Source organism: Zeugodacus cucurbitae, chromosome 5, assembly GCF_028554725.1.
Source record: "Zeugodacus cucurbitae isolate PBARC_wt_2022May chromosome 5, idZeuCucr1.2, whole genome shotgun sequence".
In the NCBI taxonomy this organism is placed as follows: Eukaryota; Metazoa; Arthropoda; class Insecta; order Diptera; family Tephritidae; genus Zeugodacus; species Zeugodacus cucurbitae.
The window spans coordinates 25825712-25891271 of record NC_071670.1 but is presented as its reverse complement, the minus strand read 5'-3'; the positions used below and the strand labels follow the sequence as shown (position 1 = coordinate 25891271).

At 37.5% G+C, this 65560-nt stretch overlaps 2 protein-coding genes across 17 annotated transcripts; one reads left to right on the top strand and one right to left on the bottom strand.

Annotated features, from left to right (window-relative positions):
* The first annotated feature begins 24314 nt into the window (after positions 1-24314).
* Positions 24315-46863, top strand: LOC105219438 (uncharacterized). 16 transcript variants are annotated; one of them, XM_054231230.1, is made up of 3 exons: positions 28621-28658; positions 29239-29292; positions 45866-46863. In XM_054231230.1, exons 1-3 carry the CDS (start codon positions 28636-28638, stop codon positions 46791-46793), a joined length of 1005 nt encoding a protein of 334 aa, XP_054087205.1. In that variant the 5' UTR covers positions 28621-28635; the 3' UTR covers positions 46794-46863. The 16 variants fall into 16 exon arrangements, with proteins under 16 accessions (XP_054087210.1, XP_011193868.1, XP_011193867.1 ...); XM_054231228.1 differs by lacking the exon at positions 28621-28658 and adding an exon at positions 29022-29037; XM_054231235.1 differs by lacking the exons at positions 28621-28658; positions 29239-29292 and adding an exon at positions 24315-24688.
* A 6636-nt stretch (positions 46864-53499) lies between these two features.
* Positions 53500-54252, bottom strand: LOC128921998 (uncharacterized). Its single transcript, XM_054231182.1, has one exon. The coding sequence runs from the start codon at positions 54250-54252 to the stop codon at positions 53500-53502; it is 753 nt and encodes a 250-aa protein (XP_054087157.1).
* Positions 54253-65560: the final 11308 nt, after the last annotated feature.

Below are 65560 nucleotides of genomic sequence, written 5' to 3'. Positions count from 1 at the left end.
TCCGTCTTGACCACAAAACACTCTTGTGTTCGGATTTACTGGTATGGAATGGACCAGCTACAACCATGGGGAATCGTTCAAATGTCGCTCCTAAACTGTACAGCTTCATCTGACTATAACTCTTGGAACTCGACACTTTAGATGCAATGCACTCCCTCATTGATTGACGACAACCAACCCAATGAAATGGATTCTTCAATTTTACCAAGGCTTTCGTGATTTTCAAGTATCCTTGATTTGGACCTCTGTGTATCTCGTTGCAATCTATAGGTAATCTTTCACTCCGAGCAATCATGAGAGATCGGGAGCTTTGTCCTTCTTTGCTTTCCCACACTTGATATAAGCAACCAGCCACCAACTTAAAACTGCTTCACTGTGCCTTTGCGACTAGAGGTTCTGCAGACATTTCTTCTTTCTTTGGACGTTTCACAACTGGAGCTTCATCTTGAGATTCTTGTTCCTTCATATCACAATCTTTTGTCCATGACACGTCTGTCTTCTCTGGGGTTACCTGCGTCAAAATATGTGCCTCCTGCTCCTTCTATTGTGTAGATACCTGTGCTTGTAACCTGCGATGGTAAACACCCTCCATACATTTCCAGCTGTATTGACACCTCTTCTCTTTTTAAGGTCACCTCCATCGACTCCTCCTCTTTCAACTGTGAGGACACCACATTCACTTCCAATTGTGATAACAAAATCTCTCCATGCGCTTCTAAAGGTCTTAACATATACGTCTGATTCGCTTCCAACTGTGTGGACATATTCTCACCATGCTCTTCGAGCTGTCTTAACATGTCTGCTCTATTTGAGGTCACATCCATTGACTCCTTCTGCTTTTTCCAGCTGTGAGGACACCCTATTCGCTTCCGACTGTGTTGACAAAATCTGCCCATGCGCTTCTCAAGGCTTTGACATACGCGCCTCATTCGCTTCGGATTGTGTTAACAAAATTTCTTCATGCTTTTCCAGCTGTATTGACACATCCGGTTTGTTTGGAGTTGCATCAATTGATTCCTCCTTCTGCTTTCCCAACTGTGAAGAAAACCCTTTCGCTTCCGACTTCCGCTGTTTTAACTGTGAAGAAAATTGAGCTGATATTTGCGTTGACAGTTCCTTCAGTTGCTTCTTTATATGTTGGGACAACTTTGTCCTTAAGCGTGTGTCCCGTTCTTCCATTCGCATTGACCAACGCGCGTCCTGCTCTTCAAACTGGGATTTCATCTCCTTTATTTCTAATGACTGCGACTGCAACTGTGACGACATCATGTTCAAGTGTGATATTAGTGATACGCATACATATTTTTGTGAGTTTTATAACGAACTAAATAAAAATACTGCGATTTTAAATTTTTTTGATGATTGTAAGCAAAATATACAGAATACATTGAATTAAAAACAGACGAATTATATAAATTCTATGTCTCATTAATTGAAATTTCTGCACCCATCAAAATCCAACGAGAAAATCTTTTGCAACAGTTGCTTCTTTGACTGAGTACGAAATTGAAAAGTCCTCTCTCGACGAACCTAAACAAAACTCTGTAAGTCGCTCATTGTTCCCGTCCTTATGGGCGACGTCGACATTCGATAAGACAATTCAAGATGTTTTCGAGAGAAAGGTTTTACGAAAGATTTATGGACTTTTGAACAATAGCAAAGGCGAATACCGCATACGATGGAACGATGTGCTGTTAGAGTTATTCGACGGCATAGACATAATTAAGCGAATAAAAAGACAACGGTTGCGCTGGCAAGTCCGTGTTGTTCGAATAGACTAAAACATTACAGATTTGAAATTGTTCGATGCAATACCCGCTGGTTAAAGCAGGAGAAGAAGAAGACCTCCACTCCTTTGCTTCGCTTCCGACTTCCGCTCTTTTAACTGTGAAGAAAATTGAGCTGTTATTTGCGTTGACAGTTCTTTCATTTGCTTCTTTATTCGTTGGGACAACTTTTTTCTTAAACGTGTGTCCCGTTCTTCCATTCGCGTTGACAAACGCGCGTTCTGCGCTTCAAAGTGGGATTTCATCTCCTTTATTTCTAATGATACGCATACATATTTTGGTGAGTTTTATAACGAACTAAATAAAAATACTGCGATTTTAAATATTTTTGATGATTGTAAGCAGAATACACAGAATACATTGAATTAAAAACAGAAGAAATATATAAATTATATGCCTCATTAATTGAAATTTCTTTACCATCAAAATCCAACGAAGAATAATTTTTGCAACAGGTGCTACTTTGACTTAGTACGACATTAAAAAGTCCTCTCTAGACGAACTAAAACAAAACTCTGTAAGTCGCTCATTGTTCCCGTCCTTATGGGCGACGTCGACATTCGATGAGACAATTCAAGTTGTTTTCGAGAGAAAGGTTTTACGAAAGATTTATGGACTTTTGAACAATAGCAAAGGCGAATACCGCATACGATGGAACGATGTGCTGTTAGAGTTATTCGACGGCATAGACATAGTTAAGCGAATAAAAAGACAACGGTTGCGCTGGTTTTCGAGAGAAAGGTTTTACGAAAGATTTATGGACTTTTGAACAATAGCAAAGGCGAATACCGCATACGATGGAACGATGTGCTGTTAGAGTTATTCGACGGCATAGACATAGTTAAGCGAATAAAAAGACAACGGTTGGGCTGGCTCGTGTTGTTCGAATAGACTAAAACATTACAGATTTGAAATTGTTCGATGCAATACCCGCTGGTTGAAGCAGGAGAAGAAGAAGACCTACACTCCGTTGGAAAGAGTAGGTGGAAAGCGAACTGGTTTCCATTGGTATTTCCAATAGGCACAAAAAAGTATAATCGGTATGTATATAGATGATAAGGAAAAAATTTAGATCAAATATTTGATAAAAATGTAATTAATTAGTTACGAAATATTAGCTATCGCGCATGATTAAGAGGACATTCTAGCGTAGGGTTGCACCACAAGTGCTACCTGTTTGTTACAGGATTGTGTGTTCTATTGGCTTCTCCATAATAGTAGCCGTACACGATAACACAGATGTGTTCGATCTGTAAGAAGCCGTTTCGCTAAACATGGGAGAGAACAAGCGGATGATGTAATAACACTTCTTGTAATTATCTTATAAATTTGTTATATTAGTTATTTTATGTATTTGTCTATATTTAGACAATACATTATTTGACCAAAATAATTGTTTTCTTTTAAAATTAACCCTATTTCGTCAATTTTTTCTTCTAAAAATCACTAATTGTGTGCACACCGACCGTAAAATATCAAAAAGCTTTTGAGTAACCGTGCCTACAAACTAAATACATTTGTTCTTACTGACCAACGAACAACAACAAAATTCTTGTCAAACGAAAATATACCTTGGTTTAGCCACGAGAGCAAACATAACAGGCCAGTAAAGGTAATGATAAAAAAATTACTCCACTCATGTGATACTCAATCCATCTTGAACGACCTTAAAGATCAAGGATTTCATGTTTTAAATGCAATTAACAAACTTAAATGGAAGCCCAAAGAACCGCTAGACATGTTTTTAGTAGTATTCGATGCTACCGAGGACATTAAGAAAGTTTATCAGGTCAAAAGCATTCTTAATACTCAAGGTTGAGCCTATCAAAGCCTATAAATTAATCCCTCAGTGCAAATACTGTTAATCTTTTGGACATACAAAAATCTTCTGCGGTAAGCCATCGAGATGTGTGAAATGTGGAGGCAAACATCTTACAACTGAATGCACCAAAGCCGAAAAAGATCCTGCCAAATGTTGCAACTGCGACGATTCCCATCCTGCAAACTAACGTGGTTGTGTCGTTGCAAAAGATTAGAGACAAAAAGAATGGTAATACAGTTGAAGAGAATGACAATGGTTAGGCGAAAAAACCTGTTGCGGACAAAGGAAGTAAGTACATTTACGCAAATGGCTAAGCAAGGTCAGACAAATACAGTTCAAAAAAGTAGTCCGTTATCCCACATTCTGGATAAACTAAACGAACAAGAAAAATTATTTAAGTCCATAAATCAGCGGCTCATCTCTCATTGAAAATAATGCTTTGGAACGCCAATGGTCTTTCCAAAAATAAAAATGAATTGGAAGTTATTCTAAATGACAGAAATATTGATGTATGTTTGTTGTCCAAAAAACATTTTACGAACCATTCATTTTTAAAATTCAAAAATTATGACTTATAACAGAGGAAGCGCGGTTTTAATCAAAAGTATTATTAAACATTTCGAAGAAGCTCAGATTAAGACTAAAGAAATTCAAGCTACAGCAATTTAATTAAAAATGCACAGTCAGTCTTTATACTTAATTGCTCTATATAGTCAGATGTTGGCATCGATTGTGAAGTTGAATCTTTCACAAAATTAATTCAAAATGCTGCGTACAACAGTTCACCGAATATTCGCGTAAATCTAAATGGAAACAAATTTCCAAAATACATCATTGAAGGTATCCATAACAATTTATTTAGTAAACTAGTATAGTAACAAAAGAAAACCAAAAATAAATAACATCGCAAAATATGTAAGTAAAAAAATTGGTTCATATGTAAATATGAAGGTGTTTATTAATTCAATTAATATTCAAAACTAAATAACTTATTTTTATAATATATAGTTAGAAAAAATAAGTTATACGTATTTTCACAAAACAAATCTGAAAGCAAGATTTTTTGGGAGGTTCATGGACTTCATAGTCTGAGAGCACTCATAGTACCAAATGATTATTACCTGTTCCTGTCTATGGCGAATGATGTTGATTATTTGTCTCAAGACAAACTCTTAAAAAATAGACTCCCCCAGTTTTTTGCCAATAGCAACAAGGGTTTCTATAAGATTGACATTATGAAATTATCTTCAAAATCTCAACAAGTTGTTGAGATGTATATTTGAAATAAATCGCATCATTCTAAATAATGTAATAATAAATTTAAAACAAAAAAAAAAATAATAAAGTTCTCTATACTAGACTTAATATTATCATTGTGAGAAATGATTGGTTCAGGTAAATATGAATCAAACTGTGTTTTATAAGGTAAACAGAAGACTTAATATTTTAGGCTTTTAGGAAATCAAGAAAGTAAAAGAAAAATTAATGTATGTGTAATTTAAAAGAAGTAGACAGAATCGGCCTAATCTTGCCGATGCCGAAGCCGATACTGAATTTTGTCTGATACTGGCAGATGCCGATGCCAAGGCCGATTAATCGGTCGGACTCTATTATTTGCTTCTAGTTCCACTGAGGCAAAAAATACTTTTCTGAGAATACGGAGTTGAGAAGATACACTTCCATCGTGCTGGCGGAGAGTGATTGGTTATACATGTAGTACTGAACAAATTATTAGCTCTTAGTAAATAATAACTAAATTAAATAACAGACTTTCTTCATAGCCAATTAAGAAGTTTGAAAAACTAAATCAACAAATTAATAATTTTTAGAAGATCCCTTTAGGTTTTATAAGCTCAGCACATCTACGGGTATTGATGGTATTAATTTATTGATTGTAGTACGCGAAATGTTGGGTTGAAGACCGACGATTAAACTGGCCAATCAAGAACATGAACTGGATTTTCTCTAAGATACTATTCTATCAATTAAGATATATGCTTTGTGTTGTTATCGTTTCCAAAATGTCTCTACACAAAAAGAGGTCCATTATGTTTTCAAAAGGACCAATAAATTGAAGGATGGGGTCATGTGTAGAAATTCACGTAAGTGAGGAAAGTTCCTGACTGTCATTCACTTGGGAGTGGCCAGGAACGATTTTTTTGAATGTGGCTCAAGCAGTTCACGACTTCCGGTCTAAGACCAAGTATCCTTTGGGTAGCAAACAGACATCCGTTTGGAGGCGAGCTAAAGTGAGAAGGCGAACTTCGCGTATGTGGTTGTGCGTAGGGTTTTGGGACCCACCACATATAAAAACCCCTAATAAAAAGGAAGTAATAGCGAACGGAAGAGAAGGACGATGTGACCAAAGATACTTTCTATGATCGCTGCCCCCGCCACGATGTCAAAATCGTGCTTAGCGATTTTATCGCTAGGATGGGTAAAGAAGGTGTCTTTGACACAAATTCTGCCTCCATGACGAAACATCGCCAAACGGCCTGAGGCTGATCGACTTTCGCGGGGGTCCGAAATATGGTCGTCTGTAGTACTTGATTCCAGCATAAGAAAATACATCAAGCTACTTGATTGTCTTGTTGTGATAGATGGACGACATGTCTCCAGTGTTTTTGATGTGCGTACGCTCCGTGGTCCCAACACCGACTCGGACCACTATCTTGTAGCAGCTAAGATACGCTCTCGCCTCTGTGCAGCAATGCGCTCACGTCAACAAACACAAGGAAGGTTCGACATCGAGAAGCTGCAATCACAACCGACAGCCGAACGATTTTCTATTCGACTTGCACTCCTGCTCTCTGAGAGCACTCATCAGCAACTCGGTATAAGGAAGGTATGAAACCATTGGCTTTCGGAAAAGTAAAAAAAAACAGCTGGTATGATGAGGATTGTCGTCTAGCAGTGGAGAGAAAACAGACTGCCTACCTCGCAATGTTGCGATCGACCGCAACACGAGCGGGATGGTAAAGATACCGAGAGCTGCAGAGGGAAGTGAGACGCATTTGTAGCCAAAAAAAGAAAGAGGCCGAAATGCGTGAGTATGAAGAGCTTGATAAGCTGGCCGATAGGGATAATGCTCGCAAATTCTACGAAAAGATCCGGCGACTAATAGAAGATATCAAGACCGGAGCACACGCCTGTAGGACCCCCAGAGGTGATCTAGTGGTTGATGCCCAGAGAACACTGAGTTTGTGGAGGGAAAACTTCTCCGACCTACTGAATGACAGTGAAAGTACAACACCAGATGATGGCGAGCCATATTCCTCGGCGATTGAATTCTCAGTGTACTTTGCCCAATCCACAAAAAGGGAGACCCCGCAATGTGTGAAAGACTAAAGCCCACCGTCAACAAACTGATTGGACCTTATGAGTGTGGCTTTAGACCTGGAAAATCAACAACTGACCAAATATTCAAAATCGCCAAAATCTTGGAGAAGACCCGTGAATCGACACACACCATCTCTTTGTCGATTTTAAAGCTGCTTTCGACAGCACGAAAAGGAGTTGTATGTATGTGATTGGCGTTGCAACCGATTAGCCGGTTATAGCCGAATCGACGATAGTGCGCCACCTCTCTCTCTCCTTCGCAGTTCGGCGCCAGTTGGAGATCCCAAGTGTAACCAGGTCGCTCTCCACCTGGTCCCTCCAACGGAGTGGAGGCCTTCCCCTTCCTCGGCTTCCTCCGGCGGGTACTGCATCGAACACTTTCAGGGCTGGAGTGTTTTCGTCCATTCGGACAACATGACCTAGCCAGCGTAGCCGCTGTCTTTTTATTCGCTGAACTATGTCAATGTAGTCGTATAACTCCTACAGCTCATCGTTCCATCGTCTGCGGTATTCGCCGTTGCCAATGTTCTGAGGACCATAAATCTTACGCAAAATTTTCCTCTCGAAAACTCCTAGTGTCGTCTCATCTGATGCTGACATCGTCCAAGCTTTTGCGCCGTAAAGCAGGACGGGAATGATAAGCGACTTGTAGAGCTTGATTTTGGTTCGTCGAGAGAGGACTTTACTGTTCAATTGCCTACTCAGTCCAAAGTAGCACCTGTTGGCAAGAGTTATTCTGCGCTGGATTTCGAGGCTGACATTGTTCCTGTTGTTGATGCTGGTTCCCAGGTATACGAAATTATCTACGACCTCGAAGTTATGACTGTCAACAGTGACGTGGGAGCCAAGACGCGAATGCGCCAACTGTTTGTTTGATGACAGGAGATATTTCGTCTTGTCCTCATTCACCTTCAGACCCATTCGCTTCGCCTCCTTATCCATGCGGGAAAAAGCAGAACAAACGGCGCGGTTGTTGCTTCCGATATCAATATCATCGGCGTACGCCAGGAGCTGTACACTCTTGTAGAAGATTGTACATTCTCGGTTTAGCTCTGCAGCTCTTATAATTTTTTCCAGCATCAGGTTAAAGAAGTCGCACGATAGTGGGTCACCTTGTCTGAAACCTCGTTTGGTATCGAACGGCTCGGAGAGGTCCTTCCCAAGCATGACGGAGCTTTTGGTGTTGCTCAACGTCAATTTACACAGCTTTGCGGGGATACCAAATTCAGACATCGCGGCGTAAAGGCAACTCCTTTTCGTGCTGTCGAAAGCAGCTTTAAAATCGACAAAAAGGTGGTGTGTGTCGATCCTCTTTTCACGGGTCTTCTCCAAGATTTGGCGCATGGTGAATATCTGGTCAGTTGTCGATTTTCCAGGTCTAAAGCCACACTGATAAGGTCCAATCAGTTCGTTGACGGTGGGCTTTAGTCTTTCACACAGTACGCTCGATAGAACCTTGTATGCGATATTTGGGAGGCTGATCCCACGGTAATTGGCGCAGATTGTGGGATCTCCCTTTTATGGATTGGGCAGAGTACACTGAGATTCCAATCGTCAGGCATGCTTTCTTCCGACCATATTCTGCAAAGAAGCTGATGCATGCACCTTATCAGTTCTTCGCCGCCGTATTTGAATAGTTCTGCCGGTAATCTATCGGCCCCCGCTGCTTTGTTGTTCTTCAAGCGGGTAATTGCTATTCGAATTTCTTCATGGTCGGGTAATGGAACATCTGTTCCATCGTCATCGATTGGGGGAACGGGTTCGCCATCTCCTGGTGTTGTACTCTCACTGCCATTCAGCAGGTCGGAGAAGTGTTCCCTCCATAATCCCAGTATGCCCTGGACATCGGTTACCAGATTACCACCTTGGTCTCTACATGAGGATGCTCCGGTCTTGAAACCTTCGTTAAGTCGCTTCATTTTTTCATAAAATTTTCGAGCATTCCCTCTGTCTGCCAGCTTCTCAACCTCTTCGTACTCACGCATTTCGGCCTCTTTCTTTTTTTGTCTGCAGATGCGTCTCGCTTTCCTCTTCAGCTCTCGGTATCTATCCCATCCCGCACGTGTTGTGGTCGTTTGCAACGTTGCGAGGTAGGCAGTCTGTTTTCTCTCCGCTGCGAGACGGCACTCCTCATCGTACCAGCTTGTTTTTTGTTGTTGCCGAAAACCAGTTGTTTCGGCTGCAGCGGTATGCAGTGAGTTTGAGATGCCGTTCCACGGTTCCCTTATACCGAGATGCTGATGAGTGCTCTCAGAGAGCAGGAGTGCAAGTCGAGTAGAGTATTTCGTGGCTGTCTGTTGCGATTGCAGCTTTTCGACGTCGAACCTTCCTTGTGTTTGTTGACGGGCATTCTTTGCTGCACAGAGGCGGGTGCGTATCTTCGCTGCGACCAGATAATGGTCCGAGTCTATAATTGGTCCTCGGAGCGTACGCACGTCTAAAACACAGGAGACATGTCTTCCGGCTATCACTACGTGATCGATTTGGTTCCGCGTGTTTCGATCAGGAGACAGCCAAGTAGCTTGATGTATTTTCTTATGCTGGAATCTGGTACTACAGACGACCATATTTCGGGCCCCAGCGAAGTCGTTTAGCCTCAGGCCGTTTGGCGATGTTTCGTCATGGAAGCTGAATTTTCCGACTGTTGTGCCAAAGACACCTTCTTTACCCACCCTGGCGTTAAAATCGCCAAGCACGACTTTTACATCGTGGCGGGGGCAGCGCTCATAGGTGCGTTCTAGGCGCTCATAGAAAGCATCTTTGGTCACATCGTCCTTCTCTTCCGTTGGGGCGTTGGCGCAAATCAGCGATATGTTGAAGAACCTCGCTTTGATGCGGATTGTGGCAAGACGTTCATCCACCGGGGTGAATGCCAGGACTCTGCAACCGAGTCTCTCTCCCACCACAAATCCAACACCAAATTTGCGCTCCTTTATATGGCCGCTGTAGTAGATGTCACAAGGACCCACCTTCTTCCGTCCTTGTCCCGTCCATCGCACTTTTTGGATGGCGGTGATATCAGCCTTGAGTCGTATGAGGACATCAACCAGCTGGTCAGAGGCACCTTCCCAATTAAGGGTCCGGACATTCCAGGTGCATGCCCTTATATCATTATCCTTAAAACGTTTGCAGGGGTCGTCATCAAAAGGGGGGTGTCTCATCCGAGGCTTTCGTAGATTTTTCATTGGTACTTCGTTTTTATGTGGTGGGTCCCAAGCCCTACGCACAACCGCATAAGCGGGCTTCGCCTTCTCACTTTAGCTCGCCTTCAAACGGATGTCTGTTGGCTACCCAGAGGATACTTGGTCTAAAACCGGAAGTCGTGAGCTGCTTGAACCATGTGGAGAAGAATCGTTTCTGGCCACTCCCAAGTGAATGACAATCAAAAACTTTCCTCACATGCGTGAACTTCTACACATGATCCCATCCTCCGAAAGGAGTTGCCTAATAATAAAAAAACTAAATACGGTTATGTAAGCTGACGTTGAGCAACACCAAAAGTTTCGTCAGGATCTCTCCGAGCCGTTCGATACCAAACGAGGCTTCAGACAAGGTGACGCACTATCGTGTGACTTCGTTAACCTGATGCTGAAGAAAATAATACGAGCTGCAGAGCTAAATAGAGAAAGTACATTTTTAATTCTGCCTTTTCCCGCCTGGATAAGGAAGCGAAGCGAATGGGTCAAGGCGAAATATCTCCTGTTATCAAACAAACAGTCAACGGATCGCGTTTGGCTCCCACGTCACTGTTGACAGTCATAACTTTGAAGTTGTAGATAATTTCGTTTAATTGGGAGCTAGCATTAACAGCAATAACAATGTCATGTAAAAATACGAAAACACACAATATCAAGTACAAAACAGCTCAAAAACGTGATACTTAAAGTGTAGGCTGAAATAACAACTCAGGAGACGTGCAAGCTTGTAGGTTCAAAGAAAAACCTCTTGGTAGAGGTTCTAAATAACCGCGGATATCCGACACTCATTATTAAATTTCATAAAAATTTAAATTTTACAACGTAAACCCATTATATCTATAGTGTTTGTAGACTTTTGACTTTCACCTTTATTTTTACATTGAAAAATAAAAGTGCCGTTATCTCACTTATTTGGCGAACACGTGCAACCAAATTTGGCGTCAACATTTGACTTTTAACCCTGTATAAGAATAACAAAAACTGAATTTATTGAATTCTTAATTTAAAAAAATATTTTCGAATAAACATTTTTGTGTTAGCTGCTTGTAGACTTAGGAACCGATGAAGATAGCGGAATAAAACATTTCATGAATACTATATATCTTGTGTGGCTTCCCTTGTGGAAAAATTGTCGAAATCGGAGAATAGCTATTCAGGTCCCCGGATATCGAACATTTTATTAAATTTCTCAGATATTTTATTTAATTAAGGAGAAATTATTTACTTCTAATAGTGTGTCTCTGTTCCAAAAATTATTAAAACCGGGTTATAACTTCACCTAGCTCCCATATACCTAATTATTGGTTTTTCAAAAATACGGAGGGCTCTATTCAGCATATATCGGTTAATATGTGAGATATCTTAGAAAATTAAGTGAGCGTATAGTCTTGGATATAGTGTACCTTGGTGATGAAAGTGAAATCGGTTCAGGAATTACCTCAGCCTTCATACACTATATATGAAGATTTTCGTTATTCTAGCGGACTTTATGCCGAAATATGGGTCAAATTGTGTGTTATCTTAATAAGAATGTGAACAGTTGAAGTAATCGCAAGTGCAATTTTTCGGTGCCGTGGAAAAGTCTAAATTACTTCGTTAAACTGAATGCGAAACCGAATTTTTGTGCATGAAAGAAAGACACAGTGCCTTGCGCGGATTGAATGTGTTTTCACTTTTGTGGTTTGCGGAATCTTATAAAAAAGAAAACAAAATTGCTTAAGCGTTTTGTTAGTGAACCGAAAATTTATAAAAACAATTTGTAGAAAAAAAGAGAAGGGAAAATAGAATCAACTCAAAGTGTTATTGTGGATGGGGACAGCCGTACTACACACGTGCGTAAGCAAATGATTATATGTACAATCAGCTGTTCTCTTCTTACAATTACAAGCTGTGATCAAAGCTGTCATACAGGTTTAATAAATACAGAATAAAAAGTTTTATTCCCAACTGCATTACCGACCAAACGACAGGTTGCTAACACCCAGTAAGGAAAACGCTAAAAACAAAAAATGGCTGAACCTCAATATGAGAAACAGTCTAAGCGTTTAGAATAAATACAATTAAAGAGTTGCAAAAGGCTAACTCTCTTGTACATGAAAGGCATAAAAATTTAGAAGCGATGTGTATTCAAGCACTCGAAAAAGAAAACGAAGAACTGAATGCCAGTAAAAGCAAGTCTGATAGTACAGCACCAAAACCATCACATATAAGTGTTGATTAAGTATACGAAACGGATGAAGATGAACTACCTAAAGAAACTGAGTGGATACTCAAAAAGAAGCGCTCCTCAAAAAAGGTAGAGCTGAGAGTTCCCCAACAATTAATAGCCATTTGGAAAATAAAAATAAAGAAAATGTGGCCATTATGATACCAAAACTCACCGACCACCACCAATTATAATAAACGATGCTAAAAATTTCAATATTTTACATTCGGATGTTACCGCTCTAACAAAAAACCCATTTTTCTAGCCGGTTGCACAAAACAAATTTAAGTGAAAAATAAATAATTTCAGTTTCACCATTTGGCTTAATTTTTATTTAAATGGTCACGCTTTGTCATTTAAATATTATTTAAATACTGTCATATGTTACCATGGTTACGCTTTTCTATCAGCTGAATACCCATTTGTTTACTATTTTGACAAAGAAATTCAATCTATTTGTTTGCATAAATCAGCTGCTTTTCTAACTAACATTCCTGCCTTTTAATTTTTTGGATGCCAAATGTCAATAATGGTGAAACGCAAAGTTAAATAAGTGCAAAGTTAAATAAAAATAAAAATTAAAATTAAATGGAACTTAATTTTCAATTAAAAAATTTCTTGAAACCGGCTGTTAATAAAGCTTTTGAATAACGGTGCCTACAAACTAAATACATTTGATGCTACTGACTATCGAACAACAACAAAATTCTTGTCAAACGAAAATATGCCTTAGTTTAGCTACGAGAGCAAACATAAGAGGCCAGTAAAGGTAATGATAAAAAATTTACTCCACTCATGTGATACTCAATCCATCTTGAACGACCTTAAAGATCAAGGCTTTAATGTTTTAAATGCAATTAACAAACTTGAGTGGAAGACTAAAGAACCGCTAGATATGTTTTTAGTAGTATTCGATTCTACCGAGGACATTCAGAAAGTGTATCAGATCAAAAGCATTCTTAATTCTGTTGTCAAGGTTGAGCCTATCAAAGCTTATAAATTAATCCCTCAGTGCAAAAACTGTTAAGCCGAAAAAGATCCTGCCAAATGTTGCAACTGCGGCGATTCCCATCCTGCAAGCTACCGTGGTTGTGTCGTTGCAAAAGATTAGAGACAAAAAGAATGGTAATACAGTTGAGGAGAATGTCAATGCTCAGGCGAAAAACATCGTTGCGGACAAAGGAAGGAAAGAAATATGACCCCTCCCGTCAACTTCAAAGCTTACATTTGCGCAAATGGCTAAGCAAGGTCAGACAAATACAGTTCAAACAAGTATGAAGGAAGGGCTATGTTCGGGTGTAACCGAACATTTTATACTCTCGCAATTTATTTATATAACTTTATTTATATTATATAATACACAATTTGACCCACATATTCGTCATATATATTGTATAAAGTCCATTGAAAGTTGGAAACCATAATATTAGGTTAGAAGCACCGAGGTCCTCGTGTTCGATATATGGGGCCTTAAAAACCTATAGTCCGATTTCGGCGATTTTTAGAATGGGGCTGCCACACTATTAACTAAGTATTTGTGCAAAGTTCTGCTTCGATATCTTCACTAGTACTTACTTTATATAATGTAAAGTAAAAGATTCAGATTGTCTTCAAAGTTCTGGTATATAGGAAGAAGGCGTGGTTGTGAAGCGATTTGGTCTATTTTCACAACATATCATTTTGATGTAAGGAAACTATTAAAAACCAAGTTTCATTGAAATCGGTCGAGTAGTTCCTGAGATATGGTTTTTGACCCATAAGTGGGCGACGCCACGTCCATTTTCCATTTTGTAAAAAAATCTGAGTGCAGCTTTCATCTGCCATTTCTTATGTGAAATTTAGTGTTTCTGACGTTTTTCGTTAATAAGTTAACCCACTTTTAGTAATTTTCAACCTAACTTTTGTATGGGAGGTGGGCGTGGTTATGATCCGATTTCTTTCATTTTTGGACTGTATTAGGAAGTGGCTAAAAAAACGACTGCAGAAAGTTTGGCTTATATAGCTTTATTGGTTTGCGAGATATGTACAAAAAACTTAGTAGGGGGCGGGGCCACGCCCACTTCCCCAAAAAAATTACATCCACATATGCCCCTTCATAGTGCGATCCATCATACCAAATTTTTTTTTTCCATAGCTTTATTTATGGCTTAGTTATGGTACTTTATGTGTTTTCGGTTTTCGCCATTTTGTGGGCGTGGCAGTGGTCCGATTCTAAACGACAGAAATATTGATGTATGTTTGTTGTCCAAAAAACATTTTACGAGCCATTCACTTTTAAAATTCAAAAATTATGACTTATAACAGAGGAAGCGGGGTTTTAATCAAAAGTATTATTAAACATTTCGAAGAAGCTCAGATTAAGACTGAAAAAATTCAAGCTACAGCAATTTAATTAAAAATGTACAGTCAGTCTTTATACTTAATTGCTCTATATAGTCCGCCCAGGCATAATATCAAAACTGATACTACGAGTTTATTAAAAAAAAAATATGACGGAAGGTACATCAGGGGTCACCAACCACCACCACTTTAATGCAAAACACACTCATTGGGGATCACGTTTCACTACAACCGAAGGTCGAGAACTTCTGAAAGCTATACAAGTTATTGGATGCAATGTTATTTCGACAGGGAGATCCAATTATTGGCCTGCAGATAATAGGAAATTACCAGATCTTCTTGACTTTTTTGTCATCAACAAAGTATCGAAAATCAATTTACGTTTTGAAGATAGCTCAGATTTAAGCTCTGATCATTCGCCAGTGTTATTAACTTTATGTGAAAAACCAGTAATTTCGTCCGGCACGTGTTCTTTATCTAATAAACATACTGATTGGTATAAATTTAAGTTTATAATGAATAAAGTCGATTTTAAGCTAAAGCGCATATCGACAGATGCTGACTTAGATTGTGAAGTTGAATGTTTCGCAAAAGTAATTCAAAATGCTGCGTGGAACAGTACACCGAATATTCGCGTGAATCTAAGTGGAAACAAATTCCCAAAATACATCTTAGATGGTATCCATAAAAAACGCAAACTTCGACGAAGATAGCAGCAAACTAGGTCGGCTGCTCTCAAAACAGAGCTTAATAGATGTACAGCGGAACTAAGAACAAAAGTTAGACAGTTTAAAAACTATTCCTTCAAAACGTATTTGTCCAAACTGTTGATAAAACTACCGATTATTCGCTCTGGAAAGCTGCAAGGAATATTAATAAAAAAAATAAAACATGTCGCACAAATAAAATTTACCGAAACTGAGTGAGCCAAAACGAATGAACAAAAGGCTGCAGTATTTGCAAATCAATTAAGAAAGACATTTACACCTAACGATGGACATGAGCTAAACTGTGAAAATAGTTGGTTAGATCCACTCGTCGGCATTTCCCCAGTTACTAGTAAGGAAGTTAAAAGTCTTATCAGAAACGCAGAGGCTGAAAAAAGCTCCTAGGTTTGATTTATTAACCGGGGAAATATTACGCAATCTACCAAAGAATTGTATAAAAAAATTGTAAACATTATAAACAGTGCATTATACATAAGATAAGATCGAAAGTCTTCGAGAATGTTCTCATAAAGAGGCTCAAATCAATAATAGATCGAAAACACCTTATACCAGTACATCAGTTCGGCTTTCGTGACCACCATTCAACAATTGACCAGGTGCACCGAATCGTTAATTTCGTTGAAAATGCTATGGATAAAAAGAACGTTTGTTCGGCAGCCTTCTTAGACATGTCTCAGTCTTTTAATAGAGTTTGGCTGAAATTGTAAACAAAGAACGTTTGTTCGGCAGCCTTCTTAGAAATGTCTCAGACCGATAGATGCGGGTGTTCCTCAGGGAAGCGTGTTGGGGAAAATGCTTTACTTGCTTTTTACAAGCAAGTTATGTGACAGCGACATTTGCGGATGACACAGTCCTGTTAGCAGCAGGAGAGTCAATCTTAGTATCTACCCTTCGAGAGCAAACAGCAGTCAATGCAATTACTAAATGGGATTCCAACTGGCGCATTAAATTAAACTGTCCAAATCAAGCTTGATCAAACATTTGCTCAGTTTTACCACCTAGTCGGTAATAGATCTACGCTTTCAATCGTAAACAAGCTGTTTATATATAATCAAGTACTAAAGCCAATTTGGTCCTATGGAGCTCAACTATGGGGTTGCTCAAGTCAAAATTGTATTGCTTGCATGCAGCGATTCCAAAATAAGGTACTAAGTATAGTTAATGCTCCTTGTTAAATTAGATCTGACTTAGATTATTACTCATTACTCTACTTTACAACTTGATTACACTATACTCGACAACTCTCTCTTTAGAATTGTCCTTAACTTGACAACTCTCTTCCCTACAAGACGGAGCTAACTCATACACCACTACACATGCAAAATGTTTCAGTGTTTACCAACACATACACAATACCAACCTTTTGTAGTTAAGTGGCAATCTTGGTAGTTAGAATGGCAACATTCATTAACTCTGTTGGAAGACAACACTGTCAACTCAAATATTCATGCAGCCCTGCATTTTTCATTTTTACTTTGAATGTACTTTTTCTAACTCACTTGCGTTTTGTCTTTGAATCAATAAACTTCATTTTGTACTTTAATATTAAAAGCAATATTATAGAACCGTTTTATTTGAACCGGGAATATTCCACAAGGTACGACCTTCCAACAGGTTATGGGCCCAGGAGCAAATTCCTGGGAGCCGAGTAAAATGAGTTCGTCGTTTTTTTAATATTGAGAAAATTAGATGAATCTAATTACGATTCGTGGAGTCTACAGCTGCAAAGTGTTCTAGTGCATCAAGAATTATGGTCCGTTACGTGCGGAGAGACTGCTTGGCCAGTCGAGGGTGCAGATGAGAAAAGCGTGTTACTTTGGAAAGCAAAGGATGAAAAAGCAAAGGCCAAAATTATCCTTAGCATAAAAACCTGCAACACAGCGAATGATGCATGGAAGCGATTAAAAGAGGTGCACATACCAGAAGGTCCGGTAAGAAAAGTAACATTGTTTAAGCAGCTAATTGCTACTCGAATGGCTGATGAAGAGTGTATTCAGCAATATGTTTGCAAGTTTGCAAGCCGCACAATGCACAGAGAAACAACGAGAACATTCTATGCATAAGAATATGAAGAAAAATGTTCGTCGCAATCAATGACCGATTTTTACATAGCGATGCTTGGTGCGTCGACAGCGGCGCTTCTTCACACTTATGTTGCAACCGCAACATGTTCGATAAGTTTGAGACATGTGAAGAATCAATCATGCTGGCGACAATAAAATGATAGCAACAGGCAAAGGGGTTGTTAGATTAAAAACAAAGAAGTTTGACGTCACACTTGTTGATGTTCTCTTCGTACCCGGTTTGCAGTGCCACTTCATATCAGTTTCAAAAGCAGTAAGCAGCGGCTACATTGTAGAGTTCAGGCAAAATACAGCGAAAATTATGGACAAGCACGGGGCAAATATATTAAGTGCTAGCAAGGTCAGTGATTTGTATTTACTTGAAACAAATAAAATCAAATTGTATTTTTCGAGGAAAAATATTCATGATGCGATGAAGTGGCATAAGCGTTAGGTCACTTAAATTTTGAAAGTCTACGGGAGCTGAATAACAAAAACATGGTGCTTGGTTTAAAGCTAAAATTATCAGCAGATGTGAAATGTACTTTGTGTATGTCTAGCAAATGCAGTCAACGGCCGTATCGAAGTGCACAAAATTCAGCAGCAGAAGTGCTGGGAGTGGCACATACCGATGTGTGCGGCCCTATCAACAAAACGTCTATCGGCGGTGCGCGATATTTTTTGACATTCACCGACGATAAAACTCGCTACATTTTTGTTTATTTTTTGCGACACAAAGACGAGTTTGAGAAATTCAAAGAGTTTAAGGCAATGGCACAGTGCCAAACAGGCAAAAAATTGAAAGTGTTAAGAAGCGACAACGGAAAAGAGTTTGTCAACAATGCTTTTGATGAGTTTTTGAAATCAAATGGGATATTACGTCAGCTGACGGTCCCCTATACGCCACAACAAAATGGGTTAGCGGAGAGGCTAAACCGTACGCTTATCGAAATGGCACGATATATGATGCTCGACGCTGGCGTTGAAAAATCATTGTGGGCCGAGGCAGTGCATACAGCAGCATACTTGAGAAACCGATCACCAACTAAAGAGTTAGGCACGGTGACGCCTTACGAAGCATGGCATGGTCGCAAACCAACAGTGGCACATTTACGGGCATTTGGGTCATATGCGGTGGCTCTTGATAAACGTCAACATGATAAATTCAAACCAAAGGGGAAGGAATATACAATGGTTGGCTACGCAGATACAGCGAAGACATACAGATTGTATGATCGGAAATCAAAATGCCTAATTGTAAGCAGAGATGTATACTTTATAGAAAGGGCAGAACATACGCAACATTCAGACACAGCATTGATTGAAGGTATTGTTACAAATGCTGATGCAAGAGCGAATGATAACAGTGTTGAGATTTATGATACGCAGTCAAATAAAAATGTTGACCCTGTTGAAGTAGGTTCCGTTGATTCACAGTCAGAGGAAAATAACGATGATTTTGAATCAGCACAAAAAGAGTTAGTTGCAGCGAAAAGGTTGCCAGGCCGGCCAAAGTTTATTCGTACTGGAAGTTGTGGTAGGCCAAGAAAGGTATACAATTATTTAAGTTTAATGACTACAGACGAAGTTAAGATATCAAACACAGTCGATGAAGCGTTATCTATTGAACATTCAGAACAGTGGTTTAACGCGATGAAAGACGAATATGATGCGCTGCTCAAGAATAAAACATGGAAGCTCATAGAACTGCCTAAAGGCCAAAAGGTTGAGAGAAATAAATGGGTATTCTCTATTAAGAGGGATAAAGAAGGCAATATTCAGCGTTTTAAAACTAGGCTTGTAGCGAAAGGGTGTTCGCAAATTTATGGCGTTAATTATACAGAAACATTATCTCCTGTTGTTCGCTATAGTACCATTAGGTTGATATTTGCTATTGCAGCAGAATACGAATTACATTTACACCAAATGGATGTCTCTACTACCTATCTAAACAGCGAATTGAATGATGAAATTTTCATGTATCAACCAGACATGTTTGTAGACCATCGTTACCCAAACCATTGTTTAAAGCTAAAGAAAGCTCTTTACGGGCTTAAACAGTCAGGTCGGAAGTGGAATGTGAAATTAAATTCCATATTAATAGAAATTGGCTTCAAGCAATGTGAAAGTGAGCGTGTATACTTTAACCATCATAAAGACCAGATTAACATAATCGCAGTATATGTGTATGATCTGTTAATTGCCTGTTCCGATATAAGTTACATGCAGCATATTAAGCGCTTGATTGCGGAAAAGGTGAAAGTAGTAGACACGGGCCAAGTTCAACATTTTTTAAGCATGGAGATCGAAAGAGATGGCGAAACTGGGGCAATCACTATATCACAAAAAGGGCACAATAAAAGATTACTACGCGAAAAAGGCATGGAAGATTGTAGACCTATCTCCATCCCATTAGACCCTGGACATAAGGTTAGTTGCGAGGACAAATCTTGGAAAGTGGCTGACCAGTCACAATACCAATCAATTATCGGTTCGCTTATGTATATAACTGTGTGCACGAGACCTTATATTGTACTCAGTGTGTAAGCTTGCACAGCGTAATACAAAGCCACATGCAGAGCATTTAGCAGCGGCGAAGCGTATATTAAGATATTTATGTTCAACGCAAGACAAAAAATTGAAATACTCTAGGACCGGTAAACCAATCGAATGTTTTGTGGACGCAGATTGGGGCGGCGAAGTAGGTGATCGCTAGTCGTATACAGGATATGCCATCATCATGGCAGGTGGAGTTTTTTCGTATGAATCTAAAAGCAATCAACAGTAGCCCTCAGTAGCACCGAGGCCGAGTATATGGCTTTGACACGTGTTGTTAAAGAAGCCGTTAATTTAAAGCAGTTACTTCGAGAATTATATATACCGTATCCTGAAGCGATGATCGTGAATTGTGATAACTTGAGTGCGATGAATTTGGTAAAGAATCCTGTCTATCATTCACGCAAACACATCGATATCAGATATCACTATATCAGAGACATCTATGGAGCAGGCGATTTTAAACTAAAATATTGTAGCAGCAGTAATATGATTGCTGATATTTTTACTAAGAATTTAGCAAGATCAACTCTTGAGAAACTTACTGAATTATTGGGGTTGAAATAAATAATAATCAATATTAATGTTGCACGAATATGCTCATTGAGGAGGCGTGTTGGAAGACAACCCTGTCAACTCATATATTCATGCAGCCCTGCATTTTTCATTTTCAAATTTCTTTTTACAGAGCGGTACTATGTTTGACTGGGTGCTGTAGAGTATTTTAATGGAATATGATTGCAGAAAATGGTTCATGGAATGCAAAGCGAGCTGCAACGCACTTCTGGTGCGTGTATGCAAACGCAAACATGCAAAACCAAAAATAGAATCAGAACACGGATTATACCACTGGAAACAGATGGCTGAGTTGATAATATCAAACCTAACATATGTATATATATGTATATACATACATATGTATAGACTATTAGTCAGTGGAAGAAGTACACGTAGTCCTTTGTGTCAGAAAGAAACAAAAATCGTGCATACAACAATAACAGGTATTATGAAATGAATTTAATTGCAAAACTAACACAAAACAATAATTTTGATATTCTTATTATTTAACAGAGTTGGTATTAATACTTCCCATGCTTATAATAAATATTGGTGGATAATCGCCAAATAATGTAACATGTGTTTGCCTTCAATCAGCAAGTAATCACTACTCAGACAACAACATCGGCAGCAGCAGCAACAATTAATACATATTCAAATTCAGAATGAAAGTCAAAATCGCACAACGCAACCGCAAATAACAATGTTTGTTCTACGAATATAGATATTTTAATTATTTCTATGCCAACTATACATATTTTTCAGGCATCAGATGATATACAACAAATTACTTCAGAATTTGGAGTAGCAGTTTCTCTACTTAATTTCGATGCCCTTGGATCTACACAATGGATATTTAACATAAGCTGTCACCGAATGGCTAAACATTATAGGGAAGCCAATAGAACGCACTATCCCTTATTTCAAAAAGACAGGCAGCACTTAAGGTGCACGCCTTCGCAAAAATCTATAATTGCAAATAGCTCAGAAACCTTAAGTTTGCGGCGGCAATAATTATATATATTCGTAATCTGTAGATCCTCCTCTATCAGCCCATCTCGTGGAACGATATACTAATGTTTTCACATTTTGTCAATGTATTGTGACGAAAATGGCACCAGAACAAACAAGAATAGACAATCGAAAGCGATAACTTGCCAGATGTATCTAGACATCGATATTCGTAGTTGGCAGAATGTTCTAGTGACGATACCATGGTAGCAATCGACTATATAAGGGCTGCCAGCCTGGCAGCAACACACAGTTCTAATAAGAGAGTAGAGATGGCAAAAATTTTTTTTTAATCGATTAAATAATCAAATGATTAATTGCAAGATATAAAAAAATAATTGCAATTAATGTAAAAAAATCGAGTAATCGATTAATTCCAATGTTTTCAAATAATACTAAATTGCATAAAGACCACCACCAAGTTTCAGCGCCGAATTTTGTATTTGAATGCTCTATCACAGAGTCCGAGACATATCCTAAAAGAGAAAATGGTCTATATTTGAAGTTAAGTAGCGCAATAGTATTAAATTTTTCAAAATATGTACAGCAATCTTAAAGTAAAAGAATTGCCTCTTGCTTGAAAGACTATGTTTTGCAACTTTGCGTAAAAATAAAACCAATAAAATATAGGAGACTATATTCTTATTTCAGACATTCAAATTATGTTGGTATATATACAAAAACAAAAACGGAAATAAAATTAAAATATCGTATTAAAAATTCATTTGTCTTAGCATAAATGAAAATATATTCATTGAAGTCAAGAAAATTTATTCTCTGTTCAACCAAGTTTGAAAAAAAGCAATTTCGATAAATGTTTTGTTGTCAAACGATTGCGTTTTTCGGTCGCAGTTGCACCCGATTTTGAGAAAAGCCGCTCAGCTGGTACTGAGGTACCAAGTAGATGACAATACTTTTTTGAAAGTCCGTACGGTTTTCATTTCTTCCCAAGGATCAATAGTGTTTCGAAGCTGAAGGGCTTTCATTAATTGGTTTGCTGCTGGCTCGATTCGGCATTTCAATCATGGTGTCAGTGTCATCATCACTTAGGGGAACATTGTCGTTACTCCTAGATTTCAGAGTCTAATTTGTACACATATATTTATATATAACTAGAAGAAATTTAAAATGTAATACCGATTGCTCCAACTTATCACAATTTGCAGGCATGCTTTAATTTTAAATACTGGAACATATTTGATGTGTTCTTAGAAATTTTTAAATTTTTGCAGCAAAGTTGACATTTAACGTAGTTATTGCTATTTTATTAAAAAAATGTCCACACTTCACTTTTAACTGGCGCCATTGCTCTTAAAACAACTGAACGTAAAATGCGTTTGACTTAACTGTAAATGCAGTGTTACCAGACATTCATTTGTTGATATTAAACTACGTTGACATATTAGAATTTAACTATGTTTACACCGTTTCCAGTCATTAATGATTGATTCGACCAATTTCGACCCTTGTACGCTAACTTAGATGAACATAAAATGTATTAAATTTCAAAATGCTGTTTGCGATTATTTTGCAATTACTAGAGTAATAGTCGAGTAATTAGAAAAGGTGTTTCGATGCAATTAAATCGTAAATTGAATGAAAATAATCGATTAATTTAATCAAATGATTAATCGTTGCCATCCCTATAAGAGAGTTGTCGAGTGCGGACAATTCTAAGGAGAGAGTTGTCGAGTAAAGTGTAAACAAGCTATAAGTTAGAGTTGCAAAGTAGAGTATTGAGTAATAAAGTGTTAAGTTATAAGGAATTGGAAATAAAGATTAGTGTATAGCCATTAAAGTGTGACTTTTATTTGACAATCCAGTGATCGAACTCAGGGTAGAGTTTTAGAGTAAACGACAGATTTTGGAAATAAGTTACAGTATAAATGATAGCCACAAAAGCGTTTGTAAAAATGAAAGATAACTTTGCACTGAAATGCTAATATTTAAAAATTATTCTATAATAATTATAAAAGACTCTACTAATTTATACATGTAAATACCTCATACAATTAAATAAATAAAAATAAAACAACAATTTCAATTTTTTTCATTTTTAAACGAAAAAGTATGTGAAGGCCGTTGAACCAAATTTAATACTTTATTTACATATAACGAGATTATCTCCATTTTCGAGCTTAAATCGATAATCTGTAATTAAAAAACGAGAATTCCTATACAAAATTCCTCTCTGGATAATCCGAGATTATAAAATTATCTCGTTTTATACAACTAGATTTTCGGTGTTATTCCTGGGTTTATCGATAACTTTGCGAAGAAAAGGAGAAATGTCAAATGAAAATGTAAACAACAATGGCCGACAGCGAGAGAAATATGTGAAATACAACAACAAATGCAACACATTTGACAATTGATAATCTCATTTGGCTATATGTAAACGGTTAGATTATTGAACGAGCTTAGAACGAGATTATTTTCTTATGTAAACATACTATAAGTAACAAAAAGATGACCAACCAAATAATCAGTATATATAGTTCCCATGGCTGAGGGGTGAGCCCAAAAATGATAAATCAACCTCGATTACACTATTCTCGTCAACTTTTATTAGAACTGTGTCTAGCTGCCGTTTCGGCAGCCTTTATATAGTCTGGAACATTCTGGCAACTACGAAGATCGATGTCTGGATATTTATCGTGATATTTGTATCGCGATCCATATTGAAGATTGATGGATTGCTTCAAGACTGCTACACATTCAATTTTTATTGCGTCAATATTTATACGAGTCGTGTTTTCACAGGAAAGATTATTTAAAAATAGTATTTATTTAATTTTAGTACGTTTTTTTTAAATTTCTCTAGAAAACCGAAGAAAAGCATGTTTGGCAATAATAATGCCTTATTTGAAAAAAGAGTTAAAAGAAATTATTGGAGTAAACAATGGTTCCTAGATCGGAAAAAATTCACTCATTTAAAATTAATGGACAGAATTATTCTATATAAAGAAATGACAGATTGAAAATTATTTCCGCATGTCCATTGACAATTTCGAATTCCCCCTGCAGTTAGTCGACCCATTTTAAAAAAAGCAAGACACCGTATTGAGGAAACCAATTACGGTAAGGGAAAAATTAGCACTTACTCTGCATTATTTCGCAACAGGTACGTAAGTATCTATAATTTTCTTTTCATTTCTCACCTTGATTATTTTTTTACAGATACTTAAAACACGAGAGGTTTACGGCCATTATGTCGCGGCAGTCAATTAGTCAAGCTATTGAAGATACATGTGAAGCATTAATATATGTTCTTAAGGATTATATAAATTTAAGTTTTTTTTATTCAATAAAAAATCAAATTTAGGTACACTTCATATTGTATAAAACTTAAAATAATATTTCATATTACAAATAACTAAGAGATCATTGCAATTAAACTAATTCTTATAATAAAAATGCATGTCTATTAGTTGAAACTCGAAAAAAGAGATTGATGAGGATATTGTGAGTCGCTAGTTAATACGTCTTGTGTTGCACCTACGTAACAACCGGCGATTGTGTACTTGAACCCTTGGCTCGTAAACTGTTGTAGCTATTATGTTGAGCTACAAAAGTATTACAACCAGGTGAGGGTGTATATGAAAATATATCTCTTTGAGCTGAATTGTACCTATTCGGTGTAAGTGATATGTTCATATCATTGTTATCCATCCCTGGAGAAGACACCGTTGTGTACGCACTTATTTGCACCGAATTTCTATTAAAGGTGCCCAATTTAGCTTCAAATAAAATACCATTGATTGCCTTTTCTGCAAACAACTTTTGGGTTGGATCAATTTTCTCCAATTTTTCCGTCCAATATAAGGCTGTTGCGTGAATGCTCTTTGATTCCTTGGGCGTTTCCGACAACAAAGAGCATGCCTTTTCAATTAAATCCTGCTGTTTTTTCTCCAACGAAGCTCCTTTTGCTCTTTTCCTCGGTGGAGGTACCGCATTAATAAAAGAAAAGGATAATTCGTCCAGTTCCTCTATCGTATGGCTACCAGTAACAGTGTCCGCGTAGTCGACCTCAAAATCAGAAATTAAATAATAATTATAAAGTAATATAATAATATATAATTATATATTGTTTAATTTGTTAGATGCCAGCTACAACAGAGGAGTGGATAATTGTTGCTGACGATTTTAAAAATTTACATAATTTTTATAACTGCGTAGGTGCAATAGACATTAAAATAAAACATCCACCCGGTACAGGCTCTTTATACTATAAATTAATAGTATAGTTCTAATGGCAATTGTTAATGCTAGAAAATAATTTTTTATGATAGACATTGGATGTAATGGTCGTGTGTCAGATGGTGGTGTTCTTTTCTATTCACAGTTTTGGGAAAAATTACAACAAGGCCATTTAAATTTACCACCGCCTTTAACTCTACCAAACACAAGTGAATAATTTCCGATTGTTTTTATAGGAGATGAAGCCTTAGCTTTACATATCCATCTTATGAAACCATATCCTCAAGAAAAAGCAAAAAAAGAGGATTAAATTTATAACAAGCAACTATCTAGAGCAAGATTGGTAGTTGAGTGCTCGTTTGGCATACTCTCTTCAAAGTTTGGGATAATGCAAAAGGCAATTAGTCTCAGTTCCCAGAGAGCTACACAGGTGACAACAGCATGCTGATATTTACATAATTTTTTTATTAAAAAAAGAACACAATTATAGTGTTTCAAGTTGTGAAAATTCGGAATTGTGTGATTTGCAGCCAAATGCTATGCGTAATCCATCGAGAAGTTTTAAAACAATAAGAGATAACTTTTGTACATATTATAATAACGAGAAATTAATCATTTCAACATTTTTACCACATTAACTGGGTTTTCCGTCTTTTGGAGAAAGTGCAGAGCCTGAAATGTCCATGTTTTAGGAGTATATACATCCTCAGGGCTAGCATCGCATCATTTGGAATCGATAATTCTTTTCTTTACGATAGTTCGATCGCAATGAATTAATTTTTGTCGAACGTCGTCGATGGTGGCTGTGGGCTTCATCCCTTCACATATTTTTACTAGTTCGTTATATGCGGCAAGTTTTTTCCCTTTGTCGGAATAACATTTTGCGGCTGAATTCCACACCTGCGGCAAAGACTCCAGGGTAAAAATGAATTTTTTTAACACCGATTGTGCACTTGTAAGATTGTCTTCAATTACTTCTTTCATTTTATTTATAAGAAATGAGTAAAAACAAAGAATTTCAAATAAAAATTTATCAAATTTTAAAATTTGAGTGCAGTTGCGTTTCGCCTTCGCACCGTTAAATCACAAAATATGCAACACGTAAACGTTCAATAAATATCGCGATACTGGACATATCACGATAAATACTGAACGTATAGCAGGCGCCTTACAATATATATATATCGCTATCCAAATATTAAGTTAAATATTGAACGTATAGGTGGCATAAGTATTGAAAGGGTTAGTTGTTTTGTTTTCATTTTTATGGCGGGTGTTTTGTGTTGATTTGAAAGATATAACTAGAAGTAAAGTATATACATTTTTGTATTAAATGATCTTGTTTTTGACGATGCTTAAAAAGAGTTTTTACTGCTAGTAGAATGTTGTAAACTAACTACTCATTGTAGAAATGAATTTGTTTCGCTTTCGTGTAAAAATTTACGTATTGCAATAAGAATTTAAGAGTTAATTGCATGGTCGGAAATTGAAGCCTCGTAGGAGGCTCGTAGTTTTCGAAATATTGGCATTTAAAGTTAATTGTGATTTTTCATTAATGTACAGTGGCTCACAACTATTTCGTGTGTTCTTTTATTAAAAGAAAATGTGTAATATTTTTATACTCTCGCAACAAAAGTTTCTGAGAGAGTATTACAGGTTTGTTCACATAACGATTGTTTGTAAGTCACAGAACTAAACAAAAATGATAGAAGACAAGATTACGACATTCGTTTACAGTCAGCTTTTTTGAGTATTGAGTGACAACTTTCACGACCCCGAACACGCGAGCAAAACAAAAGAAAAATTTACAAATTGCACGGTGGTACAAAACAATAAAACCAAAACACAGTGCTGAAGTCAAGACTAGTGAAGATTTTTTAGGTTGACGAATATTTAAAAATATTCATTTAACTATTTATTAATGGGTCGGCTTTAGTATACTATCCCAGGCTTTCGGTAATAAAATGGGTATCGTTGGAAAGAGGAGGTTCTTCAGATTAAGAATATATATATATACATAGAGCTGCAGCCGAATATTTTATATGAATGTGAATATGAATATTTTATTAATATTCTGCACTAATTTTACACTTACACTTCACCACATTGTTTCTGCATAATTATTATAAAAATTATGACGAAAATGGCTGTAAATAAATATTTAACATGTTACACAAATCTTCGTTTAAAAAATAGCAAGAAGGGTTGCAGGTTGACAAGTAATCAGTGTTGCCACATCAAATATTTCGAAAAAATTAAAAGAATAAAAATAAACAGAAAAAAAGATTATACCCGAAATACATAAACCATAATGGTGTTATGACTAATGCAAAATCTTTCGGTATTATCTTTTCTTTGATAGCCCTCGGTGATGGCTCGATCAGGGTTATTTTTTTAAAGCGCGGTCGAAGGCCGCCAATGCGGAAAGTATTTCTACACGAAAGAATATTTCAATTCCCCCTCTTTGATAACTCCCGGTGTTGGCTCGACCAGGATTATTTTTTTGAAGCGCGGCAGAAGGCCGCCAATACGGAGAGTATTTCTACACGAAAAAACTTTTCATTTCCCTTACTTATAGTACATAGAGTGAATATCATAAACTTTCCTTATATTATCTTTATATAATCTTTTTATAGGACATTTGTTTTCTGCATTTGGGGTATTTATTTATTTTGGTTCTTCTCATTCGTTTGCAAAATATCTGATATGGCAACACTTATTACTTGTCAAGCTGCAACCCTTTTTGTTATTGTTGAAATTAAGAGATTTGTGTAAAATGTGAAATACTTATTTACAGCTATTTTCGTGATAAATTTTATAAAATAAATATGCAGAAACAAAGTGGTGAAGTGTAAGTGTAAAATAAGTGCATAATATTAATAAAATATTCAGTATATAATATAGCTGTAAATAAGTATTTAACATTTTACACAAATCTCTTAATTTCAACAATAACAAAAAGGGTTGCAGCTTGACAAGTAGTAAGTGTTGCCATATCTGATATTTTGCAAACGAATGATATTTTCTTTCGTGTATAAATACTTTCCGCATTGGAGGCCTTCGGCCGCGCTTCAAAAAAATAACCCTGGTCGAGCCAACACCGGGAGTTATCAAAGAGGGGGAATTGAAATATTCTTTCGTGTAGAACTACTTTCCGCATTGGCAGCCTTCGGCCGCGCTTTAACAAAACAACCCTGGTCGGGCAATCACCGGGGGTTATCAAATAAAAGGTAATACCGAAAGACTTTGCATTAGTCAAAACACCATTATGGTTTGGTTTGGGGTATAATCCTTCTTTTTTCTGTTTATTTTTATTCTTTTAATTTTTTCGAAATATTTGATGTGGCAACACTGATTACTTGTCAACCTGCAACCCTTTGTGCTATTTTTTAAACGAAGATTTGTGTAAAACGTTAAATATTTATTTACAGCCATTTTCGTCATAATTTTTATAAAATAAATATGCAGAAACAATGTGGTGAAGTGTAAGTGTAAAATTAGTGCAGAATATTAATAAAATATTCATATTCATATTCATATTCATATTCATATAAAATATTCGGCTGCAGCTCTATGTACATATATATATTCTTAATCTGAAGAACCTCCTCTTTCCAACGATACCCATTTTATTACCGAAAGCCTGGGATAGTATACTAAAGCCGACCCATTAATAAATAGTTAAATGAATATTTTTAAATATTCAGCCTAAAAAATCTTCACTAGTCTTGACTTCAGCATTTTGAAGTGTAAGTGTAAAATAAGTGCAGAATATTAATAAAATATTCAGTATATATTGTGAAAATTCAAGATAAAAAAAGCACTTTTTTCAACTTTAAGTGCGAATATCTCGAAAACTATAAGTCAGCTGCAGCTATATGTATATATATTCTTAATCTGGAGAACCCCCTCTTTCCAACGATACCCATTTTATTACCGAAAGCGTGGGATAGTATACTAAAGCCGACTCCATAATATTAATAAAATATTCAGTATATATTGTGAAAATTCTAGATAAAAGTAGCACTTTTTTCAACTTTAAGTGCGAATTTCTCGAAAACTATAAGTCAGCTGCAGCTATATGTATGTATATATATTCTTAATCTGGAGAACCTCTTTCCAACGATACCCATTTTATTACCGAAAGCCTGTGATAGTATACTAAAGTTTCCCCTTATTAATTATTATTTAGTATTTAAATATTGTTAACCAAAGTGATATTGTATCTATTTCATGTTCAATTTGTTTCACTGAACATAGCATTTCCGTTTTCCATTGGATAATTCTTCTGTTGCCTATTCCCATTCGTGGGTCGTGAACGCTTCAGTCTGTCGCAATCTTGTCTTCTATCATTCTCGGAACTAAACGAGTTAGATATAGATATCAAAATGATGAGGGTGACGAGACGAGTCAAAATCCGAATGTCTGCCTGCCCGTCCGTCCGGGCAACGGGTAACTTGAGTAAACATTGAGATATCTTGACTAAACTTGGTACATATGTACCTTGGGACCTTGAGAAGGTTGCTTTAGATGCTGGAAAAATCGGATCACTGCCACGTCCACAAAATGGCGAAAACCGAAAACACATAAACTGTCATAACTCAATCATAAATAAAGTTATGCGAGTAAATTTTGGTACATAGAATCGTCTTAGTAAGGGTCATATTTGAATGTAATTTTTTTTGGAGAAGTATGTGTGTACCCGCACCCTACTAAGTTTTTTGAAGATATCTCGTAAACTGATCCACTATACACCATGAAAATAGTTGAAATGGGATAATAACCACGACCACCTCCCATGCAAAGGTTAGGTTTAAAAAAAAAAACGAAAAACGAGGAGATTTTAGTTACTGGGCGCCAAGATTTTATTATATACAAAAAATTGATATCTAGCTCCGTTTACGAGATATTGAGCGTTGAAATTATATATTAACAGCAGCCGATGCGCGCATTTATTCAATGATGCATGTGTTATATGTTTGATTTATGTGATTGATTGACAAGCTCTTTCCCGTAGAATTACTTTCTGCATTTACCGTTTACGAGATATTCGCACATGAATATCGGATTTTACCGGTTATTTTTTAGAAGCGCGGCCGAAGGCCCACAATACAGAAAGTAGTTCTAGGCGAAAAAACGTGTCAACCAATCACATAAATCAATCACATAACACATGCATCAATGCATAAGTGCGCACATCTGCTGCTCTTAACACATAACTTCAACGCCTCGATATCTCGTAATAAAAAGTGTTTATTTTGGGATAATTAACCTTAAAATGAACTCAAATCTTGGCGACCCAGTAACTAAAATCATGCCCGGAAAACGTCAGAAACACTAAATTTTACAGAAGAAATAGCAGAAACTAGCTTCACTCAGATTTTTGGAAATGGAAAATGGGCGTGGCATCGCCCACTTATGGGGCAAAAACCATATCTCAGGTTCCCCCACTCGATAGATTTCAATGAAATTTAGTATATAATATTTTCTTGCCACCCTGATGACACGTGTGGAAAAAGGATGAAATCGGTTTACAACCACGACAATTTCCCATATAACTCAATTTTGAATTCTATCTTATTCCTTCATTTTATAATATATTTAAGGAACTAATGAAGATATCAGAATAAAACTTTACACAAATACTGTATATGATCTGTGGCATCACTTGTGAAAAATTGTCGAAATCGAACTATAACTTTTCAATCCCCCGGATATAGGATATGAAGAACTCAATGCCTTAGGGTAATTTTTCAGCTAAAATATCGGTAAATCTCTCAGTTATCATAATTTAATTCAGGGGAAATCTTTTCTTCTAATGGTGTACCAGAAATTGCTAAATTGGGTCATAACTTCCCCAAGCTCTAATGTACCTAATTATAGGATTTTAAAAAAATTCGAAATAAGCTGCGACGTCGTTTTACTTGGTATTTTGTTTTTGTTGTAAAGTTTTTTAAATGAAAGTTTTTTTTGTGTTTGTAATTGAAAATAACGTATCTTTAAATGTGCATTTACGTTTTTTTTAATTAAAATATATACACAAAATATTACACATTTTCTTTTTAATAAAGGAGCATACGAAATAAACTGTGAACCACTGTTTATTATGCACTTTTATGCACATCACTGCATTCTATTTATGTATTTATTTTATTTAATAACTAGCATACCGCTCCGGCTTCGCACGGGCTTAAACTAACATTTCAAAAATTATACGATTTTACACACTTATGCACTCTCCCTTACATATTGTGGGTTCATTTTAAAAAAGTAAAATGAGGAAAATTCGAACATGAAATTATATTTTATTTGCAATGAGCTAAAACTTAATTACAACCTCTAGTCTTTTGAGTCCGTTGTCTTTCTATCTGATTATGAAGGCGTTGGGGACTCTCAGAGTTCGGCAACCTAGTGCGAGCTTGAATATTTCTATTATTTTGTTCTTCAAGCCGCTGCATTCGCTCGTTACTCGACTCTCTGGCACGCGATTGCGATGCAAATATAATGACTTGCAAGACGATTTTCAGTTCCTGATTAAGATTCTCCTGGGAACTATTTCCAGAAAGTTGAGATTCTAGCAATAAATATAGCCTTTGTTAATTGGGATAAATGTAGTTTTCCAATGGTGAAAGAATTTTTAAAATCGGCACAGTAGTTTTTGAGTTTATTCATTACAAACATACATACGAAAGTAAATATAAAAAATTCCATTTAAAAGTTAAAATGTTCGAAAATTTTAAAACTATAAATTTCGAAATATACTGGACCAATTTTTAAATTTAAGGTTGCTTAACCTTTCTACTGGTATGCGTATTTATATAATTGGATTATAAATCTTACAGATCCAATCATATGATTGAAAAAATATATCAGAAAATATATCTTGATTCATTGATAAGACGTAAAGTGTCAATTTTGTAATGAAATGTAATTAAATTTAATCTATGCAAAATTCTGCAGCTAATATATTAATTAGTTAGTGTTTAGTTGGGAACGCCCAGTTCTGTACTACCGACATCAACCGATTACACTGGTCGACACAAAAAATGCATCAAAGATCAGACAATGATATTCTTATAGGATTTTCATCGCTGAACACGAATATGACCTCCAAAAGTGCCCATCAGGTCGAGGGTTTGAGCAAAATGGACTCAAAGTCTCAAAAAACCCTGTTTTTGGCCTTTTTTGATCACGTGTAGAGAATTATGCTGACGTGCTAGAAGTCTGTAACTAGGCTTAAATTGAAGCTTAAACTGTCAACTATAAGAATCAAATCGAAAAAGTTCTGAATCAGTCAACAATTTTCATATAGCACAACTTTTTCATGTGCGCGCGCGCTCTACTTGCACTCATAGAGCGGTACACTAGGGCACTCTTACATATTAATTAAAAGTTGTGCTATTTGAAAATTTTTGACTGATTCAGAACTTTTTCGATTTGATTCTTATAGTGGACAGTTTAAGCTTCAATTTAAGCCTAATTACAGACTTCTAGCACTTCAGCATAATTCTCTACACTTGATCAAAAAAGGCCAAAAACAGGGTTTTTTGAGACTTTGAGTCCATTTTGCTCAAAACCTCGACGTGATGGGCACTTTTGGAGGTCATATTCGTGTTCAGCGATGAAAATCCCATAAGAATATCATTGTCTGATCTTTGATGCAGAGAAAAAGTTACTTTTTGTCGACCAGTGTTATTAATGAAAATACCCCATCCCTTACGTACCCCATCATACACTACGAAAATACATACATACTAAAGGCCTGCACAAGTTGATTCGTTTTTCTTTGCACAAAGTGTGATTCGGTACAATTGCCGATGTTATGCTTGATTCGTTTGAGCAAGCGAACAACATTCACTCAACACGAAATGCTCGCATGAGTTGATTAGCAGTGAAGTTCGAACTTCTATTTCGAAGCATGAGTGATTTGTCTTACGTCCATTTCAATTGTCTTTCGAGCCTTTTGAGTGATGACCGATTTAACACATGACAACGTAAAAAATAAAGCGAATCAATTGAATCATTTGAACAGTTATTTGCTTTCTGCCTTTGTTAAGAAAATAAAGTCTCTACAATGGAAGGAAGTGTAACATCCAACAACAATATCGAGGAACATATCAAGTTTATATGAAAAAAATCTGCAAATAATTCGAAATTAAATGAAGAGTGTTATAAATAACAGAAATAAGTTGGGTTATGGTCTAACTTCCGATATTTGGACAATATCTGAATTAACGAATTGAATTAGAACATGTTAACAATTACACTTAATACATACATATACACATATAATAAAATAATAAAATATTCATATTCATATTCATATTCATATTCATATAAAATATTCGGCTGCAGCTCTATGTACATATATATATTCTTAATCTGAAGAACCTCCTCTTTCCAACGATACCCATTTTATTACCGAAAGCCTGGGATAGTATACTAAAGCCGACCCATTAATAAATAGTTAAATGAATATTTTTAAATATTCAGCCTAAAAAATCTTCACTAGTCTTGACTTCAGCATTTTGAAGTGTAAGTGTAAAATAAGTGCAGAATATTAATAAAATATTCAGTATATATTGTGAAAATTCAAGATAAAAAAAGCACTTTTTTCAACTTTAAGTGCGAATATCTCGAAAACTATAAGTCAGCTGCAGCTATATGTATATATATTCTTAATCTGGAGAACCCCCTCTTTCCAACGATACCCATTTTATTACCGAAAGCGTGGGATAGTATACTAAAGCCGACTCCATAATATTAATAAAATATTCAGTATATATTGTGAAAATTCTAGATAAAAGTAGCACTTTTTTCAACTTTAAGTGCGAATTTCTCGAAAACTATAAGTCAGCTGCAGCTATATGTATGTATATATATTCTTAATCTGGAGAACCTCTTTCCAACGATACCCATTTTATTACCGAAAGCCTGTGATAGTATACTAAAGTTTCCCCTTATTAATTATTATTTAGTATTTAAATATTGTTAACCAAAGTGATATTGTATCTATTTCATGTTCAATTTGTTTCACTGAACATAGCATTTCCGTTTTCCATTGGATAATTCTTCTGTTGCCTATTCCCATTCGTGGGTCGTGAACGCTTCAGTCTGTCGCAATCTTGTCTTCTATCATTCTCGGAACTAAACGAGTTAGATATAGATATCAAAATGATGAGGGTGACGAGACGAGTCAAAATCCGAATGTCTGCCTGCCCGTCCGTCCGGGCAACGGGTAACTTGAGTAAACATTGAGATATCTTGACTAAACTTGGTACATATGTACCTTGGGACCTTGAGAAGGTTGCTTTAGATGCTGGAAAAATCGGATCACTGCCACGTCCACAAAATGGCGAAAACCGAAAACACATAAACTGTCATAACTCAATCATAAATAAAGTTATGCGAGTAAATTTTGGTACATAGAATCGTCTTAGTAAGGGTCATATTTGAATGTAATTTTTTTTGGAGAAGTATGTGTGTACCCGCACCCTACTAAGTTTTTTGAAGATATCTCGTAAACTGATCCACTATACACCATGAAAATAGTTGAAATGGGATAATAACCACGACCACCTCCCATGCAAAGGTTAGGTTTAAAAAAAAAACGAAAAACGAGGAGATTTTAGTTACTGGGCGCCAAGATTTTATTATATACAAAAAATTGATATCTAGCTCCGTTTACGAGATATTGAGCGTTGAAATTATATATTAACAGCAGCCGATGCGCGCATTTATTCAATGATGCATGTGTTATATGTTTGATTTATGTGATTGATTGACAAGCTCTTTCCCGTAGAATTACTTTCTGCATTTACCGTTTACGAGATATTCGCACATGAATATCGGATTTTACCGGTTATTTTTTAGAAGCGCGGCCGAAGGCCCACAATACAGAAAGTAGTTCTAGGCGAAAAAACGTGTCAACCAATCACATAAATCAATCACATAACACATGCATCAATGCATAAGTGCGCACATCTGCTGCTCTTAACACATAACTTCAACGCCTCGATATCTCGTAATAAAAAGTGTTTATTTTGGGATAATTAACCTTAAAATGAACTCAAATCTTGGCGACCCAGTAACTAAAATCATGCCCGGAAAACGTCAGAAACACTAAATTTTACAGAAGAAATAGCAGAAACTAGCTTCACTCAGATTTTTGGAAATGGAAAATGGGCGTGGCATCGCCCACTTATGGGGCAAAAACCATATCTCAGGTTCCCCCACTCGATAGATTTCAATGAAATTTAGTATATAATATTTTCTTGCCACCCTGATGACACGTGTGGAAAAAGGATGAAATCGGTTTACAACCACGACAATTTCCCATATAACTCAATTTTGAATTCTATCTTATTCCTTCATTTTATAATATATTTAAGGAACTAATGAAGATATCAGAATAAAACTTTACACAAATACTGTATATGATCTGTGGCATCACTTGTGAAAAATTGTCGAAATCGAACTATAACTTTTCAATCCCCCGGATATAGGATATGAAGAACTCAATGCCTTAGGGTAATTTTTCAGCTAAAATATCGGTAAATCTCTCAGTTATCATAATTTAATTCAGGGGAAATCTTTTCTTCTAATGGTGTACCAGAAATTGCTAAATTGGGTCATAACTTCCCCAAGCTCTAATGTACCTAATTATAGGATTTTAAAAAAATTCGAAATAAGCTGCGACGTCGTTTTACTTGGTATTTTGTTTTTGTTGTAAAGTTTTTTAAATGAAAGTTTTTTTTGTGTTTGTAATTGAAAATAACGTATCTTTAAATGTGCATTTACGTTTTTTTTAATTAAAATATATACACAAAATATTACACATTTTCTTTTTAATAAAGGAGCATACGAAATAAACTGTGAACCACTGTTTATTATGCACTTTTATGCACATCACTGCATTCTATTTATGTATTTATTTTATTTAATAACTAGCATACCGCTCCGGCTTCGCACGGGCTTAAACTAACATTTCAAAAATTATACGATTTTACACACTTATGCACTCTCCCTTACATATTGTGGGTTCATTTTAAAAAAGTAAAATGAGGAAAATTCGAACATGAAATTATATTTTATTTGCAATGAGCTAAAACTTAATTACAACCTCTAGTCTTTTGAGTCCGTTGTCTTTCTATCTGATTATGAAGGCGTTGGGGACTCTCAGAGTTCGGCAACCTAGTGCGAGCTTGAATATTTCTATTATTTTGTTCTTCAAGCCGCTGCATTCGCTCGTTACTCGACTCTCTGGCACGCGATTGCGATGCAAATATAATGACTTGCAAGACGATTTTCAGTTCCTGATTAAGATTCTCCTGGGAACTATTTCCAGAAAGTTGAGATTCTAGCAATAAATATAGCCTTTGTTAATTGGGATAAATGTAGTTTTCCAATGGTGAAAGAATTTTTAAAATCGGCACAGTAGTTTTTGAGTTTATTCATTACAAACATACATACGAAAGTAAATATAAAAAATTCCATTTAAAAGTTAAAATGTTCGAAAATTTTAAAACTATAAATTTCGAAATATACTGGACCAATTTTTAAATTTAAGGTTGCTTAACCTTTCTACTGGTATGCGTATTTATATAATTGGATTATAAATCTTACAGATCCAATCATATGATTGAAAAAATATATCAGAAAATATATCTTGATTCATTGATAAGACGTAAAGTGTCAATTTTGTAATGAAATGTAATTAAATTTAATCTATGCAAAATTCTGCAGCTAATATATTAATTAGTTAGTGTTTAGTTGGGAACGCCCAGTTCTGTACTACCGACATCAACCGATTACACTGGTCGACACAAAAAATGCATCAAAGATCAGACAATGATATTCTTATAGGATTTTCATCGCTGAACACGAATATGACCTCCAAAAGTGCCCATCAGGTCGAGGGTTTGAGCAAAATGGACTCAAAGTCTCAAAAAACCCTGTTTTTGGCCTTTTTTGATCACGTGTAGAGAATTATGCTGACGTGCTAGAAGTCTGTAACTAGGCTTAAATTGAAGCTTAAACTGTCAACTATAAGAATCAAATCGAAAAAGTTCTGAATCAGTCAACAATTTTCATATAGCACAACTTTTTCATGTGCGCGCGCGCTCTACTTGCACTCATAGAGCGGTACACTAGGGCACTCTTACATATTAATTAAAAGTTGTGCTATTTGAAAATTTTTGACTGATTCAGAACTTTTTCGATTTGATTCTTATAGTGGACAGTTTAAGCTTCAATTTAAGCCTAATTACAGACTTCTAGCACTTCAGCATAATTCTCTACACTTGATCAAAAAAGGCCAAAAACAGGGTTTTTTGAGACTTTGAGTCCATTTTGCTCAAAACCTCGACGTGATGGGCACTTTTGGAGGTCATATTCGTGTTCAGCGATGAAAATCCCATAAGAATATCATTGTCTGATCTTTGATGCAGAGAAAAAGTTACTTTTTGTCGACCAGTGTTATTAATGAAAATACCCCATCCCTTACGTACCCCATCATACACTACGAAAATACATACATACTAAAGGCCTGCACAAGTTGATTCGTTTTTCTTTGCACAAAGTGTGATTCGGTACAATTGCCGATGTTATGCTTGATTCGTTTGAGCAAGCGAACAACATTCACTCAACACGAAATGCTCGCATGAGTTGATTAGCAGTGAAGTTCGAACTTCTATTTCGAAGCATGAGTGATTTGTCTTACGTCCATTTCAATTGTCTTTCGAGCCTTTTGAGTGATGACCGATTTAACACATGACAACGTAAAAAATAAAGCGAATCAATTGAATCATTTGAACAGTTATTTGCTTTCTGCCTTTGTTAAGAAAATAAAGTCTCTACAATGGAAGGAAGTGTAACATCCAACAACAATATCGAGGAACATATCAAGTTTATATGAAAAAAATCTGCAAATAATTCGAAATTAAATGAAGAGTGTTATAAATAACAGAAATAAGTTGGGTTATGGTCTAACTTCCGATATTTGGACAATATCTGAATTAACGAATTGAATTAGAACATGTTAACAATTACACTTAATACATACATATACACATATATATTTATCTAAATGTACATACTTTCATTAAACAAAATAAAATTCTTGAATTACTTGCACTAGAAGCTATTCCTTTTAATTACATGCATACATATGTACATATGTGCATACAATTGAGACTATTGCCTTTCGAATCAATTGTCTTTCGGATGAATTGCCTTTCAAGTTATGAGTGAACTGAACTGAAAGAGCAAGCTTACACTTCTCTCCAGTGCAGTGCAGTGTGCGTACTCTCGCTCTTTGTTTACAAGCTCTTCAACTCAGATGCTGAGTTAACGTTATGCCGATCAAGTCGTATGGTTTTTTACGAGTGGCTTGAAATGCCAAATGAGTGAATCGTTGCAGGAGTTTAATACATACATATCTCATACAAAGGTTATATTGAAACTTTCTTAAAGTGCGTAACTCACTAACGAATAACATCAGAAACCCTAAATTTTGCAGAAGAATTGGCAGATTTTTTTCTACTCTTATTTTTTTTTATAAAATGGAAAATGGGCGTGGCACTTGTTTGTCAAAAACCATATCTCAGGAACTACTCGACAGAATTAGGAATTTGGAATTCCATCTCATTCCTTCACTTTATAATATGTACATAACGAACCAATGGAGATAGTGTAATAAAAGTTTATACAAATACTGTATGTGATCAGTATCAGATAATAACTTGTGCAAAAAAATTTTGAAATCGGACTATAACTTTTCGATGCCCGGATATCGAATATGAAGTATTCAGTGCCTTAGGGTAATTTTTCACCGAAAATATCGGTAAATCTCTCAGATATCTTAATTTAATTCAGAGGGAATCCTTTTCTTCTAATAGTGTAGTGTGTCTCTGTACCAAAAATGGTTAAAATCGGTTCATAACTTTCCCTAGCTCCCATATACCTATGTATAGGTTTTTAAAACATACGATGGGCTTAATACCTTATAAATCGGTTAATATGTGAAATATCTGAACCAAATTAAATGAGCATATAATCTTAGATATAATGTGGTGAGTGAAATTACCTTGGCCTATATACTATATATGAGGCTTTTCGTTATTCTATTGGACTTTGTGCCGAATATATGGGTCAAATTGTGTGTTATCTTAAAAAAAAAACTATATCTATATTGCGAGAGTAATAAGAATGAGTCAATTCATAAATACAGTGGAACTTCCATAACTCGAACTTCTATAACTAAAAGATCTCCATAACTTGAACTATTGAATTGACAATGGAAGTCAAATTTCATACAAATGTCCTTCCATAAATCGAGTTTTTCGACCATTGCATAATACAAAATTTAAAATTTTACTATCGAGGCAGAATTTTAAAAGATTCCCTCTATCGTATAGAATCATGTAACAATAGCATGGTATATAGAAGTCTAGAACCAAACAATAGCAAACCGGAACAAAAAAATTAAAGAATACATGATTTAATGTATTTAAATAAAACTTTATGCGAAGTAAATAACTAAAACTGTGTAAGTCTAAAATTTACAGATTTTTGTAAAAATTTTGTTTCAATAAACATTTCTATAACTCGAAGTTTTTTTTGTGAATTATGGTGATTCGAGTTAGAGAAGTTCCACTGTATTTATCTCAACTATCCGCTGATAAAAAAAATGATTACACACTCTGGAAAAGTACCAAATATCTCAATCGTTCAACAAGCTACGTTGCATCATTAAAAATTGCACCAAATACATGGACTAGAAGTGAGTGTGATAAAGCTAATGTATTTGCAAAACACCTAGCTGAAACCTTTTGTCCAAATGAGAGTAGTGAAATCGCATTCCTCAGTAACATTAAATCAGATCGTGCAACAATCCCACCAATCACCGTATGTGAACTTAAAAGTGAAATTAAAAAGCTTTAGGTTAAGAAAGCAGCTGGATTTGATCTAATTAGAGCTGAAGTGTTAAAGCAGTTACCATATAAGTGTTTAATGAAGCTCACCTATCTTTTCAATAAATCAATCCATCTGACACATTTTCGAAGTCTTTGGAAAGTGGCCGAAGTTGTTATGGTTCCTAAGCCAGGAAAGGATCCTCATATTATCTCATCATACAGACCAATTTCACTACTTCCACAACTCGCAAAACTTTTTGAAAAATTTATTTATCAAAGATTGAAATCTATAATCAATGCATGCAAGCATTCAACAATAGAACAAATTTATAGAATAGCATCCAAAATTGATAAATCATTGGGAGAGGGAAACGTATGCTCAGCTGTATTTCTTGACGTTGCGCAGGCATTTGACAAGGTGTGGCACGAAGACCTTATGTAAAAACTACAATCATATCTTCCAATTGAGTATTGTGCTCTTCTGGAATCATATATAACCTTGAGAATTTTTCGCGTAAAACAAGGGAGTGATTTCTCTAAACTAGAAGAAATTCAAGCAGGAGTACCTCAGGGAAGTATCTTAGGTCCACTTTTGCATATTCTGTATACAAGAGACTTACCGTTAGCACCAAACATTATGACTGCCACTTTTGCTGATGACACCGCAATACCACGTGTCGAAAAAACAGATGAAAAAGCTGCGCTAAAACTGCAACATGCAATTAACTCTGTATTAAATTGAACTAAAAAATGGAGAATAAAACTAAACGGTTGCAAGTCGGTTCATGTAAATTTTACAAACAAAAGAATCACTTATCAACCCATAAGTATTCTAGGTGTCTGCATACCATATGCAAATACAGCCTTAGTATTACGCTCGATGCCAAATTACGTTGGAAAGAGCATATGAAAATAAAAAATATAGAACTTAATTTGAAATTATCAAAAATGAAGTGGCTAATTGGACGAAGGACCATACATAACAAACTACTTATATATGACCAAATAATCAAGCCAGTATGGTTATATGGTGCGCAACTGTGGGGATGTGCCAATGATAGCAGTATTAATATTATACAACGGTTTCAGAACAAGGTGCTAAGAAGTATTGTAAATGGTCCTTGGTACAGCAAAAATGCTGATATTCATAGAGACCTTAAGGTGAATACAGTCGCCGACGAAATAAGGATTCGGGCGAGGCCCACTACAAAAGGATTAATGAACATGTTAACGAGGAGGCGAGAAATCTCCTCTTAGACACATGCCTTTCTAGTCGATTAAGTCGAAAAAGACCCCATAATTTAGTTGGAAGGTAAAATATAAAGGAAATAATTAAGTACCATATGTAAATATTATTATTAATTTCTATGTAATTTGTGTATAAGTTATTCAAATCAAACTGTTCGTTAGTTTTTAAAAACTAGTTGTAGTGATATCAAACATTGTTATAGCTTTGAAAATGTTTGTAATAAAAATAAATAAATAAATTGCGAGAGTAGAAAATGTTCGGTTGCACCCGAACTTAGCCTTTCCTTACTTATTTTCGTTAATTTCCCTTATAAATGGATTTTTTTCTCGGTACAGGCTTTTTACTTGTCGAGCTTATTCGATGCACATTATTATTGTGATAAAAGTAATTTGAATTTCTCCGGCAGTAATTCTAGGATTTACAATGCGGTTTAAGATTTAAGAAATCTTTGGTGGATGACAAGATTTCGGCATTGCTATTGATTCTGACTCGGAAACACGTATTATTATTGAATGCACTGTTAACTTGGCCCGGCCAATAGTTTTAGCAATTGAATATTAAAAAACGTTCCCTGTTTTAGTAACTTTATTCAATACACATTTTTTTGTTTTCCCTACTCATAATACTGTAAACTGCTTAATATAAACTTTAAAATTTAAAAAATACCGTACGTGCTATTTACTGTGTGACTGTATATATGTATATACATGTAAATTTTAATTAGAAGAATTATGCATATTAACAAAAAAGTAACACATAAAGTTTTTAAAATTGTTCCAGTATTTTTTAAATATAAAATTTTTAATTTTTTCACCTCAAAGTTGCTTTTATAGGTTCGGTCATATAAGTTTTATCGAAAAATGCTATACCCCATTGAAATAAGAAGAAAATGTTGATTATATCTGTATTTCGGATTTTATAGTAAATATTTCCTGCATATTCATAATAATTCTGTTTTATAAGTCTTTTTTCGAACTTTGATTTTCAATCTCCCGGAAATAATATGGTTTGCTCCAATAGGCCTAAACACTGTCAGGAAAAGTTATTAATCAAACAGTAAAACATGGAGGTGCTGGAGTTTTGATTTTGACATTAAAAAAACGAGTTATGAATAACTCTAAACAAAAAATATTTTTTTACTTGGCATATACTTAAATTAAATTTTATATAATATGACGATGACTTTAGACCACCAGACATAAAGTATAATATTATAATATGTATATTAGGGTGGCCCTTAGTTGTATGGAGGATTAAAAAAGTTTCTGGATTCTGGATCGCACCCCCTAGAAATATGCGAATAGCCCAAAAACTAGTATATACAAAGTTTTGGGTTAATCAAAAACGGTTTAGAGGTTGCGCAAGGAGCTTGAAATCCTGAAAAATTAAGAATTTTTGCCATTTTTATGTCTCAGACTTCCATATTTCAAAGCCACACTATCTGGTTTCCATACCGTAATAAGATCTGCATTTATTACCTATCCAAAATTACCACAATCTTAAAAATCGGTCGATTGATGATAGAGTTACAGAAATACAAATATGAAAGTAAATTAAATGTGTTGCACGTGTATTCTCAAGCGTCGCATGCTCGTGATATACCGTTATAACGGTTCTAATGTTATTCTTATTTTATTACGGTATGGAAAACCAGTAAGGGATGGTGTGGCTTTGAAATATGGAAGTCTGAGACATAAAAATGCCAAAAATCTTAATTTTTCAGGATTTCAAGCTCCTTGCGCAACCTCTAAATCTTTTTTGATTGACCTAAAACTTTGTTTATACTAGTTTTTTGGCTATTCTCATATTTCTAGGGGGTGCGATCGAGAATCGGAATACTTTGGAAAATAAGGGCCACCCTAATGTATATGTAATGTATTATGAATTAAATAAATATATTTTAAAACAAGTAAGGAAGGGGTCAGTTCGGGTGTCACCGAACATTTTATACTCGCAATTTATTTATTTAATATAACAAACAATTTGACTCACATATTCGGCATATATATGGTATAAAGTCCATTCAAAGTTTGAAAACCCTAATGGGCGATGACACTCTTTAAATGCAGTATTTTTGCAAAGTACTGTTCCGATATCTTCACTTTTTGAACTATTTTCTCATCATATCATTGGAAAGCTAGGAAGATAATAAGAACCGAATTTCATTGAAATTAGTCGAGTAGTTTCGGAGATATGGTTTTTGACCCATGAGTGGGCGGAACCACGTCCATTTAAAATTTTGTATACCACCACTATCATCTTTATAATGAAAGTACCATCTGTACCATCTTTATAATGAAATTTAAGGTTTCTGGTGGTTTTCCTTACTGAATTAAAACATTTTTAGTAGTTTTCAACATAACCTTTGTATGGGAGGTTTTCGTGCTTATAAACCGATTTTCTCCATTTTTGAACTGTACCTAAAATAAACGACTCTAGAAAGTTTTCTTGATATAGGTTTAATAGTTTACGAGATATGTACAAACAACTTTGTAGAGGGCAGGGCTACGTCCACTTCCCCAAAAAATTACATCCACATATGCCCCTTCATAGTGCGAACCTTCATACCAAATTTTATATAATAGTTTAATTTCTGGCTTAGTTATAGCTCTTTATATGTTTTCGGTTATTGCCATTTTGTGGGCGTGGCAGAGGTCCGATTACGCCCAAAACTCCCCGAACTTAACCTTCCTATGGTGCCAAGAAATACGTATTCCAAGTTTCATTAAGATATCTCAATTTTTACTCAAGCTATAGCTTGCATGGACAGACAGACGTTCGGATTTGAACTTAATTCGTCACCCTGATCATTTTCATATATATAACCCTATATCTAACTCGTTTAGTTTTAGCACTTACAACCAATCGTTATGTGAACAAAACAATAATACTCTCTTTAACAACTTTGTAGCGAGAGTGTAATTAAAACGAAATAAAGTGAATTTAAGTTTCAGTTGAAGATATAAACATTTTTGTTTTGTACATTTATACGCGTCTGCGCTGCACAAATCTTGCAGAAGAGTATTTGTTAGGTAACACTGTAAAACTTTTTTGATGGCGTGTAAATAATATATTTTATAAAGAGGTGGTGATGTTATAAGTATTTTGCATTAGTGATGGCCGAAGTAGTGATTTTTCAGTATCGGTGATACGAGTGACGGCTAATTTTAAATCACAGTGATTTTTTATAGCGACAAGCAATCACAACTTGACTTAGTAATATGAATATGTAAAAAAGTTTTAACTTATAACAAATCAGCCTGCTATAAAACTAAATAGTTGTATATGTTTATTTAGCACAAAAAATACTTAATCTGAAATAAAATGAATTGTTTTTAGTGTTATACTGCATTTTTCGTTCGTTGTTTTATACGCAATATTTTTTTACAAATTTTAAATTTTACATGAATTTGAAATGAATGAAAAATTGGCACAATTCACTTCTTTTTTTATTAGAAGTCAACTTCGCAATAAGAATAATAAATCAAATTTCGTTTTTGAATTTTTTATTTAAATCAACCGTTGAATTCTATTCAAATGAATTTATTCACAATGAACAACCTAATATTACAATATCACTATATCGAACATCATCATCTGTTAATTAGTTCGTACCAGTGATAAATTCCATTCATAGTAAAATAGTGGCTTGTAGAAAAATCACTATTCACTGATACTACGACCTAGCAGCCACTGTTGCTGTAAGTGATTTTTCAGTCACAGCGATAAAATCACCGGTAGTGAAATATCGCTCACCACTATTGTGCATGCTATATTTTATTCATATTTTTAGATAATCATCAGTAAGGAACGAATATATGTATATATAATTTAATGAGTAAATATTTCTTCGAAGTCTGCTATATTGTATTTTTATTCACTTTCACATTGCAGAAACGAAATGGACTCCTGGCTTAAACACACTATATTATCAGAGGACCCAGATTTATCAACCATTTGCTTCAAATTGCTCACATGGTTGGAAACAGAATTTTGGGGCACAATGACATATAAACATATTGAAACAATCCTTGCGGGTGCTGTGTTCGTTGATATCATATTGGATACCGTGGGAGAAGAAATAACTAAAGATTTAATGGAGAAATATCGACAACACAAAATATTTTTAAAAGATTATTGTAAAACACTAAGGGAAGTTGGGGCTACTTGCCATACAGTATCTAATATTTTAGCAACTTCCGATGGCTATAAATACGTTTTTACGATGGAAAATATTTTAAAACACTTTCTTACTGATGTTAACTTGATTTACAATTCTAATGTGCCAAAAGCAAAATTAAGTCCACATAATTCCAAGTATAAAATGTTGCTAATAATTCAAAGAATATTCCAGTTACCACCCAAAAACATTGATATTTCGGTGGATAGATTATTGTGTCACAGTGATTTTTCATTAATTGGACACATTTTTTTGGAAGAAACAAACAGTCTTCATATTAGCAAATATAAAATTTTAGAACATAAAATTTGCAAAAAAATTGCCGAGGGAAATATAAATTCATCTTTTATAAAATCGATGTACGTAACTGCCTCAAATTCATTGAAGGGGAAAACTTTTTTCAAATCATGCCTTAGAAATGATGTTTTTGCCAATAGTGTGGTAACATTTTTCATATTATTTTTTGAAAAAATTGAGATTAACATGACTGCAAATTCACAACATAACTTATCTGACATATTTTATTTAGTCCATTGTGTACTGTGTACAAAAACACCTTTTTGTTCTCAATTGTATACAAAAATACGTACTAACAAAACCATTGCGCAACTTATAAAAAAATCGTTTTTTCTTTATTATTAAATGTTATTGTAAGTACGTTTGTCTAAATTAGTTTCCAATAAAATTTGTGAATATTTATTTAACTCATAAAGTCATGATTTTTTATTGTTATTATTATATTAGCTGTCATCGATTGGCTACGCGCTATAGAGAAACCAATAGAACGCACTATCCTGTAATTGAAATAGACAAGCAGCACTTTTGGTACAAGGTGGCTAAATTGTCCTCTTAATCATGCGCAATAGTGTTGCACCATTTTCATAGGTGGAGAAACTTAAATATGCAAAAAAATATGTTTTTTGTCCATTTGTTTCGAGCTGCGGCTATGCCTTACGTTTTATTTAATCAATTAAAATGTATTTCAAAGTAAAAACCACAAAAATATATATTTGTATTGTAATTTTTGTCAAAAATTTGTCCTTTGAGTCGTTTTTACCATTGTGAATAGTCTACATATGTAAAACAAAATTTAGCAGTATTCTGCAAGCGGTGACATAATTTTTAATGAGCCATCATAATGGGATTATAGAGGGAACACTTATCCGACCTGCTGAATGGCAGTGAAAGCACAAGACCAGGAGATGGCGAATCCGAATAGATGACGATGGAACAGATGTTCCATTACCCGACCATGAAGAAATTCGAATAGCTATTACCCGCCTGAAGAACAGAGAAGCGGCGGGGGGCGATAGATAACTGATAAGGTGCATGCATCAGCTTCTTTGCAGAATATGGTCGGAAGAAAGCATGCCTGATGATTGGAATCTTAGTGTGCTCTGCCCAATCTATAAAAAGGAAGATCCCACAATCTGTGCCAATTACCGTCAATAAACTGATTGGACCTTATCAATGTGGCTTTGGACCTGGAAAATCCACAACTTACCAGATATTCACAATGCGCTAAATTTTGGAGCAGACCCGTGAAAAGAGGATCGACACACACCACCCTTTTGTCGATGTTAAAGCTGCTTTCGACAGCACGAAAAGAACGCGATGTCTGAATTTGGTATCCCCGAAAAACTAATACGGCTCAGCAAGTTTACGATGAGCAACTCCAAAATCCGTCATGATTGGGAAGGACCTCTCCGACCCGTTCGATACCAAACGAGGTTTCAGACAAGGTGGCTCACTATCGTGTGACTTCTTTAACCTGATGCTGGAAAAAATAATACGAGCTGCAGAGCTAAATATAAAAGGTGATATTGATATCATCGGAAGCAACAACCGCGCCGTTTGTTCTGCTTTTTCCCGCCTGGATAAGGAAGCGCAGCTAATGGGTCTGGAAGTAAATGAGGACAAGACGAAATATCTCCTGAAATCAAACAAACAGTCAGCACATTCGCGTCTTGGCTCCCACGTCACTGTTGACAGTCATAAGTTCGAAGTCGTAGATAATTTCGTATACCTGAGAACCAGCATCAACAACACCAACGTTGTCAGCCTCGGAATACAGCGCAGATCAATCTTGCCAACAGGTGGTACTTTGGACTGAGTAGGAGAATATTGCAGACGATGGAACGATAAGCTGTACGAGTTATACGACGACATTGACATAGTTCAGCGAATAAAAAGACAGCGGCTTGTTGTCCGAATGTACGAAAACACCCCGGCTTTGAAACTGTTCGATGCAGTACCCTACGGAGAAAGCCGAGGAAGGGAAAGGCCTCCACTCAGTTAGAGGGACCAGGTGGAGAGCGACCTGGTTGCACTTGGGATCTCCAATTGGTCCCGAACTGCGAACGAAGGAGATGAGTAGCGCGCAAAGATAGAGAGCAGAGAAGTGACCAATCGATTGCAGCTATTGTCGCAGCAAACTCAGTCTAAGAGATCGAGGTTAATATATGTATGTATGTAAAGAATTCATTTTCGGAAGTTCGTTCGTCTATGCAAGCGTTAAGTTGGTGAAAACTAAGATATGTTGATACTGTAAGAATTTATTTTTAGTATTCCATTTTGCTGCATGAAGAGGGATGAAGCTTCAAATGGATAAAATCCCCAGTAGCCCTTAGCCTTTATAGCAAAATATATATGTATATTAGGCATATAACAAATTTTGAGGAAAAATTTGGCATACTACCACGTGGTGGCAAATATTGTACAAGTAATGATTTCGGTTCAAAAACGTTCCGCACAAAAATGGATTTCTAAAAAAAGTCAACATTTTTTTTAAATTTTTTTTTAATATTTTTATTTTTACATTTTTGTCAATTGTTACATGAAATAAGTAAGTAAGTTTATTCTCTATTCGACTATGGTATGCCGTTTTTCGTATTTGCAAAAATTGTAAAAAGTTATATGCCTAATGTATATTGTAGAAGGCTTTATCTGTATCTCGCGTAGTTTAAGATTGGGTTAGCCTATACGCCGTTAGAAAGATACGAATTCGTACTAAAAAACTTTCTCAGATTTGTGAGTGCTTGACTCAGTGTTGGTTGAGCACGTTCCTCACACTGGAAGCCCTCTTGTCGAAAATATCGATGCAAGTATGTAATTCATCGAGTCCGACGTGTCATGTAGTACTGTTTGGGCCATGTAAATAAGGCTGCATACAAAAAAAATAGAGTCGGGCCTCGATTATCCGTAATCCGTTTAACCGGCAACCCCGATTAACCGTGATCACCAAAGAACAGTCGACTGTTTTTGTTTGCAATGTTTTCAAATTTGTTGCTTCTATTAAGCGTGATTACTATTATGGAGGATGGGATTATGTGTAGAAGTTCACGTAGGTTAGGTTAGGTTAGGTACGAAGGCTGTTTCCCTATAGGGAAACACTTAGACTATCGAGAGCAGTCCTTTGTGATGCCATATAAATTCAACCCCCTCACTTATTTATGAATCGACAAAGCGCTTGGAACCTACCCCAAATCTGCAGAGGTTTTTAACTTCTGTATCCGCTAGTTCGCGGGGGTGCCCAAAAAAGTGAGATCCAAGGATTTTTTGTCTAGATCTCGCAAAGGCGGGACATTCCAAAAGGAAATGCTGGGAGGATTCTACCTCACCTTCTTCTAGGCAGCTTTTGCAGCTAGCATCCGATAAAATTCTTAATTTGACCGCTTGAGTCCCAATGGGACAATGGCCAGTTAGAACACCTATAACTTGGGAAAGATTGATCTTGTTTAGGGCGAAGAGTTCCCTTGACCTCTTGCGATTTACTTTGGGCCAGAATGATCTTGCGACAGAACAGGTGCTAGTGACTGTCCAACGCCTGCTCAGTTCGACTGAGACCCATTCATCCAGAAGCAAGTTGCAAGAGGACAGCGGCGCCCCTGTTTGTTCCCATTCCACCGTAAGTGCAACAGAAGTACCTGTCCTAGCAGCTCTGACTTCTGTATCCGCTAGTTCGCGGGGGTGCCCAAAAAAGTGAGATCCAAGGATTTTTTGTCTAGATCTCGCAAAGGCGGGACATTCCAAAAGGAAATGCTGGGATGATTCTACCTCACCTTCTTCTAGGCAGCTTTTGCAGCTAGCATCCGATAAAATTCTTAATTTGACCGCGTGAGTCCCAATGGGACAATGGCCAGTTAGAACACCTATAACTTGGGAAAGATTGAAATTGTTTAGGGCGAAGAGTTCCCTTGACCTCTTGCGATTTACTTTGGGCCAGAATGATCTTGCGACAGAACAGGTGCTAGTGACTGTCCAACGCCTGCTCAGTTCGACTGAGATCCATTCATCCAGAAGCAAGTTGCAAGAGGACAGCGGCGCCCCTGTTTGTTCCCATTCCACCGTAAGTGAAACAGAAGTACCTGTCCTAGCAAGCTCATCAGCCTTGCAGTTTCCTGCGATTCCGCTGTGGCCAGGCATCCAAACTATTATAATGGCAAAGTGCTCCGATGCAACTGATAGCGAGGACTGGCAATCCTTAACCAGCCTGGAGCGCACAGTCATTGAGCTTAAGGCTAATATCAGAGTGGATCGTTACCTTTTTGAAAGCTGCTGCACTCCACAGCACTGAATCCGCTGCAACCTTTATGGCCGCCACTTCCGCTTGGAACACGCTACAATGGTCCGGAAGCCTAAAGCTGTAGTTAATGAGAAGTTCCGGACTATAAACTCCTCCTCCAACTTTCTCCGCTAACTTCGACCCATCCGTAAAGAAGCTTACTGCGTCTCTCCTCCAGCGACTTCTACCCACCCAACCCTCTCTTGAAGGTATGAGAGCAGAGAATACGCCGCCAGGGTAGGGCTCATCGACAGGAAGGTAGTCCAGTAGCCTCGGAATGAAGTCGAAGCGCCTGAGGATACTAGAGTGCCCAGGCGCGCACTCTGTTAAGTACCCAGCCTCCTTCAGCCTGATAGCGGTTTTCGCGGCCATACACCTTCCGGCTATGTCCACGGGTGCTATATGAAGTAAGGAATTCAGTGCCAAAGTCGGTGTGGTCCGTAGCGCACCGCACATGGCTATGAGAGCCGCCCGTTGCACACTCACTAACTTTTTAGCTAGTGGAGTCTTTTCAAGCGCCTCCCACCATACGTGAACCCCGTAAAACATTATAGGCTTGACTATGGTTTTCATACAGCCAAAGAACTACTTTTGGTGAGAGGCCCCATCTACTACCAATGGCTCCCCTACAACAATACAGGGCAACCGATGCCTTTTTTGCTCTTTCCGCACTGTTGGCTTTCCAAGAAAGCTTTCTGTCCAAGACAACACCTAGGTATTTTACACTGTCGGCGGGATGAAGACAGACTCCTCCCATCGACGGCAGAGGCGCATCCGGTAATTTGTATCTCCTGGTGAAAAGAACTAGCTCAGTCTTACTAGGATTTACAGAAAGACCGTTGTCCAGAGCCCAACTTGATACGACATCAAGGTAACTTTGAGTCAAATCATATACGGTATCCAGAAACTTACCTTCAACCATGAGAATCACGTCGTCTGCATAGGCAATCGCCCGGCATCCGATCTCATTAAGCTTTCCCAGAAGGTCGTCTACGACCATGATCCAGAGAAGAGGTGAGAGGACCCCTCCCTGCGGAGTACCCCTATTTACCTCCCGTCGCACCCGTGTCGTGCCCCATTCTGCCACAATCGTTCTATCGCAGAGAAGAGTGAAAATAAGATACTTTAGGTTGGACTCAACCTCGAATCTATTCAGGGCCCTTACTACCGCTTCCGGCAGTACGTTGTTGAAAGCCCCCTCAATGTCGAGGAAGGTTCCCACTGCATATTCATTACGTCCGATAGCTTTCTCTATCCATGAGATGACCACGTGTAAGGCTGTGTCCACTGACCTGCCTTTACAGTAAGCGTGCTGCGCTTTAGAGAGACGGTTTCTGGGAATCCTACCCCTTATAAATCGATCGATCAGCCTCTCCAATGTTTTCAGTAGAAAAGAGGAGAGACTGATAGGCCTGAAGTCTTTGGCCGTGACGTGCGAACTCTTTCCGGCCTTGGGTATAAACGTCACTCTGACCTGCTTCCAAGCCCCCGGAATGTGACCAAGTCTGATGCAGTTTGCATATATTGGTAACAACCAACTACACGAAAGGCTGAGGGCCCGCTGCAGCTGCGCCGGAATGATACCATCCGGTCCAGGGGACTTGAACGGTTTGAATGAATTGATCGCCCATACCAGAAGTCTCTCGTTCAGAAGGTCCGGGAAGGCCACACAGTCTGTCTGGAGTGCTCCAAGTTGCACTCCTTCAGGGGAGGGATTGCTCGGAAAGTGAGTGTCCAGGAGCAATTTGAGGGTTTCCTCACTACTCAAGTGTCCAATTTCCATTTACGTCCTTGAGGTTTTCGGAGGACGTGGGTCTCTTTGAGAGAATGTGCTTAAATCTAGACGCTTCTTGACACCCCTCTACTTTTTCACAGAAAGTTCTCCAGTACGACCTCTTAGCCCTCCTTATCTCGGACTTGTACACGTCGAGTCCCACCCTGTACAATGTCCAGTCATTAGCTGACCTGCTTCTATGAGCTTTGTTGAAAAGTCTTCTGACAGATGCCCTTATTTCAGAGAGCTCCAAAGTCCACCAGATTGGTCTCCCTCTGCCCTTCGGCTTCGTTAATGGACACGAGCTCTCCAGGGCATAGTTGCACGCGGAGCTGAAGATTTCTACGTAATTCTCCAACGCATTAGTTGTAAGCAAGGATTTCCTCTCCGGTGTATCTCGGAGAGCAAAACGGAGCTTTTTGGAGTAAAGGTTCCAATTTGTTTTCCTAAAGTTCCTATAATATTTGTTGGATGGACGTGTTTCGTCCAGACTAAACCCGATGTACCTATGATCAGAAAAGGAGTGGTCCTCTAGGACCTTCCAGTCTGAGATCAAAGGTGCAATCGAGTTAGAGACTTAGGTGAGATCGAGGACCTCCTCTCTACCCGCAGTTACAAAAGTTGGGGAGTTTCCCCTATTACAAATACATAGATCTAGATCTACTATAAACTCGAAAAGTGATTCACCTCTCTGATTCGTAACCGTGCTGCCCCAGATTTCATGCCGCGAATTAGCATCAGAACCAACAATGGCCCCGATGTTCTTTCGCTGCGCCTCCAACAGCGCTTGTCTCAGCAGCAAGGGGGGTGGATCCACCTCGTCATCGTTTCTACCTGAATCGCTGACTGCAAGTAGCTTGTGGCTCTTTGTCTTTAAACCAGAAATACCGTAACTGCTCAGCCACGGTTCCTGGATAAAGACGACGTCGACTCCGTCCCGTTCCAGACGGAGTAATAACTCTGGGGAGGCCGCCTTTGCATGCTGCAGTTTAATCTGGAGAAATTTCATTCTACAGACTCTCCTCCAGTAACGCTAGTTCAGCGCTTGGATTGCCTTCCTCTTGCTCTTCGACGAACAGCTTATCCAGACCGAAGGCGGACTCATCGATTGACGAGCCGCCCCCAATGCTGGCAGCATCCGAGGGGACCTGGTCCACTTCCATGGTCATTTGACCATCCGCTTCTGTTTGAAGCGTCGCAGGCTGCAAGCAGTCCGTCTTGGCTTCGGTGGAGAGAACTCTCAGAGTTACCTTCTCAAAGCCATAACTAATGGCCCCCTTTAGCTCGTTGAGAGGACCGATGGACTCCGCATTAAGCAGTATCAGCGCTTGCCGATAGGGTTCTTCGGTTTTCTCGAGCCGTATCACCTTCCAGTCGTGTGCTGGCAGCGAGGGATTACAATATTTTATAATATCCTCGATTTCCCCCGCAGAGGAGGGTTCAGCTGGAAGCCAGACGCGAGCCCTAGGACGCAGTGGCAAATCTGCCTTGTCTACAGCCTCCAATCTGGCCCCTTCCCAAACCTCCCCCACGAGAGAGACCGCCTCTTTATAGAGCACTGCCGATCGTTCATCCGCACACCTAATCAGCTTGTGAAGCCCGTAGTACCAACCAGCACTTTCGCAATCCGGAGGTGGCCCAGGGTTTCCCCTAATCACCTTCAGGAACACGGCAGAGTTGGCCGCCGCCACCCTCTTCCATTCTTCTCGGGAGATGGCACCATCCCCCCTACTGCGGTCCAACACGCCGATTTTGATTGTCATTCACTTGGGAGTGGTCAGAAACGATTCTTATCCACATGATTCAAGCAGCTCACGACTTCCAGTTTTAGACCAAGTATCCTCTGGGCAGCTAACAGACATCCGTTTGAAGGCGAGCTAAAGTGAGAAGGCGAAGCCGCTTCTGCGGTTGTTCGTAGGGCTTGGGACCCACCACATAAAAGCAGAGTACCAATGAAAAATCGGAAAAGGAAGCCTCGGATGAAAAACCCCATTTTAATGACTGCACCTGCAAACGTTTTAAGGATAATGATATAAGGGCATGCACCTGGAATGTCCGGACCCTTAATTAGGAAGGTGCCTCTGCCCAGCTGGTTGATAGGAGTTTTCGAGAGGAAAATTTTGCGTAAGATTTATGGACCTCAGGACATTGGCAACGCCGAATACCGCAGACGATGGAACGATGAGCTGTACGAGTTATACGACGACATTGACATAGTTCAATAAATAAAAAGACAGCGGCTACGCTGGCTAGGTCATGTTGTCCGAATGGACGAAAACACTCCAGCTCTGAAAGTGTCCGATGCAGTACCGGAGGAAGCCGAGTAAGGTGAAGGACTCCCCTCCGTTGGAGGGACCAGGTGGAGAGCGACCTGGTTACACTTGGAATTTCCAACTGGCGCCGAACTGCGAAGGAAAGGCGTGGCGCGCTCTCAGCGATTCGGCTATAACCGGCTAAACGGTTGAACGCCAATCACATATATACTATAATCTGTGATTGCAGAATTTGTTTTATAATTTTTTTTGAGTACAGAAGCAAACGCTTTCACATGTCTTTGTTTAATGTCCATTTTTATACTCTCGCAACAAATTTGCTAAAGAGAGTATTATAGTTTTGTTCACACAACGGTTGCTTGTGTCACCAGAAATAAAAAAGTTAGATATGGGGTTATATATTTATAAATGATCAGGATGACGAGTGGGGTTGAAGTCCGGATGTCTGTCCGTGCAAGCGATAACTTGAGTAAAAATTGAGATGTCGTAATGAAACTTGGAACACATATACCTTAGCACTCTGAGTATTGGTATTGTATTGGGTATTGAAATCGGAAATGGGGAAAACTGAAAACATATAAAGAGCCATAACTAAGCCATAAATTAAGCTATTGAAGTAAATATTGGTATGAAGGATCGCACTATGAAGGGGCATATGTGGATGTAATTTTTTGGGGAAGTGGACGTAGCCCTGCCCTCTACAAAGTTTTTTGTACATATCTCGTAAACTATTAAACCTATATCAAGAAAACTTTCTAGAGTCGTTTATTTTAGGTACAGTTCAAAAATGGAGAAAATCGGTTTATAACCACGACAACCTCCCATACAAAGGTTATGTTGAAAACTACTAAAAATGTTTTAATTCAGTAAGGAAAACCACCAGAAACCTTAAATTTCATTATAAAGATGATACAGAAGAGCTGCACTCAAAATGGTATACAAAATTTTAAATGGACGTGGTTCCGCCCACTCATGGGTCAAAAACCATATCTCCGAAACTACTCGACTAATTTCAATGAAATTCGGTTTTTATTATCTTCCTAGCTTTCCAATGATATGCTGAGAAAATAGTCCAAATCGGATCACAACCACGCCTATTTCTTTGAAGTCGATCTGAATCGTGTACTTTACAATATATAAAGTAATCACTAGTTAAGATATCGGAACAGAACTTTGCAAACATACTGCAAAGGGCATCGCCCTTCTAAAAATCGTAGAAATCGGTCCATAAGTTTTCAAGGCTCTATATATCGAATATGAGGACCTCGGTGCTCATTGAAGGCAGGACACATACAGCCTTGGCCAAAAGTATTAGGCACCCCATTAAAATACAGGTATTCTCAAATGTGGCTATCAAAGTTTACCACTTCTTTTTGTAACTGTCTTACATGGGTATTTAACTGTTGATTAAACGAATAAATTTTGTAATATTAAATGTATTAAGCTAAAACTAAAAATTGTCATTTTTAAGAAATTCATAAAATATTTTATAACATTTTTTTTATTTTTCTTTATGTTATTATCACTAATTCATTGTATTTTAACTGTTTTACTAATAAAACTTAATTATTTCATTTGTTAAAACAAAAAATTCAGTAATTAGTGTGGGTGCCTAATACTTTGTATTTTGTAATGTTGTTTGTCGATGTTCAGTCTGGATAAGTAGAAGATTAACCTGCAATAATATCCAAAACGAGGTTGTGCTAGGGTTAGGTTAGGATTAGGTTTGTAGGCAGATCTTTGCAAAAACACAGAAGATTTCACTTAGACAGCTTAGAGCGCTGTCCATTGTGATACCAGTAAAGCACCCTTTTACGAACGGCTAATGTCGATTCCAGCCAATTCGCTAGGAACGCCGAAATAGGGCCTTCCGAGGTGTTTCAACCTCAGTCTGGCAAAAGCTGGACAATGGAGAAGGAAATGCTTAGCCTCGCCTTCCTCCATACAGCTTTGGCAACTTGTATCTGCCACGATCCCAAGTCTCAGCGCATGGGTACCCATTGGACAATGTCCAGTAAGCACACCAATGATCGCGCTAAGATGGATCTTGCCCAGAAAAAGCACTTGAGAGGACCTCTTACGCTCCACAGAGGGCCAAAAGGACCTCGCCACTGCACAAGTGCTGGTTGTTGACCAGCGTTTGACGAGCTCATGCCCGCTCCCATTCAGACGTCAATGTTGCTATCATATACTCCCTTGCATGCTTGTCCGTTTTACAGTTACCAACGATTCCGCGGTGACCGGGAACCCACACTAGTCAGATAGCAAAATAGTATTTGCCGCTCTGCTGTAGGAATGATTACATCATACCTTTCTAAAAGAGGTCACCATACGGAGCAGTGCGTCCACTGCTACTGAAAGAAACCTCTAGGAGACGGTTCCGCGGTGCAGTGGTCCAAGTAGTCAGGGATGCAATCGAACCGACGGAGAATTTCAGAGTGCCCCTGCTTGGGACCGATCATGTACACGGCGTCTCTGAGTCTGACAGCGACCTTTGCCGCAATGCACCTACCAGCAATATCAACAGGTGAGACGTGTAAAATGGCATTTAGACCCATTGTTGGTGTTGTTCTTAGCTCTCCGCTGATTCCAATGAGAGCCGCTCTTTGGACACGCTCGAGCTGCTTAGCTTGTGTACTTTCTCGAATGCCCTCCACCAGACGACAACGCCATAGAACATTATAGACCCCACCTTTTTCCAATAGCCCCTCTACAGCAGTAAAGTGCTACTGAAGTTTTTTTTCACTCTCTCCTCAATATTTGGCTTCCATGAGAGCTTCATATCAAGAATAAGCCCCAGGTATTTCACCTTGTCCGCCAGTTGCAGACTGGAGCCTCCCAGTGACGGGAGAGTGACATTTGAAATTTTGTACCTTCTTGTAAATAAGACGAGTTCCGTTTTATTAGGGTTTATGGCTAAGCCACTTTTATGCGCCCAGCGGGTTACCACTTCTAGGTATCCTTGGGTCATCTCATATACGGTGTTAAAGAATTTCTTTTGACCAAAAGGGCTACATCATCAGCATAGGCAGTCACTCGACAGCCTTGATTTTCAAGTTCCCTCAGTAGGTCGTTCACCACCAGGATCCAGTGCAAAGGGGAGAGTACGCCACCTTGTGGGTCCGGAGCGCATTTGCGCTTCCCCACTCCGTAATGACCGTTCTGTCGCTGAGCAGACTATAGATGAGATGCTTAAGGTTCGCTTCTACCCCAAAATCGTCTAGCGCACCAATGACCGTTTCCGGTCTTACATGGTTAAAGGCCCCCTCGATATCGAGGAAGGCACCTACCGCGTAATCATTATTTAAGAGGGCCTCCTCTAACCACGACACTACAGAGTGTAAGGCGATGTCTATCGACCTGCCTTACAGTAGGCGTGTTGAGCTTTAAATAGCTAATTTCTAGGGATTTTCTCCCTTATGTACAGATCCATGTGCCTCTCCAGCGCCTTCAAGAGGAACGAGAAGAGACTAATGGGCCTGAAATCTTTTGCAGCAACATGAGAGCTTTTACCAGCTTTAGAGATGAAAGACATCCTAACCTGCCTCCAAGTCTACGGAATTTGACCTAGTCTGACGCACTGCGCGTAGATCGGGGCCAGCCAGCTGCATGATTGATACCTTGGCCGCTCGCTGTAGCTGCGCAGGTGTAATGCCCTCTAGTCCGGGGGACTTGAAAGGTTTGAAAGAGTTCAAAGGCCAGGTCAGATGCCGATCATCCAGGAGGTTTTCTCAGTATAACAGGAGATGGTTCCACCACGTCATCGTGCGGCATATAGGCCGAGACTAGCCAGAGTTCTCCGACTTCACACTCCAATCTGGTGGTCACATCGTCTCCGTTACTGTAATTGGATAAAACGAAAACGTTAATCTCATTACGGAACAGCATGCAAGCTCTTCTTTTACCTGCACAGCTGGCTGTCATTAGCCTGTGGCTCATCGTTCTTAAACCCGATACACCGTTGCTACAATAAGTTGGCGGATGCCGCCTTGGCTTGTTGGAGATTAATTTGCGGGATCTTCATTCTCCAAACTCTTCTCCAGGAGTGTGAATTCCGCACTCCTCTTCGAACAGTTTGCCGAGATTGAATGGATGCCGTGGTGCCAACCCGCGCTCTCGCAGCTTGGAGGAACACCAGGGTTTCCTCTGATCACCGTCATGAAAACCGCTCCCACTCATCGTGGGAGATGGCTTCATCCTCCCTGGTCCGGTCGCATACTCCAAGTTCAATAGACCCCGCAAAGTTTGGCGCTTTCGGTAAACTTCGGGGCCTCTCCAACTCGTGGTTTCTTACCAAGGGAGGATTCCCCCTCAAACGACCTTTGTCGTTTAGCCTGCGATTGAGTTTCACCCAATCCCACCGGTTTACCATCGCCACCGTCGCTAAGTACCTTCCTAGCCCACTCTAGTGTGCTGGCATGCTGCCCAGGTTTCTGCTCAGCATGCTCGCCACCGTAGCGTTCTTGGCTGCCATGCGGCGAACCGACTTCAACTTTTTGGACGCTTAACCGAGGGTTCTTTACTAGTGCTGGCGATTTGGCCGCCTCACAAAGTTTTGTCTTTTTACTGCCTTTCGCGGCAGACGATTCCGTCGCCGCCGGCAGTTACCCTCCCGGGACACAGTCCGTTTTTAAAGTCGGTTCCGGCTTTCCTTCTCCCTCTTGCGTTTTCGTTTTAGTAGGTTTCATTATTTAATAGGGTCCCCACTCAGAGCCTCTAACCATCTCCCGGAAGGTAGTCGCCTTTAAAATTGTCCCAAGTTTATATCGGTTAAGACGCCGAAGCGAATGTTGACGCAAGTTACGTGTTACAATGTTATCTCGATGTAAATGCAACATAATTAATAATTACATTGCATAATCTATTACATTATTATAAACAACACTAAACGATGTTCCACATCCCAACTAATTCCTGTTCCTTTAATTGAATTATACATACATACAAAATGTAAGCGGTCACGCCACTCTTCTAGTCAACAGCTATTACAAATGTAATATGCCGTTTTAAAAATCCAATCAGACAGTCTGAAGATTGGCGTCGCCACAAAAGCACTAATCAACTATACCGAAATTAACTCCGAAGAGCTTTTTCCGCTTGCGTTGTCCCTTTTTTATTGCTAATAAACTAACAAAATTCAATTGAAAAGGATATTTGTATTTTAAAACAATTCGGTCGAGAATCAAAAAGGTAACTGTCGCAGTCAGGTAAACTTTGATCAAAAGTTGTACGAACAACCGAACACATATCTGGAAGTTTAACGTAAAGTCTAAAAAAAAATAACCAAGAAAAATTGAAAGTTTTATATTGAAAAACCAAATATTAATGTTACAAAGTGTTACAGCGAGAGAAATAGACGAACAAAGTGCAAACAGTTTAAAATAAATACTAAAATTTACATTTTACAAAATAAGAAAAGTGCGAAAATAGTACAAACGAAAGTGCAATGAAACTTAAAAATAAATAGACAGCTTATAAGAAAAAAAAGTAAAAAATTCTGAAGAAAAAAATACAGTGAAAATAATATAGAAAGCGAAAACGAAAGCTACAGCGAATAATAAGAACAATTTTTGGTAAAAATCCAGCCCAAATTTATAACAAAACCCTCTGAAAAAGTTTAGTAAAAAGAAAGCGTTATATAAAAAAAAAAACAAAGGCTAACACAAAAAAACTCAAAAATCCAAAAAAACGTGAAAAAGTGGTAATTAAAAGTTTAGTGAAAACCAAACCAAATATACAAATCATTTCAATTATAAAAAAAAAATAAAATCGTTACAAAAAAAAGTTTTTTTTACAAAAAATTTATAATTCCGCCAAAAAGTGCTATTGTGTCACGTAGTCTCGAAAATATTTACAGCAAAATTGTGAAAAAATAACCCACAATTTTTTTGCTGTAAAAAGTACAGTATCGATAAAGTTAAAATTAACAGCTTGCAAGATGCGTTAAAACAGTAACAACGGAAATTGCGGTATATATATACATATATATATAAAGTACAGATCAAAAACGAAAGGCAACTAAATTTCCAGTGAAAAAAATATAAAATATATATATATATATGTATATATAATATACTAAAAAAAAAAAAATAAAACCAAAAAATATTAAGAAAAAGTTAAAATATTTTTGTTAAAAAACAATTTACTACAAAAAGTTAAAGAAACACTTCTAAAACACAAAATATATACAGTTACGGACAATCGAATAAAACCATCAGAATATATGGTTATAGTGATAAAATTTAATAAAAAATAATAGGGATAGCGGCCTACTAACGAAGCCAATGTGTATCCAGAAATAGAACCCAAATGCAAAAAAAGTGCAGAACGTTGTCAAAACAAAAAAAAGGAGACTACATCTCTACGTTTCCAAAAAGAAACATTTCGTGGACCACATCTTTAAAACTACTTATCTACAACTACTACAATAATGGAAAATTTAAACCAAACCATCGCCGAGCTGGAAAGGGAAATCGGAAGGTTACTACAAACTCAACAACAAGCTCAACATCTACTACAACTACAAATGAACCAACAACAAATGCAACAACAGTTCTACAGATTCCACATGTCATCAAGAGACATCATGGATCCATTCAGAAGAATTAAGCCACTAGATGACCACCACAACCCAAAAGCGTTTATCAAAGCAGTCGAATCCAACATTTCTCTCTGCTGCACAGACCAGGAACTAATCCAACACTGCATCAATATACCAATGAGAAAATACTGGGCACCGCTGGAAAAAGAACGAGAGAGCTAGAGGACAACCCATCGTGGGAAACCATCAAAGCCAAAATTCTACAAAGATCTCGTCCAAGGAAAACTTACGCAGAGGTATTTAACTATTGTAGGACGGTCAAAGTGAGTAACCTCAATGAACTATTTGTAATTTTTGAAAAATGTAAAGCAGATATAAACGAAATATACATATTTGATCCTTTAAAACCGGGCATTTACATACCCGAAAATGTAGATAGGGAGGGGAAATCGATGGGCCTATAAGGGCACATATAACCGAAACGGAAACACTAAATGACATAATTGTAAAATATTCAAAATTAAAATTGTTTGGACACCCCGGTTTTGGCTCGACCAGGGTTATTTTTTTAAAGCGCGGCCGAAGGCCGCCAGTGCAGAAAGGAGTTCTACGCGAAAAAAAACTTTGAACACCCCGGTTTTGGCTCGACTACGGTTATTTTTCGGACATCCCTGGAAAGATTTTTTATATACATCCTTGATGCAGAAGAGAGGTCTACGATAAAAAACTATGATAAGCTAATAAATAAAACACAGTCATTAAAAAATCTATGATCTATGGTTTCTAACATGTGGCAACGCTCGTTTTCCACATAATTGTAAACACAGAAACCTTTTCAGCTATTAGTGTGCTAAGTGATTTTTAAAATAAGTAATTTTTGCTAAAAAAAATCTTAAATACATCTAGATTTTGAATTAAATTTAATGTTAATAGTGTATTTTTCAATATGTGAAGTGAAAAATGTAAAAAAATAGTGTTACAGTGTGTGAAATTCCATGTTTTACTTATAGAAAAAATTGGACTTTTAAACATGAATATTTTAAAAACTATAAGTCCAATCAAGAATATTTATATATATTCCTGCTCTGGAGAGCCTCCTCTTTCACCCTATACCCCATTATCGGAGTTGTCAAACCCCGACCGCCAAAGTAATCGGAATCGTGCCATACAAATTTTAATCGAAACAATTACAACAATCGGAATAATTACGATTACGGGTACAACACTTCTAAAAACTGAAAATACTGTGACAAACATGGAAGCAAGAATAAATTAGAATCGACAATCGAAATCGATAACTTGCCAGATTTATCCAGACATCAATATTCGTAGTTGCTAGAATGTTCGAGTGGCGATATGTTGCCAGCAATCGACTATATAAGGGCTGCCAGACTGGCAGCAAGACACAGTTCTAATCAGAGAGTTGCCGAGTCAAATGCAAGAAATTAGAAGTAAGAAGTTGTAAACTTGTACAACAGGTAATAAAGTGTTAAGTTTGTTAAATTAAAAATAAAGATAAGTGTATAACCATTAAACAGTGACTTTTTATTTGACAATCCAGTGATCGAACTCAAGGTAGAGTTTCAGCGTAAACGATTTATTTTGGAAATCCGTTACAATTGGTGTCAGAAGTCGGATTGACCAATAAAATTCCAGAGGAGATAATGGTTCAGTTCAACGATTTAAAGATACCACAACTCAAAAATGAGTTGGAACAACGAGGCTTAGCAACGAATGGGTGGAAAGCTGAGTTACAAGCCCGTTTGCGAGAGGCAATGGAAGAAGAAAACATCAACGTGGATGAATTTGTTTTTGAATCGCTGTTACAGGAATCGGCAACGAGAATTGAGGAAAAGGAAGATACTCCATGTTCATCAGGGGTACTGGACATGAACAAACTTTTGTCTCATCAACTTATCGTCACAGCTCCAGGCGCAGTCATTAGACATGAAATCCCAGCAGCAATCACAGTTTGAACAGGACACACGCTTAACAACAAAGTTGTCCCAAAAAACAGAGCAGACAGAGCACTTAACAACAACGTTGTCTCAAATAACACAGCAGATATCAGCTCAAGTATCAGTATAGTTGAAAGAACAGGACGCACGTGTATCACAAGTGACTTCAGACAAAGTCACTAAGTTATTCGTGGCTTTAAAGGGAGCTGCTGCAGAAATACTACAAACAATACCCAATTGCGAGTCAAGTAGCTACGAAGCTTTGATGGCTGCTGTAGAAAGACGGTATGGAAGTGAGCACCGGAGACAAATTTTCCAAATCGAACTGCAAAATCGCAAACAGAAAGCTAGTCAGTCTCTGCAAGAATTTGCTACGGAAGTGGAAAGGTTAGCTCACTTGGCTCATGCGCATAAGTCTGCAGAGTATATAGAGGATATAAAAATCCACAGTTTCGTTAATGGTATACGAGACGAGAATACGCGCTATTCTGCACTATCATGCCCAAAATTGACATTTGCAGAAACAGTGTCCTTTGCTCTAACGCACGAAACTGCCTCCTTACTTAGTAACAGAACATTTAAAGCTCATCGTGTAGAAATAGAAGAGCCTGCCTGGACGAATAAATTTTTTGAAGAAATGCATAAAATGTTGGAGAAATCTGGAGAAACACGTAAGAAAAATGATGGTGTGGCTAAATGCTTCAACTGCGGGAAAGGCGGCCATATTGCACGTAATTGCAATATGGAACCGAATCGACCTAATTACCTATCCGGACGGAAACGCAAAGCTGAAGAAGAGCAACCCACTCTGAAAAGCACCCAATCGTTAAACTAAAGCGAGCCAGTCGGAAGGGGCGCGTGCCGGCTCCCTCAAGTTAATGCCCTGTAATCTCTGTCCCTCAAATAAATGGAAATACGAACAACGTTGCCGTTAGTGGATGCGTGGATGGTAAAAAGCGCATTCTGACTGTGGATACGGGAGCAACACATTCCATAATTCGATCGGATCTAGTTAACAAGGAAGTAAAACCACTAGCTGGTGCAAAGTTGCGTACTGCAACTGGAGATGATGCTCAAGTTCCCGGGGAAGTAATGTGCGAAATAGTAATAGGAAAGATAGCCGTGTTACATAATTTTATAGTGGCACACATCGTTGATGAAGTCTTAATTGGAGTGGACTTTCTAGCAAATAAAGGGATCAAACTAGACTTGGAAAAGAGAATTATGACTTATACCAATATGGAAGTGCCTCTTATGTTTGGTTATGATGATAAAAAATGCAACGTTAGACAAGTGTTAATAACAGAAAATCAGAAGATTCCACCAAAAACAGAAGCAGTTATTTGGGCAGAAATAGATGGAGACTATGGGACGGACACGTTGTGGATTGTTGAAGGCGCAAAAGAATCTTTACCAAACTTACTTATAGGAAAAATCCTGGCTATGACACGACAAGACAAAAGAGTTGCAGAAAGAGTCCTTAATGAGTGTAAGTCACCAGTTACAGTCTCCAAATGAGCTATATTAGGGCAGTGTCAGGAGATTTAGGCCGTAATAAATTGCGAAACACAGGTTGAGGATAATTCCAGTTGTAAAAACGATATTTCAAACGAGATTAAAGCATGGACCAAGGAACTAGAAGGAGACCATAAAAAGAAGGCCAAACTACTTCTTCTCAGATACTCCACCATATTCGACAAAGATGAATCCAAACCAGGTAGAACCAAAATTGTGAAACATTCCATCAACACCGGAGATGCAAGACCAATCCGCCAGACTCCTCGCAGCGTTCCATTAGCCAAACGTGAAGTTGTAAGCCAGACCATACGTGAAATGAGCGATAGCGGCATAATTGAATTGTGAAGAAGAAAGATGGTAACATGAGGTTTTGCGTGGACTACAGAAAGTTGAATGATGTCACGAAGAAAGACAGTTATCCATTACCTAGAAAAGATGACACCCTAGACTCGCTATAAGGCACGAATTGGTTTTCAACACTCGATTTGAAAAGTGGCTATTGGCAAGTGGAAGTAAACGAAGAAGACAAAGAAAAGACGGCTTTCAGCGTTGGAAATGGTCTATGGCAATTCACTGTAATGCCCTTTGGGTTATGTTATGCTCCTGCCACTTTTGAGAGGCTTATGGACCAAGTGTTAAAAGGATTGCACTAGAAGACATGTTTGGTGTACCTAGACAATATCATCGTGTTGGGTAAAAGCTTTGAAGAGCATCTCAAAAATTTGGAAGAGGTTTTCCAACGCAGAGCCAGGGCGGGTTTAAAACTGAGCCCAAAGAAGTG

Bases quoted from the DNA above. Each gene is read 5' to 3' on its own strand.
- LOC105219438 (XM_054231230.1), top strand. From the start codon at position 28,636: ATGCAGAAACAAAGTGGTGAAGT. The intron at 28,659-29,238 runs GTAAGTGTAAAA...ATTTATTTACAG, and splicing joins CAGAAACAAAGTGGTGAAGT to CCATTTTCGTCATAATTTTT. The intron at 29,293-45,865 runs GTAAGTGTAAAA...TTCACATTGCAG, and splicing joins CAGAAACAATGTGGTGAAGT to AAACGAAATGGACTCCTGGC.
- LOC128921998 (XM_054231182.1), bottom strand. From the start codon at position 54,252: ATGACAATCAAAATCGGCGTGTTGGACCGCAGTAGGGGGGATGGTGCC.